Raw genomic sequence first — 72,089 nt, 5'->3', positions numbered from 1 at the left:
AACTATATCTAAAGAGCTATAGTCAGACAGATTGTGTACAAATAGAGGAAATTCAAGATCATTATGACTCTGCCCAGAGGTGTCGACCAAAAAAAGATCATGCCAAGAGCAAGGCGTGTAATAGTCTGTGAGGAACCTTAGGTAGTTCTGAAGGGTACACAAAATTTCAAGCACCATTATATATCTTCTAAAATAATTGCTTTTGTGTTGGCTCAGCTGGACATACTGTATGTGACCTTTATGCTACTCCATCCAACAGCACGTGACTATACCTATTTACTATTCCAAAATCTCTTCCACATTCATATTTTAAAAAATCACAGAAAATAATGCCTAATAGATGCAAACATTATATATAGAATAAGTGATATTATAAAATCTGAGACTCTCAGCCAATATATTTTGATCAAAACACATCTGAGCCCGTCTACCAGTGCCAAGGTGATCTCAGTCAGGCAGTACCTACTTTAAACCCATCTATGCCGTGGAGTTAGTCCATATATAATGTTTGCATCTATTGTACTGTGCATTACTTTCTGTGATTATTCTTATATAAAGTAGCCATGCACATCCACATATTAATTTATTACATTGTGCAGGATGTTTTTTTTAATCTTTTTCTGTAATTTTTGTTTACTTTTCCACATTCTTACCTGAATATCCCAAAACATGTCATTATGATATCTCATCATGTTCCTGTCACAATAGGCCTCAAATCCACATGTACTACCAGCAGAAACTAGCGCTTCCCAAACAGTTTCTAGTACATGAATGGGAAAACTGTATAGATGGCAATCTAGCACATATGGACAAGTCTCTTCCGAGGAACATCAGGAGTAAACATAATAACACGTCTCGCATCCAAAATGTCAACAGGCAACTCTCTTTGAAACTTTATATAAAGTTTCAGAGAAGCCCATGCCCAACAAATCTTTGCCACTCACCCAGGAACAAAAAGGCATAATCTTGAAGCCTACTCAACTACTGGACACATCCCCACTAGGTCAATGATTCTATCAAAAACAATTTCTACAGATGGGAAAATAATATGGAAAAGCTGCTTTCTAATCTCATTAACACTTCAGTTATTAGATCAGTTATTTCCATCAGTTATTGTGAGCCAAAACCAGTAGTGAAGCCTACTCAGAGATATGGTATAATGGAAAGATGTGCACCTATTGTTTTTGAACTGATGGAAATAACTGACCAAATAACTGAAGTGTGAACTCAGCCTTAAGGCTACTTTCACACCTGTGTTTAGGTGCGGATCCGTCTGGTATCTGCACAGACGGATCCGCACCTATAATGCAAACGTTTGTATCCGTTCAGAACGGATCCGTTTGCATTACCATGAACATGATAATGCAAATAATGCATACATTGAAAGTCAATGGGAGGCAGATCCGTTTTCAATTGCACCATATTGTGTCAGTAAAAATGGATCCGTCCCCATTGACTTACATTGTAAGTCAGGACGGATACGTTTGGCTCAGTTTCGTCAGACGGACATCAAAACGCTGCAAGCAGCGTCTTGGTGTCCGCCTCCAGAGCGGAATGGAGGCTGAACGGTGGCAAACTGATGCATTCTGAACGGATCCTTATCTATTCAGAATGCATTGGGGCTGAACTGATCCGTTTTGGGCCGCTTGTGAGAGCCTTGAAACTGATCTCACAGGCGGACCCAAAAAACGTCAGTGTGAAAGTAGCCTAACCTGCTTACTTATTGGATACTGATCAGCAACAATGGCAATCTCACAATAAACTCCATCACCATGCAATAAGAATTCATTGACAAAACATAATACTCAGCCCTATGACATGACTTTTTATCTGCCAATTTAAACCAGATAGCAGCACATATCCTTTTTTTCTAATCTATTTTTATTTTCTGATTGCAGATTTATTTATTGTATTTCCTGAACATGATTATGGGGGTGTCCATCTTGCCTGAGCTGTTCTTAACAGCATTTAGAAAGCATTAAGAACATTGCTTTACGGCAGCCCCATTGGCCATAGACACAATAGTCAGGAGGGGACCTCATTGACTTCTATAGGAGCGTTTTCTAGGCATGCTCTGTGGTCTGTGCAGAGGTCAGATAAGCAGGTAACGGCAGTAAAGTGATCTGTACAGACAGAGAGGTGGTTCCTATTATTATTATAAAGTTTAAGACCACTTGAAAAATGGCAAAAAAATCATATTTAGCATGGCTGGATCTTAACAAGGTTCCACGTAGAGCTTCAACATGCAACCAGAAGAAATGGAAGTGAGACAAAACATTTTTTGAGCATTCAATTTAATGAAATTAACGAATAAACTGAAACAGGCTGTTTTTCAGCTGATCAAAAGTTTAGGACCACACCTCCCAAAAAAACCTAAACCCCCTCAAAACAGAAATACAACTTCCAAACATGAACTCAGTAATGAGTAGCTCCGCCGTTATTGTTTATCACTTCCAAAATTTGTTAAGGCATGCTTGATGCAAGCGTTTCCATGAGGTGAGTAGGAACATTTCTCCAAGTGGTGAAGACGGCCGCACGAAGGCCATCTACTGTCTGGAACTGTTGTCCATTTTTGTAAACTTCCCTTGCCATCCATCCCTAAAGGTTCTCAATTGGATTTAGATTAGGGGAACACGCAGGATGGGCCAAAAGAGTGATGTTATTCTCCTGGAAGAAGTCCCTTGACCTGCGGGCATTGTGTACTGTAGCGTTGTCCTGTTGAAAAACCCAGTCGTTACCACACAGACTAGGGCCCTCAGTCATGAGGAATGCTCTCTGCAACATCTGGACATAGCCAGCGGCCGTTTGACGCCCCTGCACTTCCTGAAGCTCCATTGTTCCACTGAAGGAAAAAGCACCCCAGACCATTATGGCGCCCCCTCCACTGTGGCGCGTAGAAAACATTTCAGGTCGGATCTGCTTGTCATGCCAGTAACGTTGGAAACCATCAGGACCATCAAGGTAAAAAAAATTCTCATCAGAGAATAAAACTTTCTTCCACCTTTTAATGTCCCATGTTTGGTGCTCTTGCAAAGTCCATACGAGCAGTTCTGTGGCGTTCAAGGAGACGAGGTCTTTGAAGACGTTTTTTGTTTTTGAAGCCCTTCAGTCTCAGATGCTGTCTGATGGTTATGGGTCTGCAGTCAGCACCAGTAAGGGTCTTAATTTGGGTCGAGGATCGTCCAGTGTCTTGACGGACAGCCAATTGGATCCTCCGGCTCAGTGCTGATGACATTTTTTTGGGTCTTCCACTTGACTTTTTTGTTCCATAACCCTCAGGATCATTTAAGAAATTCCAAATGACTGTCTTACTGCGTCCCACCTCAGCAGCGATGGCGCGCTGTGAGAGAACCTGCTTATGCAGTTCAACAACCCGACCACGTTCAAAAAGGAGAGTTTTTTTGCCTTTGCCATCACAACGTATGACTACCTGACAGAAAATGACAATGAATCCACATCTTTGCACAGATTTGGCCTTTTAAAGGCATGTGGTCCTAAAATTTGGATTCAGTTTAATCGTTATTTTTAATAGAATGCTCAAAAAATGTTTTGTCTCACTCTCCTTTCTTCTTGTTGCATGTTGAAGCTCTACTTGGAACCTTGTTAAGATCCAACAATGTAAAATAATTTTTTTTGCCATTTTTCAAGTGGTCTTAAACTTTTGATCAGGACTGTATTATCAAGTCCGTTCTCCAGGCTTTTAGTATTGATGACCTATCTTCAGTATAAGTCATCAATATCAAATTGGCAGGGGTCCAACACCCAGCTCCCCCGCCGATGAGCTGTATGAAGAGGATGCATGTACCATCTCCTGTCTCTCCTCCTGCTTGCCATAGACCTAGCAGCAGCGAGCAAGAAGAGAGACAGACGGCACGCATGCACTATTCCCCAATTCTAATGGCTGTCTCTGGTAGACCCATAGAAACTAAATGAAGTGGCAGGGCACATGCTTGACCTCCTTCTCCATCAGGACAGGGAAATGGGACCCCAATTCTTGTGGATAAGAATAACTTTAATCTGTGGCACAAACCCTTTAACCAGGATTGCTAAATCCTCACTAAAATCTTATCCAACTCTTTACAGCAGGTTTTTCCCTCCAAACTCACACCCTCACAACTGTACTTTATACAGCATCGCCACTGATTCAAAGGAAAATTATTAGCATTATCCACCACAATTGTAGTGCTGTCATGTTCAGCTGCACAAAAAACTGTTTCTCAGCCTGGAAGCTCAGAATGCATTTGACAAACTTTTTGTCACCCTTCTCATTTCAACTCACATATTTAATTTTGTATACCGGTAAGTACTAGAAACTGACATGCATGCAGATTTCACTAGAAACGTAACAAACACAAAGCCCATGCAGTGTCAATGCTTGCTATCCCCAGATAAATACACTGCTCAAAAAAATAAAGGGAACACTTAAACAACACAATGTAACTCCAAGTCAATCACACTTCTGTGAAATCAAACTGTCCACTGAGGAAGCAACACTGAGTGACAATCAATTTCACATGCTGTTGTGCAAATGGGATAGACAACAGGTGGAAATTATAGGCAATTAGCAAGACACCCCCAATAAAGGAGTAGTTCTGCAGGTGGTGACAACAGACCATTTCTCAATTCCTATGCTTCCTGGCTGATCTTTTGGTCTCTTTTGAATGCTGGCGGTGTTTTCACTCTAGTGGTAGCATGAGACGGAGTCTACAACCCACACAAGTGGCTCAGGTAGTGCAGCTTATCCAGGATGGCACATCAATGCGAGCTGTGGCAAGAAGGTTTGCTGTGTCTGTCAGCGTAGTGTCCAGAGCATGGAGGCGCTACCAGGAGACAGGCCAGTACATCAGGAGACGTGGAGGAGGCCGTAGGAGGGCAACAACCCAGCAGCAGGACCGCTACCTCCGCCTTTGTGCAAGGAGGAACAGAAGGAGCACTGCCAGAGCCCTGCAAAATGACCTCCAGCAGGCCACAAATGTGCATGTGTCTGCTCAAACAGTCAGAAACAGACTCCATGAGGGTGATATGAGGGCTCGACGTCCACAGGTGGGGGTTGTGCTTACAGCCCAACACCGTGCATCACGTTTGGCATTTGCCAGAGAACACCAAGATTGGCAAATTCGCCACTGGCGCCCTGTGCTCTTCACAGATGAAAGCAGGTTCACACTGAGCACATGTGACAGTCTGGAGATGATGCTATGGACTGGCCCGCCCGTTCCCCAGACCTGAATCCAATTGAGCACATCTGGGACATCATGTCTCGCTCTATCCACCAACGTCACGTTGCACCACAGACTGTCCAGGAGTTGGCAGATGCTTTAGTCCAAGTCTGGGAGGAGATCCCTCAGGAGACCGCCCGCCACCTCATCAGGAGCATGCACAGGCGTTGTACTGAGGTCATACAGGCACGTGGAGGCCACACACACTACTGAGCCTCATTTTGACTTGTTTTAAGGACATTACATCAAAGTTGGATCAGCCTGTAGTGTGTTTTTCCACTTTAATTTTGAGTGTGACTCCAAATCCAGACCTCCTCCATGGGTTGAAAAATTTGATTTCCATTTTTAAATTTTTGTGTGATTTTGTTGTCAGCACATTCAACTATGTAAAGAACAAAGTATTTCAGAAGAATATTTAATTAATTCAGATCTAGGATGTGTTATTTTTGTGTTCCCTTTATTTTTTTGAGCAGTGTATATACAGGGCGTTAACATTCCAAGATTCACACCAAAGAAATATGATAATGTGTCACTATGGGGGTCATTTATGAAACAGAAATACACCTATATTAAGTGTATTTCTGGAGCAGATTGCAGTGCAAAGGTCATTGGCACCATAATCTGCGACTTTTCCTTGCTCACGCCAGGTCTAAAAAAAAAAATGGGTGTGATGGGGAGGTGGAGGTGCCAGAAGGCCTGTCTCGTTTACCATTTTTCTATGCCTGTTTTAGGCATAGAAAATGGTCTAAATGTAAGACTGCTAGGAAGCTCTTACATTAAGAAGCGGTGGTGGATCTGCTAAAATTATGTAGAGGCTGGCACCTCTACATAACTCCGGCGGAACCACCGCCAGTGCAGGACTTTATTAACACCGGCGTCTAAAAGGCTGGTCTTAATAAATGTGCCCATATATGTTTTAAATTCAAACATTATGTGAAAATCTCATGCTCATTACTATCTATAGTCCCCTGATTTACCATAAACTTAAATAAATCAAAAGGCTAAGGGTACCCATACCAATTAGTCTAAAGTTGATCAAAGTAGACAATTTCAACCAAAACAAATGTTAATCGGTTGAAATTTAAGAACAAATCATCGTTTTATTCAAGCGATGACAGACTGTTAGTCGGCTGTATTGTAATATTTTCATGCAATAGTCTGATGAAAGATCTATTTTTTCCGGGATGTTCAACCGAAACAAATGGAACCGTTATGTACCCCCATAGACATGTATAAGGACGGAGCAAAACTGAATACCTCTTAGTGACCACCCATACGCCTTTTTACGGCGGTCACTAAGGGGCCTTAGGATGGGCCGCCGCTGCTTTTCTACGGCGGCCATGTCTAAGCGTTGTATAGGTTCCCCGTGCAGCAGGGAGCGGGGACTCGGCTCTCACATGAGAGCCACGGCCATGCTCTAAAAGCTCAGACCAGCGGGAATGCCGATCCTGGCTGTTTAACACTTTACATCCCTCCCAGAAAGAGTTAATAAAAGTTAATCAGAAAGTTATGTGTACCCCAAAATGGCGACATCTAAAACTTGTCCAGCAAAAAACAAGCCCTCATAAAGCTATGTAGGCGATAAAATAACAAAGTTATAGCTCTTGGAACGGGACGATGAAAAAAGGAAGAAAAACGTTTAGTCAGTAAGGCCCAAAACAGGCTGGTCACTAAGACTTTAAAGGCTTCCGTCTTGCATTACATCCTAGAATTCCGTTATATTCAGTTATAACTCTGTTATAACAGAATCTATAATGGAATTCAATAACGCCGATGTGAACCCGGCCTAACTATGTTTTACTGGAATGAACTGAACAAATACAACTGGGAGAAATCTTTTTATCTACTTTGGGTGCCTTTCTATAGACAATTCTACACCCCCATTGCAACAAATGTTCAAGTCTCTCATCTTCATATAAAAATGGTAAGTATCATAGTATGATAGCGTCTTTGTAAACCAAGGACAGTATTATAATACACGAACAGGAATGTTATGTATCTTGAGACTTATTTTGATTTCCAAAAGACTTATTTTTGTTCCAAAAAGTTAATTGTGAGAAGGCATGTTATCAGATTTGTTAGTGGCTCTAGCATTTATTTAGGGTAACATCTTTTTTACATACCATAGCTGATATGATGTTTGCTTAATGTAAGAGGAGTTCTGACTGCAATTTCTCTAGCACGTATGGTTTCACCAATGGTGAAGGCTTAAAAAGAGGACCTGTCACCACGAAAATGAAATTCAATCCGCAGACAGCATGTTATAGAGCAGGAGGAGCTGAGCAGATTGATGTATAGTTTTGTGGGAAAAGATTCAGTAAAAATTTTAATTTATATGTTTATATCTGATTTCTCAAACATAAGACCACCCCCATGAACAGCTCTCAGTACACGGGGGAGGGGGTATCAGTGATTAATAGCCTTCCCTGTGTAAGTGCATATACATAGTTAGCTGTCAGTCACCGATTACACATTCCTTGTGTACAGAGAGCTCTTCACATGATTGGGCTTAAATTACAAAAAGCAAATATATAAATTATAAGTTATATGGACTCTTTTCCCATAAAACTTTATATAATGCTACTCACAAAAAGTTAGGGATATTTGGCTTTCAGGTGAAATTGATGGAAAATATAAAAAGTTCACGTTACAGTGATATATCATGAAAGTAGGGCATTTAAGTAAACGCATGCAATGGTGATTCCTCATCTCAAACAATTTATTGAAAGAAAAGCCAACAACAGTGGTCGGTATACGCCACAAAAAATGTAACCGTCTCTATAACTTACAAAACAAGAAAGGGGGGGGGGGGTTCAGCACATGCTATGGCTGAAAATACACATAGAACACATAGTGCAACAGCACTCTACAAACCAAATAAAGTACAAAGGTATATTGTATTGCCAATGTTATGCTAATAAATTAGAGATGCTTAGCAAATACATTTTGTACAAAATTATTTGAGCCCGTCTGCCGCACGCCAAGGCGATCTCTATAAGACGGGTCCTAACACTAAACCTCACCTGTTGGGGGCCATAACAGCAACCATGAAATTCAGGAAGTGTAGGTCCCACATGCATGCTGGGCCCCTTTTGGTTGATATCTCTCTCTATAACTTGTCATGTGGCCTTGAGCATCAATTACAGCTTGACAACGATGTCTCTTGCTGTTCACAAGTTGAATCATTGTTTGCTGAGGCATGGCATCCCACTCTTCTTGAAGGGCAGCCCTCAGGTCATTGAGGCTTTGGGGTACAGAGTTACGAGCCTCTACACGACAACTCCGTTGATCCCATAGGTTTTCAATGGGATTCAGGTCTAGAAAAAATGCAGGCCACTCCATTTCAGGTACCCTAGTCTCCTGCAGCCATTCCCTAGTGATGCGACCTCGATGAGCTGGCGCATTAAATTTGGCCTGTGCAGTGCACAATGACTGGATTAATGATGTTATTCAAGTAGTATGGGCTTGTCACTGTAACCTTCACAAAGCGTAGGGCAGTTCTGTATAGACTAGACACACCTGCCCACACTGTAACCACCACCACCACCTGGCTGTCTCCAACGTCGTTGGTGGCCATCATTTCTGCTCTAGCATGAATCGACTTTCATCAGTGAACAGTACTGATGCCCACTGGTCCCCCGTCCAGCATAGATGCTCCCTGGGCCACCTGTAAAGGTTAGAGTGCATTCCTGAGATATTCCCCAAAATATGACTGAATGTCGCTGATATTTCAGATACGCAAACGTTATACAGGAGATGTAGCGCAGGTAATGTAACTGTCAGCAGCTGACACTGTCTATAGAAAAAGTTCACTGGATGTCACAGATATTTTTAGGCTGCGCACACGTTACACAAGAGATGTAGCGCAGATAATGTCGCTGTCACCAGCGGAAAAAAAAATTACACTGAATATCACTGATATTTCGGATGCGCTAATGTTATACTGAAGATGTAGCGCGGGTAATGTCACTGCCACCAGCAGCAAAAAATTTGACTGAATGTCACTGATATTTCGGATACGCACACGTTAGACAGGAGATGTAGCGCAGATAATGTTGCTGTCTGCAGCGGCCAAACAATTGCAAGCTATTTAGTACAGGTTGCGCTAAAAATATATATTGCTGCCAGATACAACTATAGTCCTTAAAAGGACTTTTGGGTCTCTAACAAGTTTTAGCAATTTAGTGCAGGTTGCACTAAAAATATATATTGCTGCCACACACAATAGTCCTTAAATGCATGTATAAAAGCTAAAATATTCCTATTTCACTCTCTACACTATCTCTCCCTTCTGCTCTCCAGCTCTCCCTGACTAATACTGAGCATAACACGTGTCATCGGGTGCTGACGCGTTCCGGCCAGCCAATCACTGTAATGACAGTAGCCAACATGGCTACGGCATTACAGTGAATGGCAGTACTTACCTGCACGTTTATTGGCTGCTTAGCAGTCAACAAACGTGCAGGGAGGAGACTCGAGCATCGCGCTCGAGCACACGCGGTATTCGGCTGAACACCGCAATGTGCCGAGCATCGCGATAATCGAGTAAAATTAGTGTTCAGCTGAGCATGCTCGCCCAACACTACCTTCTACTACTCCTATTACTACTTTTACTTCTGGCCAGATAGCTGGTTCTTTTACCCACTTTCTGGATTTGGGTCATTTATTGGGAACCCTTTGGTAGCCCAGACATTTTTGGACCTCAGAGATAATGTGTACTACCCTGTGTATTGGTTTAGTAAGCATGTATATGCTGGTTTGAATAAATTCAACAACCCCAAAAAATAAATTCGAACCGTGTAGAAACAGAAATAAAGGTAAACACATTTAGGCCTAAATTCATTATCACTCACAGATAATGTTGTGCTTTATACTGTGTAGTGGTGTAGTGATCATCTAGAAGGCCTCTTTCACACGAGCGTGTCCGGATGCGTTGCGGCAAACCCGCGCGAGTAGGTACCCAATTGCAGTCAGTTTTGACTGCGATTGCGTTCCTTTGTTCAGTTTTTATCACGCGGGTGCAATGTGTTTTGCACGTGCATGATAAAAAACTGACTGTGGTACCCAGACCCGAACTTCTTCACAGAAGTTCAGGTTTGGGTTCAAGGTTGTGTAGATTGTATTATTTTCCCTTATAACATGGTTATAAGGGAAAATAATAGCATTCTGAATACAGAATGCCAAGTATTATAGGGCTGGAGGGGTTAAAAAATAAATAAAAATAATTTAATTCACCTTAATCCACTTGTTCGCGCAGCCGGCATCTCTTCTGTCTTCATCTGTGAGGAAAAGGACCTTTGATGACGTCACTACGCTCATCACATGGTCCATCACATGATCCATCACCGTGATTAAGGTGTTACATTTTTTCTTTTTTAACCCCTCCAGCCCTATTTTACTTAGCATTCTGTATTCAGAATGCTATTATTATCCCTTATAACCATGTTATAAGGGAAAATAGTAATGATCGGGTCCCCATTCCGATCATCTCCTAGCAACCGTGCGTGAAAATCGCATCCACACTTGCTTGCGATTTTCACGCAGCCCCATTCACTTCTTTGGGGCCTGCGTTGTGTGAAAAACGCACAAAATAGAGCATGCTGTGATTTTCACGCAACGCACAAGTGATGCGTGAAAATCACCGATCATGTGCACAGCCCCATAGAAATGAATGGGTCCGGATTCAGTGCGGGTGCAATGCGTTCACCTCACGCATTGCACCCACGCAGAAAACTCGCCCGTGTGAAAGGGGCCTAATACTGGTAATTAAATTGAACAATTTTCACAAAAAATTGAAACCATGTTGAGAAGGAAATAAATGAAAATGGATGATTGAGGTCTGACGCTTAAAGTTTTTTTGGGGGGATTTTAATATTAATGACCTATACCCAGCACCCCAACCGATAAGCTGGTTAAAAAGAAGGCTGCACTGCACGTGTGAGCACAGCCTTCCGTTCATTGTTTACCTGCTCCCCATTGACAGCGCAGCAGTAAGCAGGTATACGTAATAACAAGCTGTCCCATTCATTTCAATTAGATTGCACGTTCCTATTCAAGCACATAGGAATGAGCCGCTCCATTAAAACGAATGGCACCGCTTGTAATTACACCTGCTCACTGCTGCGCTGTTGACAGCGAGCAGGTAAACAATGAAGGGATGGCTGCGCCAAACGGAGCGCCATCTTCTCTTCAACCAACTGAAAGGCGTGGGGTACTGTGTGTCAGAACCCCGGCTATCTGCTGTTGATAACCTATCCTGAGGATAGGTCGTCAATATTAAAGTCCCAGAACACCCCTTTAATATCACGTTATCACTCACAGATAATTTTACATTTACATTACCCTGTGTATTGGTGGTACCCTGTATATTGGTATACTGATCACCTTTATAATGCTGGTTTCATTCAATTGAACAACCCCTTAAAAACTTTGGAACCGTGTGGAGAAGAAAATAAATGGAAATGAAAATGGAAGATTGAGCCCTGACGCTTAATATTCTATCACTCTAATTTTGTGCACTACCTTGTATATTAGTGTAGTGAACACCTATATGCTGGTTTAATTCAATTCAACAACCCCCCCAAAAAAAATTTGAACCGTGTTGAGAAGTAAATACATGGAAATGGCTGATTGAGGCCTGAAGCTTAATATCAGGTTATCACCCACAAATAATTTGGTGAAATATCCTGTGTATTGGTGTACTGAACACCTATATGCTGGTATAATTAAATTGAACAACCCCCCCCAAAAGAATTAATTACAACCATGTGGATATAGAATAAACAGAAACAGATGATTAAGGTCCAGGCCTGACCCTTAATATCACATTATCACTCACAAATAATGTGGTGCACTATCCTGTGTGTTGGTGTACTGATCACCTAGGTACTGATTTAAATAGATTCAATAACCCTCCCACCCAAAAGAATTGGGAACTGTGTGGAGATATAAATAAACCGATTTAGCCCTAATATTACATTATCAATCACTGATTTACAGATTTTAGTTTTTTCAAACTTAAAAAAAAACAAAGCATTAAATTAACTATGTGAGATGCCCTGACATGGAGTTTGTACTGGTCTTCTATATGCTATTCTAAATTGATGGTAGAACACAGTTTTTTCGCTTATTCCACCCGCACTACCCCCCCAAAAAAAAGGATTTCTGTTAAAATGGGGAAAAAAATGGAAGTAATGTACTTGCAGGTAGCTGCTTTTGAGGTTTGCTGCAGTTGTGTACTTCCTCTCTCTTCTGCTGCAGCACTGATTGGCTCATCCAGGCTGTCAGCCTGTGAGTTAATCAGGGCAAGCCATCCCCCCCACTTTCTCTCAGGGTCATGTGAGCACCATCCTTCTTCCTTTCTGTCACGAACTAGCGGGTGTGAACCCACTGTGCCATGCGTCCTACCTCCTCTAAGGTCGTTGTCTAAGTGAACCCCTCATTCTTCACAGTAGCCCTGATGGTGGGGATAGGTTTTCCTGAGAGGAACACCAGGTCGCTACCTCTTGAGGAGGATTGGCACACGAGGCAGCTGGTCCAGGCTGACCAGGAGGTACCAGAGGTACAGACGTAGTCAGCAGGCCGAGTCGTAACCAGGAGCAACAGTGCAGGACCGAAGGGTGAGGAAGAAGCGAAGGCAAACAAGCAATAGGTCAGGGCAGATGGCACAGGTCAGGCAGTCCAGATCCGCAACAGGAGAGTCAAGGCAAGCAGGCAGGGATCTAACAGCTAGCATAGTCCAGGAACACAAGCACAGGTCAGGTACACAGAAACACAAGCAGAAAAATCAGCAACCTTTGCAGGACACAAGGACCTTGACACTCAGGCATCTGGGAAGGGGGTTGAGCCACTTATATACATGCAGGACGGCTAGGATTGGTCAGCGAGGTTACATGATCTACCCCATAAAGCACAGGAAGTGATGCGCGCTGGCCCTTAAGGAAGTGCTGCAGGAAAGAAGCAGCAAGCATGCTTTGGCCAGGGCTGAAAGGAAACTGTGGAGCGGATCCGAGAACAAACAGTACCTGCAAGGACAGAGCCCAGGATTGCAGCGGTGAATGGGGAAGCACAGGCAGCAGATCACCGCTGAAAACAGCACCCAGGACCGCGGCGGTAAGCAGGAGAACAGCGGCGCACATCAGCCGCTATTACACTTTCTAGTGCTTTTTTTCCTGCAAATATGTGCAGTAAAATGAATCTACTGGAAACAAACCTTAACAGGTTCAGGGAGAAAAGCAAAGTTCAGACCGTACAGTGACAAAATTATCTTTATAGAGAACAATGGAGAATCCCATCTGGAAGGAAAAGAAGATAAGGACTTGTCTTTATATGAGAGCCTGAAGTTCACTAATTCTCATGGCAGAAGTCATTTCCAACAGAAAGTATGTTTTCATGTTCATGCTTATAATCAACTTCCAATAGGGATCAAATGAGAAAAGACATGTCCCTTTGAGACTGATGCTGTAATCCGATTGGCCAAGTCTAATCTAATCACCCTATGTCCCTGCAATGAAGTATTGGCTTTCCCACTGTGGATACCCAGGTTTTACTTCCCTGGATTAGTCTCAGATTGGTGTCGGCAATGTAGCAGTAGCAAGCGTATTCAAATACAGGTAAAAGTAAGTGTCATAGCCGTAGAACCACTATATAGTAAAAACTGTGGAACAACAGGTTTCAGAAATCTGGGAATAAAGCACCAAGCAGATCAGAGAGAAAGCAACAGTAAAAATGAGGCTGTCAAGAATTAGGTGGACTCAAAGCATAGAGAAGCTAGCACTAAACCTATATTGAGGCAAACTCTGCAGATCAGGAAGTGGTTGTAAACCTGCTACTCATGACATCATTTTGGTGGCCTGGCTGACTTGGCAACCAAATACAGCAGTGCATTAAAGCTGGAACGGTGTCTGGTGCAGCCAGGAATGGTAGAAAAGGCAACCCAGATCCTGGACTGATGAGTAACATCACAGTTTTGAAGAGAGAGGGTTCTCATTCTGAAAGAGCCTTACAGGAATACCGTTAGGCCTATTTTTCAGAATCCTCCTATCTAGAAAGGCTGGAATGGCTGCCACCTGTATGCTGTAGATGGTCTTAGGACTTTCCTGAAGAAGACTCAATCTCCTCCTTTGGCAGTACACTAGGGTAGAAATATGGGCTTGAAAGGGTTGTCTATTTCTTAAAATCTGACCCACAACCAGGGGAAACTGTGGAGAAAGCCATACTCACCTGGTCTCAATCAGCCAGTTCTGACCCCCTGTTGTGGAACAGAAAACTTCTTGTACAATGACTTCCTTGCAATGAGTAATATACTCACTGGAGTTACAGCACATGCGCCAAGCAATGGCAGTTTCCTGTCCTGTGCTTGCACAAGGTAGGCAAGGCATGCTGACCAGGCTAGAGTGTTCTGAAGACAATGACATCACAGATGAGGGGACAGAAAGGAAGGAGCAAAGGGCGGTACTTTGAAGAAGCAGAAGAAAATTGGGCCTGAAAAGGGAAGTGCCATAAAATAATAAAAGAACTGTTACTGCTAAATCCTCTGCCATTCCTGTTTTATTGCTTCTGACTGTTTACTGAGATGTGCCTGACTATCCACGTGACCACTTGAGCCAATCCCCTGGATTCAGTAGTGTGTGACTTGAAACTAGTGTTGAGCGAAGCAAAGCATTCGAAGCGGAATTTGGTCCAAACATTAGGAAAATTTAAATTTGCAATGAATCCGAATTTCCTCGTGCTTCGTGGTAATGAAACAGTTTTTCCTAAAATGGCGGCTGCACGTGTTACAAAGTGAAAGTAAGAAGACTGGGAACGTGAGATTACCCATAATGCCGTGTAGCCAGCCAATCCACAGATAGCCATCCCCTGTGATGTCACAACCCTATAAAACCCTCATCCCACGCATTCTCTGCCGTTGTCCTGTGAGCTGAGCATAGGGAGAGACATTTAATAGAAGAATATTGGAGAGAGAGAGTGTAGGGGGACATGCTGCATCAGTTTTATTTATTTATTCCTACATCAGCTGTAAATGTAATTCAATACCAATAAGATGGAAGCTTTTATTAATCCAGTGCCAGCGTGCCAACCAGTACCATCCAGTCTGCACCCCTTAGAGGGGCCAGGTCTTAAAGGGGTTCTCCGGGCTTAACCTTTTTTTTTCCCTTTAAAAATCCAACCTGTGGAGGAAAGATTAATGATCACATACTTACCTTCCACAGTGCAGCCATCCATGACATCTGCTCCCGGTCACGTGGTCCCTCCAGATGGCTCTTCTTAGCTTCCTTTCTCCAGCAGGAGACGGATCGTCGTGAGTGATATCACCGCCTCCTGCTGGAGAAAGCGGCGGCCGGCAGTCTTCACAGCGCACTAGGCTGAATGCTAGTGTGCATGTGCAGGACCGCCGGCCGCTCTCTGTATCGTACAGGCTACTATGTGAAGCCTGTACTAACTCCTGCACAGCGCTGTGCAGGAGTGACAGCATAGCGATCAGCCACAGAGACTGATCTCTATGCTGTGGATCTCACTGGGGGCACTGACTGGAACAGCATTGTGGATGGCAATCTGGGGCAATTAGGTTGGCACATAGGGCACTGAATTTCACTGGGGCACAGTGGATGACACATGGGGTCAATGGATGACACAAGGGGGCAATGGATGGCACAATGGGGGAACTGGATTGCACAATGGATGGCACAAAGGGGGCAATTGATGGCAAAAAAGGGGGTACAGCATGGCACAAGGGGGGCATTGGATGGCACTAGGGGCACTGGATGGTACTGTTATGGGGCACAGTGGATGTCACTGTTATGGACACACTGTGGATGTCACTTATGAGAGCACTGTTATGAGAGCACTGTGGATGTCACTGTTATGGGGTCACTGTTATGGGGGCACTGTGGACATCACTGTTATGGGGGCACTGTGGATGTCACTGTTATGGGGGCACTGTGGATGTCACTGTTATGGGGGCACTGTGGATGTCACTGTTATGGGGGCACTGTGGACGTCACTGTTATGGGGGCACTGTGGACGTCACTGTTATGGGGGCACTGTGGACGTCACTGTTATGGGGGCACTGTGGACGTCACTGTTATGGGGGCACTGTGGACGTCACTGTTATGGGGGCACTGTGGACATCACTATTATGGGGGCACTGTGGATGTCACTGTCATGGGGGCACTGTGGATGTCACTGTTATGGGGGCACTATGGATGTCACTGTTATGGTAGCACTGTGGACGTCACTGTTATAGGGGCACTGTGGATGTGGCTCGTGCACAGAACTGTATCTGTTTTGCGGTCTGCAAGTCGCTGATCCACTAAATAAGGTTACTGTCCGTGTGCGATTCAAATTTTTTTGCAGTCCCATTGAGTTCTATGGGTTTTAGATCTGCCCATCCCAGTGCCAGCAGAGGCGTTTATTTTTTTATGTTATTATATTTTTCATTCCCTACCTCTGCCAACAGGGTAACCTGGGCAACTTGGTGTGGAGGTCGGGAGGGGGTGGAGTTTTGGGAGGTGGGGGGATTCTGATTAGCACTTACTGCGAATCTGCTGCCCGTTTGTGTCTACACTCCATAGCTGAAGGACCTTCGATTACATCATAGTCATGTGATCTTTTCAGCAGTGGAAGTAGGACCTGTGATGAGGTCACCGTCATGTGACCAGTGCAGAAAGAGGCAGCGCTCAGCAGTGGAGACCTGTGATGCCATGGAATGAATGTAAGAGCCAGAGAAATGCTGGGAGATGTGGTTCTCCCCATTATACCTCCTCCCTGCTTAGTGGGAGGGAAATATGTTATTTAACTGGTACTGTATGTTAGGCCTCATGCACACGGACGTTTTTTTTCACGGTCCGCAAAAACGGGGTCCGTAGGTCCGTGATCCGTGACCGTTTTTTCGTCCGTGGGTCTTTCTTGATTTTTGGAGGATCCACGGACATGAAAAAAAAAGTCGTTTTGGTGTCCGCCTGGCCGTGCGGAGCCAAACGGATCCGTCCTGAATTACAATGCAAGTCAATGGGGACGGATCCGTTTGACGTTGACACAATATGGTGCCATTTCAAACGGATCTGTCCCCATTGACTTTCAATGTAAAGTCTGGAGTCCCTTTTATACCATCGGATCGGAGTTTTCTCCAATCCGATGGTATATTTTAACTTGAAGCGTCCCCATCACCATGGGAACGCCCCTATGTTAGAATATACTGTCGGATATGAGTTAGATCGTGAAACCTCATTTCCGACAGTATATTCTAACACAGAGGTGTTCCCATGGTGATGGGGACGCTTCTAGTTAGAATATACTACAAACTGTGTACATGACTGCCCCCTGCTGCCTAGCAGCATCCGATCTCTTACAGGGGGCCGTGATCAGCACAATTAACCCCTCAGGTGCCGCACCTGAAGGGGTTAATTGTACTATCATATCCCCCTGTAAGAGATCAGGGCTGCCAGGCAGCAGGGAGCAGACCCCCCCCTCCCCAGTTTGAATATCATTGGTGGCCAGTGCGGCCCCCCCCCCCCTTCCTCCCTCTATTGTAATAATTTGTTGGTGGCACAGTGTGCGCCCCCCCCCTTCCTCCCTCTATTGTAATAAATCGTTGGTGGCACAGTGTGCGCCCCCCCCGCTTCCTCCCTCTATTGTAATAAATCATTGGTGGCACAGTGTGCGCCCCCCCCCCTTCCTCCCTCTATTGTAATAAATCGTTGGTGGCACAGTGTGCGCCCCCCATCGGCCCCCCCTCCCTCTATAGCATTAACAACATTGGTGGCCAGTGTGCGGCCTCCCATCGACCCCCCCCCCCCCCCCCGATCATTGGTGGCAGCGGGTTACTAGCAATAGTACAATAGTAAAAGATTCATACTCACCTGGGAGCTGCGATGTCTGTGTCCGGCCGGGAGCTCCTCCTACTGGTAAGTGACAGTTCATTTAGCATCGCGCCGCACAGACCTGTCACTTACCAGTAGGTGGAGCTCCTGGCCGGACACGAACATCGCAGCAGCAGCCAGCAGCAGGTAAGTATGAATCTTCTACTATTGTACTATTGCTAAGTAACCATGGCAACCAGGACTGTAGTAGCGTCCTGGTTGCCATGGTTACCGATCGGAGCTCCAGCGATTAAACTGGGACTCCGATCGGAACTCCGCTGCCACCAATGATGGGGGGGGGAGATGGGAGGCCGCCAGGAGCTCCACCTACTGGTAAGTGACAGGTCTGTGCGGCGCATTGCTAAATGAACTGTCACTTACCAGTAGGAGGAGCTCCCGGCCGGACACAGACATCGCAGCTCCCAGGTAAGTATGAATCTTTTACTATTGTACTATTGCTAGTAACCCGCTGCCACCAATGATCGGGGGGGGGGGGTCGATGGGAGGCCGCACACTGGCCACCAATGTTGTTAATGCTATAGAGGGAGGGGGGGCCGATGGGGGGCGCACACTGTGCCACCAACGAATTATTACAATAGATGGAGGGGGGGGGCCGCACTGGCCACCAACCTATTATTACAATAAAGGGGGGGGGGGGCCGCACTGGCCACCAATGATATTCAAACTGGGGAGGGGGGGGGTCTGCCCCCTGCTGCCTGGCAGCCCTGATCTCTTACAGGGGGATATGATAGTACAATTAACCCTTTCAGGTGCCGCACCTGAAGGGGTTAATTGTGCTGATCACGGCCCCCTGTAAGAGATCTGGTGCTGCCAGGCAGCAGGGGGCAGTCTTGTACACAGTTTGTAGTGTATTCTAACTAGAAGCGTCCCCATCACCATGGGAACGCTTCTGTGTTAGAATATACTGTCGGATCTGAGTTTTCACGAAGTGAAAACTTAGATCTGAAAAAGCTTTTATGCAGACGGAACTTTGGATCCGTCTGTATGAAAGTAACCTACGGCCACGGATCACGGACACGGATGCCAATCTTGTGTGCATCCGTGTTCTTTCACGGACCCATTGACTTGAATGGGTCCGTGAACCGTTGTCCGTCAAAAAAATAGGACAGGTCATATTTTTTTGACGGACAGGATACACGGATCACGGTCTCGGCTGCAAAACGGTGCATTTTCCGATTTTTCCACGGACCCATTGAAAGTCAATGGGTCCGCGAAAAAAAACGGAAAACGGCACAACGGCCACGGATGCACACAACGGTCGTGTGCATGAGGCCTTAGAGGGGCTGAAGGGAGAGGAGGGGTGTCAGTTACATAGGACTGTATGTTATAGAAGACTATAAGAAAGATATGTTTTTTTACATAGGACTGCATGTTATAGAAGATTGGAGGGAGATTACTGGTGTTATTTACATGGGACTGGATATTTTAGAAGACTGGAGGGTAAGGAGTGATGTTATTTATATGGGACTATGTGAAGGAGGGGATTTAAGTTATTTACATGGGACTGTATGTTATAGAAAACTGCAAGGAAGAGAAGTTATTTACATGGGACTGTAGGGAAAGGACTGGTCTTATTTACATGGGACTGCATGGTATAGAAAATTGAAGGGAGAGGAGTGAAGTTATTTACATGGGACTGCATGGTATAGAAGACTAAGGAAGATAGGTTATTTACATGGGACTGTCTCATATAAAAGACTGGTGGGAGACGACTGGTGTTATTTACATGGGACTGCATGGTATAGAAGACTGGGGGGAGAGGACAGGCATTATAATTTATGGGGCACTACAGAAATGATTATAACTCCTGGGGGTACAGCAGGTGGTATTAAAATTACAGGGGGCACTGCAGGGAACATTATAAATACTGTGGGCAGTGGTGGAGGGCATTACTACTACTGAGGGCTCTATAGAAGTGCCTTATAGATTATAAGAGGTGCCCTATAGGGAGGCCTTATTAGTACTGAGGGCACTGTAGGGAGCCTTATTACCACTGGGGATACCATTTTTGGGGTGGCTTCCGCCTGGCAGTGAGCCCGGTGATGTCACTGGCACTAATGGACATGCTTTAGCGCTACCTTAGCCTGTAAAATGTCTAGGGCAGCGCTAAAGCCACCTGTCACTGCCGGTCTCTGTTGGGCACATGTTTATATATGCCTGCATTATTGAGAAAAAAATGAATATTTTAATATATGCAAATGATCCTCTAAGAGCAACGGGGGCCTTACCATTACACCTAGAGGATCTGTTGTCTCTGCAACTGCCGCTCCCTGTCTACTTTGACAGGGCCTGGCAGTGAAAATGTCATCCCACAGGGCCATGTTATTTGTTTGTATGTGTAAAGTTGTGCAGCCATTTTTTTATCAACCATGTTTGCTTTATGGATATGCATCTGTGACTATGAATTTGAATGTGCTAGTCTAAATTTCTTGTAGTAGTAGTTACAAAGAGAGCAGAGCCTCTAGGTGTAATGGTAACCCCCCTGTTTGTATATAATAAAACATCATTTTTCTCAGCAATGCAGGCACATAAGAACATGGGACCAACACAGATGCCTTCAGCTGCCAAGCACACATATAACAGGTCAGTCCTTTAATTGTCCAAGTGTATGAGGGAGTGCTGAGGAATAGCTGAAGGCCTAGGAAGCATTTTACCATCAGCTATGGATTTCATTGGGGGGAGAAAGCTGGCACTAAAGTGCCTAGGGTAGCATCAAATCTAAATATGGACCTGGCTCCACAGCAGTAGCAGGATGTAGTGTCACACATCACACTGCTGGTCTGTGTATGAGGAGGAGCGGTACGGCCGGGAATCTGCTATGCTCCTCCTCCTACACAGATCAGCAGAGCAATGTGTGACACTACATCCTGCTACTGCTGTGGAGCGCCAGCGGCTGAACTGTGATCATGAGGAACTAGGTGAGTATATATTTTTTTACTTTCTGTGAAGGGGCACATATCTGACCATTACTACTGTGAGGGGGCACATATCTGGACATAACTACTATGTACTGGCACAAAGGGGGAATAATTACTATGTGGGGGCATTAAGTGTACTGGGTGTGTATAGTTATGCTTTGGGCAGAGTTAGAGGCATGACCTAGTATGAAAAGAATATATACTCACCTAAAGAATTATTAGGAACACCTGTTCTATTTCTCATTAATGCAATTATCTAGTCAACCAATCACATGGCAGTTGCTTCAATGCATTTAGGGGTGTGGTCCTGGTCAAGACAATCTCCTGAACTCCAATGGGAAAGAAAGGTGATTTAAGCAATTTTGAGCGTGGCATGGTTGTTGGTGCCAGACGGGCCGGTCTGAGTATTTCACAATTTGCTCAGTTACTGGGATTTTCACGCACAACCATTTCTAGGGTTTACAAAGAATGGTGTGAAAAGGGAAAAACATCAAGTATGCGGCAGTCCTGTGGGCAAAAATGCCTTGTGGATGCTAGAGGTCAGAGGAGAATGGGCCGACTGATTCAAGCTGATAGAAGAGCAATGTTGACTGAAATAACCACTCGTTACAACCGAGGTATGCAGCAAAGCATTTGTGAAACCACAACACGCACAACCTTGAGGCGGATGGGCTACAACAGCAGAAGACCCCACCGGGTACCACTCATCTCCACTACAAATAGGAAAAAGAGGCTACAATTAGCACGAGCTCACCAAAATTGGACTTTTGAAGACTGGAAAAATGTTGCCTGGTCTGATGAGTCTCGATTTCTGTTGAGACATTCAAATGGTAGAGTCCGAATTTGGCGTAAACAGAATGAGAACATGTATCCATCCTCTGATGGCTACTTCCAGCAGGATAATGCACCATGTCACAAAGCTCGAATAATTTCAAATTGGTTTCTTGAACATGACAACGAGTTCACTGTACTAAAATGGCCCCCACAGTCACCAGATCTCAACCCAATAGAGCATCTTTGGGATGTGGTGGAACGGGAGCTTCGTGCTCTGAATGTGCATCCCTCAAATCTCCATCAACTGCAAGATGCTATCCTATCAATATGGGCCAACATTTCTAAAGAATGCTCTCAGCACCTTGTTGAATCAATGCCACGTAGAATTGAGGCAGTTCTGAAGGCAAAAGGGGGTCTAACACCGTATTAGTATGGTGTTCCTAATAATTCTTTAGGTGAGTGTATATAAATATTGTAAACATATTCACAAGATGTTTTTTATTTGCACATACAGTACAGACCAAAAGTTTGGACACACTTTCTCATTCAAAGAGTTTTCTTTATTTTCATGACTATGAAAATTGTAGATTCACACTGAAGGCATCAAAACTATGAATTAACACATGTGGAATTATATACATAACAAACAAGTGTGAAAAAACGGAAAATATATCATATTCTAGGTTCTTCAAAGTAGCCACCTTTTGCTTTGATTACTGCTTTGCACACTCTTGGCATTCTCTTGATGAGCTTCAAGAGGTAGTCCCCTGAAATGGTTTTCACTTCACAGGTGTGCCCTGTCAGGTTTAATAAGTGGGATTTCTTGCCTTATAGATGGGGTTGGGACCATCAGTGGCATTGAGGAGAAGTCAGGTGGATACACAGCTGATAGTCCTACTGAATAGACTGTTAGAATTTGTATTCTGGCAAGAAAAAAGCAGCTAAGTAAAGAAAAACGAGTGGCCATCATTACTTTAAGAAATGAAGGTCAGTCAGTCAGCCGAAAAATTGGGAAAACTTTGAAAGTAAGGGCTATTTGACCATGAAGGAGAGTGATGGGGTGCTGCGCCAGATGACCTGGCCTCCACAGTCATCGGACCAGAACCCAATCGAGATGGTTTGGGGTGAGCTGGACCGCAGAGTGAAGGCAAAAGGGCCGACAAGTGCTAAGCATCTCTGGGAACTCCTTCAAGACTGTTGGAAGACCATTTCAGGGGACTACCTCTTGAAGCTCATCAAGAGAATGCCAAGAGTGTGCAAAGCAGTAATCAAAGCAAAAGGTGGCTACTTTGAAGAACCTAGAATATGACATATTTTCAGTTGTTTCACACTTGTTTGTTATGCATATAATTCCACGTGTTAATTCATAGTTTTGATGCCTTCATAGTCATGAAAATAAATAAAAACTCTTTGAATGAGAAGGTGTGTCCAAACTTTTGGTCTGTACTGTACATGTTTATATTTGTATGTGTGGTTTTGGGGGGGCCCAGATGCATCCTTTGCACAGGGGCCCTTTTCTGCCTGTGTCCGCCCCTGGTTATGCATGCATGGTAAGGGGTGTTAGGAGCACATAAAAAGAATTTTGATTTTGGGGCCGGACAACCTCTTTAATGATGACCATCCTCCTCTTTTGCTGGCTTTACTTCTTTCAAATCATCCTTCAAATCTCCAAGTTCTAAAAAAGTCAGCAAGATGCAGAGAGAGGAGGAGCTGGATTATCCTGATGGCATATTCTCATCGTTATTGAGATAATGGGGAAAGCAGATGGTAGAAGAAGGGCTCCCACCTATAGGGCAGGAGAGCACTGGAGTTGGAGAAAGGGGTATGCAAGAGCTGATTAATATTCAATGTTTACTATTAAATAACCTGCAGGAGATTATAGGCAAGATTGTGGCCATTAACGATCAACACTGCCTATACAGTGAGGTCCTCATTATTAAATGAAAGGCAGCAGCGGGCTTATTGGCCGTGCGGTTTTTCCCCTGGCAGCATGGCTGCAAGCCGCCCACAGCACGGCTGCTCCGTGTGGCTGTACAGTAAGGCAGATTGGCCTGTGTATACCTGATTTATAGCGATTTGTGACAAATTAATTCACAACAAATCAAATTTCTTGCCTTAATTCGGCGAAGTTGCCAAATCGAATTTTTCAAAACTTTGCTCATCTCTACTTGAAACCATCAAGACTGTTGGAAAACCATTCCAGGCGACTACCACATGAAGCTCTTTAAAAGATTGCCAGCAGTGTGCATCCAAGCAAAAAGGGGGTGCTTTGAAGAATCTAAAATCTAAAACATATTCTAATGTAGCACTTTTTTGTTTACTATTTCATTTTATATTATGGATGAGTGAATTGATTCTAAATTAATTGGATTTGTGACGAACACAAAAATTTGTCTGCCAAATGAATCTGAAGCTTTTGCGATTTGGGAGGGACATTTAAGTGATTTTACTCTTAATATTGGTAGGGAAAACCCATAAGAGAGGAAGAAGATAGAGGATCACATGACACTGGGAGGAAGTGGGGTGCTTGTCCTGATTGGCTCAGTGGCTGAAGACAGCCTCATCAGCTATTTAAGGAAGCAGTAGGCAGGGAGAAACCTGTGCTGAACCAGCAGAGGTGCCTTAGTGTGTTCAGCTTCTAAAAAGTGTGTGCTAAAAAATGCTTACAGTGTATATAGAGCCAGAAGTAACTAGTGTAGTGTCATAGGCACAATATAGAGAAATAATAGAAAGATATAATTGTATAGATTTTAGCGAATTTGATCAGGGAAAGTTTTGAAGGAGTGAGGGGGTGGTCATACTGTGTTTAAGCTGCTTACTGCTGCAGCAACTCGGTCTAGCAGTTCTACTATCACAAAATGTACTCCCTACAAGAAAAAGAACCTCTTTTTATAAACAGGACAAGACAACTTTTCTTTAAAAAAAAAACCTCAAGTTTGTACGGTTCATTATTACCAGCACAGCACCCCAATAGCATTCTGCAGCAAATGAGCAATTGCACAGATTTGTTTCAGTGCATTATATACATGTTATTAAAAGTGTTGCACAAGCATTTTATGGCAATAACGCCACTGGACATTTAATAGCGCCTCTTTAAATTCCAGAAAACGCACTTGCAATTTTGCTAGTACTGTTTAATAATCTATGTGTACCAAACCTCTGACTTTTCATTTATAGGCCTCATTATAGAATGTCTGGAAAACTGAACAGTGCAAAACGAAAGACCCATGCCTCATCCTCCCAGAGTCAGAATATGAGTTAGCAGCATCAGCCGTCCAGCCAGTAGTAGAAGGCTGCAGATATCCCTGGCTTCTAAAAGGTGCAACATTATTATTGAAGATAAAGAAGATGAGATTGTGGACTGGATGGCCCACTCCTCCATTCAGTCACAGCAGAATGATCTGGAGATCAACTCTGAGTCTGACGCCATGCCTTGGAGCCAGGGGTCACAGCATTCCTCCTGATCCAACCTCCTTGCAACCCAAGATAAGTCTGTCTTCCCTCCCCCCTCCTAGGTCGTGCGCCTTCTTTTTTTCCTAAGAAGAGGCAACAAAACCCCATGACTCGTGATGTCACATAGTCAAGAGACAGTGCTCCAGACAAAAAAAAATGACCAGGAGCCATTGGCTCCTAAACTAAAAAATTTAGGAGCCAAATTACATTTTTTAGTCGCCAAATTTAAAATGCATATAATAAAAAAAAAAGGACTTTGAGAAGATGAAACGCAGGTGACAGTAGTGAGCCAGCACTACATATAGGAGAAAACAGCACCACATACCTCTCACGTCCAGTGACATCTTCTGGGGGACAAGGTGACTAAAAATGGCGAATTGCGTGGTTTAGAGATTTCTTTTTTTCTGTTACGGCCTTCACCGAGCAGAAATATTTTTTAATATTTTAATAGCTCACACTTTTTGGGACGTGGCGATATGTAATATGTTTATTCTTTATTGTTTGTAAATTTTATATGTAAAACTGGGAAGGGGGCCATTTAAACTTTTAGTATTTTTTTATTTTTTTTGTTTTTTTTAACTTTTTATTTAATAACCATTTCTTCCCTTAGGGACTAGAACTTGGATCTTTTCATCCCTTGTGCTATTCACCCTGATAGAGATCTATCAGGGTGAATAGGATCTCACACATCTCCCTGCTGCCCTGTGCTCTGTGCACACAGCAGCAGGGAGCTGAACATGGCAGCCAGGGCTTCAGTAGCGTCCTGCCATGGTAACGATCTGAGCCCCAGCAGTGTAATCTGGGGATGGGACCCTGTGGCCACCATATAACAATGGGGGGGGGGGGGAAGACTTGTGGCCAGTGATAATGGGGGACGACGACTTGTGGCCAGTGATAATGGGGGGGGGGGGAAGAGGCTTTGGGGGGGCGCACTGCACCACTAATGAATGTAATTAAAGAGGACCTTTCATGGGTCCAAAGAATATGAACTTAGTAGCAGGCTGCATAGAGCGGTGCCCAAGGATCTAAGTGCACTTACTATTATTCCTGGGCACCGCTCCGTTCTCCCGCTGTGTCCCCTGGTATTTTCAACATTCAGAGCAAGGAGGAGGAGACGCCAGTGCAGCGCTGTCCAATCAGAGCTCAGAGCGAGGGAGTTTTTTTTTCTCCCTGGCTCTGAGCTCTGTGCTGTGATTGGACAGTGCTGTTGTCAGGGAGACGGAGAGACACTGGCGTCTCCTCCTCCTTGCTCTGAATGTTGAAAATACCGGGGGCCACAGCGGGGAACGGAGCAGCGCCCAGGAATAATAGTAAGTGCACTTAGATCCCTGGGCGCCGCTCTATGCAGCCTGCTACTAAGTTCATATTCTTTGGACCCACGAAAGGTCCTCTTTAACTCCTTTATACAATTGTCTGCAACGGTATCACAGACCCGGCACCCGGCCTCAATAACAGGGCATGCGATCTGTGGCACCTGAGGGGTTAATTGCTGCGTATCGCATGCCCTGTTATTGAGGCCGGGTCTGTGATACCGCTGCCTATGCTTATGTTTTACATTCATTGGTGGCGCAGTGGCGACAGCTCCTCCTCCCCTGCTATCTCCCCATTGGTGGTAGTGGCGGCCGCGTCACAGTGGAGAGGGAGAGACTTCTTCCTTCTCCACTGTGCTACTGAAGAGAACTTAGGCTGCACAGGATCGCGGCGGTCCAGTTGCAAATGGCGGCAAGACTAAAAAGTCTTGTCGCCATCTGCAAATTTTAAGGAGCATTGGCGACCGTTTTGGTCGCCATCTGGAGCCCTGAGAGAGTCTCCATGTTGTTGAGTTTTGTAAGAGCAGTTAGCATTTGGACTGCCATGAGGAAGTTCTGGGGGAGGCAGGGGACCCCATGCATAGCTGTGTTGGTGGTGGTAGTGCTGGTAGGTGGCACCTATAGTCACGGTGGCAGCGGTAGGGGCAGTAGTAGTGAATGTGACCATGAGGGCAAATACAGAGAAGGCAATCGGGAGGAGGGCCAAGGAGCCCACAATGACATATCTAGGAGCCAGATTTGGGTGCTGAGGAGACGGTAACATCATAGGAGACGATAACATCATAGGAGATTTGTGGTGGCAGCGGAAGCAATAAAAGGCAGAGGCAATGTATGGCCAGAATCTCCCAAAAAACTGCCAGGGCCAGATCTGCTTCTTTCACTGCCGCATCGCATGACCAGGAATGGGTCATCCAGGGGCTAAGGTACCCACAAGCTCTCACTCTGTGCATACCACATTCTCAGGCTGCAAAGTAAACATAGGTCATCCAAACACACACAGACTTCGCACACCAAACACCAGCTGCCACCACTGAAACGCTACAAAAATCACATATACGTTCTGCTTACAGGCAATCTCTCATTCAGGGTTTCTTTAGAGTAAGGTCTCTTGCACACAACCGTATGGCTTTTCAGTATTTTGTGGTCCACAAAAAACGGATCCGCAAAAATACGGATAACATCCGTGTGCATTACGTTTTTTGCGGAACGGAACAGCTGGCCTCTGATAGAACAGTGCTATCCTTGTCCGTTATGCGGACAATAATAGAATATGTTCTATCTTTGAATGGAACGGAAATACGGAAAGCATACGGAGTTTTCCATTTTTTTTGCGGATCCATTGCAATGAATGATTCCGTATACGGTCCGTATACGGAACGCAAAAAATTTAACAGAAACGGAAAAAAAGTTTGTGTGCAAGAGGCCTAAGGGCTCATTCACACGACCGTTGTTGTTTTGCGGTCCGTTTTTCACGGATCTGTTGTTCCATATCTGAGTTTTTTTTTTCTCTGATTTAAGTCTTCTTCTGTCCCATTATTGCACAAAACATATCCGTATGGTTTCCGTATTTGATCTGTTTTTTGCGGATCGGAAATGGAACAGTAACTTATTAATCACCAAACACATGAGCAATAAGGGCTGGGCATAGCATATCTACAGTATGGATCCGCAAAATACAGATGACATTCAGTTGTGTTCCGTGTGCGTTCCGTATTTTTTGCGTACCCATTGGTTTAAATGGGGTCTCAGCCCGTGATTTGCGGACAATAATAGGGCATGCACTACTTTTTTGCGGAAAGGAAATACGAAAACGGTATGCACATGGAGTACCTTCCATTGTTTTTGCGGACACATTGAAGTGAATGGTTCCGCATACGGTCCGCAAAAAAATCCGTAACGGAAGCAGAAAGGAAATACGTTCGCATGCATGAGCGCTTACAAGGCAAGCTGAAAAAGTTAATATTTTATACACGTCAGCTTGGCTGTAACTCCCACACTGTGTAACAAATAAATTATGTCCATGCAACATTTTTATAGAGTCAGGGTTGGTTTCCAATTTCCTGTCAGCCTAGTCATTGGCTACGCAAATCCCAATTCTTCTATTGGGTGGAATTAATGAGGGGAATGGAGAACAATGAATATCGAAATATCTTTGAAACTTTTCCAATCTCCTGCCAAAAATAATTCCCTTCCTCCAGTATCCAGTTTAGCAGGGGGTAGCAATTTGTACATGGCTGCTAGTCCTGTTATAGTTGACAGGAAGATGAGGAAAATTATCCTTTTAACTCAGGTGGAGGTTGTCCATTTGCACCTCTGTAGCTGGTAGAGGCCCAGTCTGTTTGGCTCCATCATGCTGTGATAGAATGGAGCCTTCAAAGCAAGAAGAAACCTTCTCTTCAGCAGAAATCACACATTATACTACAGATACACAGCACTATTATATTTATTGCACATACACCGAACAAAAATATAAACGCAACACTTTCGGATTTGATCCCATTTTGCATGAGCTGAACTCAAAGATCTGAAACATTTTCTACATACACAAAAGACCCATTACTCTCAAATATTGTTCACAAATCTGTCTAAATCTGTGTTAGTGAGCACTTCTCCTTTGCCGAGATAATCCATCCCACCTCACAGGTGTGGTATTTCAAGGTGCTAATTAGACATCATGAATATTGCACAGGTGTGCTTTAGACTGCCCTCAGTAAAAGGTCACTTTGAAATGTGCAGTTTGATCACACAGCACAATGCCACCGATGTCGCAACGTTTGAGGGAGTGTGCAATTGGCATGCTGACTGCAGGAATGTCTACAAGAGCTTTTGCCCATGCAATGAATGTTCATTTCTCTACCATAAGCTGTCCCCAAAGGCGTTTCAGAGAATTTGGCAGTACATCCAGCCGGCCTCACAACCGCAGACTACGTGCAACCACACCAACCCAGGACCTCCACATTCAGCATGTTCACCTCCATGATCGTCTGAGACCAGCCACCCGGACAGCTGCAGCAACAATCGGTTTGCAAAGAATTTCTGCAAAAACTGTCAGAAACCGTCTCAGGTAAGCTCATCTGCATGCTCGTCGCCCTTATCGGGGTCTGGACCTGACTGCAGTTCGTCGTCGTAACCGACTTGAGTGGGAAAAATGCTCACATTCTATGGCGTCTGGCACGTTGGAGAGGCGTTCTGTTCACGGGTGAGTCCCGGTTTTTACTGTTCAGGGCAGATGGCAGACAGCGTGTGTGGCGTCGTGTGGGTGAGCGGTTTGCTGACGTCAACATTGTGGATCAAGTGGCCCACAGTGGAGGTGGGGTTATGGTATGGGCAGGCGTATGTTATGGATAACAAACACAGGTACATTTTATTGATGGCATTTTGAAGGCACAGAGATACTGTGACGAGATCCTGAGGCCCATTGTTGTGCCATTCATCCACGACCATCACCTTATGTTGCAGCATGATAATGACGGCCCCATATTGCAAGGATCTGTACACAATTCCTGGAAGCTGAAAACATCCCAGTTCTTGCATGGCCAGCATACTCACCGGACATACCACCCATTGAGCATGTTTGGGATGCTCTGGATCGGCGTATACGACAGCGTGTTCCAGTTCCTGACAATATTCTGCAACTTCGCACAGCTATTGAAGAGGAGTGGACCAACATTCCACAGGCCACAATCAACAACCTGATCAACACAATGCAACGGAGATGTGTTGCACTACGTGAGGCAAATGGTGGCCACACCAGATACTGACTGGTTTTCTGCCCCCCCCCCCCCCCCCAGTAAGGCAAAACTGTGCACATTTCAGAGTGGTCTTTTTATTGTGGGCATTCTAAGGCACACCTGTGCAATATTCATGCTATCTAATCAGCACCTTGATATGCCACACCTGTGAGGTGGGATGGATTATCTCGGCAAAGGAGAAGTGCTCACTAACACAGATTTAGACAGATTTGTGAACAATATTTGAGAGTAATGGGTCTTTTGTGTATGCAGAAAATGTTTCAGATCTTTGAGTTCAGCTCATGCAAAATGGGAGCAAAACCGAAAGTGTTGCGTTTATATTTTTGTTCAGTGTATGTAACCCCACATCATATTTATTACTGCTTCTATTATGGTCAGCTTGGAAACCAGTGATGCTGCTGATACTGTGGGTGCAGGTTCAAAACATGCACCTAAGGGCTTGTTCACACGGATCTGCAATACACGGGCACCGTTCCGTGGCCATTACGGATGCGGACCCATTCATTTCAATGGGTCCGCAAATCCGGAGATGCGGAACGGAAGGGCGTAACGGAACACTATGGAAGCACTACAACAACAACAACAACGGAGTGCTTTCTGGGGTTCCATTCCGTGCTTCCGCACCGCAAAAAGATAGAACTTGCTCTATCTTTTTGCGGAACGGAAGGATCGCGGACCAATTCAAGTGAATGGGTATGCAATCCCCATGCGCCTGCCCCACGGACGGTGCCTGTGCATTGCGGACTGCAATTTGCTGTCCACAGCACGGTCACGGCCTTCACACATTCATGTGAACGAACCCTAAGGCAAGCTCGGCTGCCTCTAGCTCTGTGTGAGATTCTCCTGTCTGGCAGTTTTTGTCCACAGTGCCAGAAGACAAAAGCTTTGCCGTTTGCAAGATTTGCAGTTTTAAAATATGACGTGGGCGTTCAAATGTAAACATAGACACCACAGCTCTATTGAACCACATGAAGCAGTTGCTGTGGGAAAACAGAAGTGGCTGCCATCTTGCGCATCAAAGTGTCTTTGTCATCAGTTACAGCTTCTCTCTCTCTCAGACTTGTCATCCTCCTACTGTACTTCATCATCAGCCATTGACAATGGAAAGTGTGTCCAAGAAACAACTCTTTACACCCAGCAACTTGCTGGTGCGCAAGCTTAATTTACATCTAGCCAAGTTGCTGACAGTGCAGTTGCGGATGTACCACTTAATTAATTCTTTTGACTTTAGGGAGCTAATGGCATGCATTTAACCTTGCTAGAAGATACCTAGCCAGCATTAAAGCCATCTCTGCCATGTACTGTCATATAGAGAAGAATGTGGGCTCTCCTTGCAATTCTGTATGTGTAGCAAGATGCACTCCACTGTCTACACCTGGAGCAGCTGTTATGGACAGGGACATTATGTGTCTTTAATTGCCCACTGGGTAAATGTTTTTCGAGGCAGCCCTGCAGCTGTATAAGGCAAGGTCTTATTGACATCTCCACGCTTGTCACGATCTGGTACATCAGGCACATCCTTAACTGAAGCAGAGCAGAGTGTGGCTCCCACTTCCCTTCCCTCCTATGATATGTGTAAAATGAAGTGTTGCCATTTCGCATTAAAGCTGTTCGGCCTGGGCTGATCACTTGCAAAAGTGCATCAAGCATCAAATATCATGCTGGCTGCCTCCCTGCAAATGCCAACCGGCAGTGGCGTCTTTAGCTTTCAAATTTTGGGGGGGCACACTGGGGGCCAGGACAAAAGTAGGGGGGGCAGCTATAACAACGATACATTTACACAAGTACGCTTAGAAATGCTGCGATACTTTACCCAATACCTAAAACCGCAACAGGGAAGAAAAGTCCAGCTGTCTGTGGATGACACTTTTATAGAGAGGGGGATCTGTGGATGACACTGCTATGGGGGGGATCTGTGGATGCCACATACCGTATATAGCATCTTATGCTATATGTGTCATCCACAGATCCACCCCATGACAGTGTCATCCCCATTTCCCCCTCCATAACAGTGTCATCCACAGATCTCCCTCCCTATAACAGTGTCATCCACAGATCTCCCTCCCCGCCTCTCACAGGAGTGTACATATATAAAATAAACATATTTCACATGAACACTTACAATTACTTGGCTTGGCCCTTGGGGATCTCGGACGCCACTTCAACACTTTGGCCGGGGGCTCGGCGGCGCTGATGTTGTGTTTTATCCTAATGAGAAAGATTTCATAATAAGGATTTGGAGAAGGGGCAGAGGGATAGCAGAGCAGGGAGAGGCTGGTGCTGCTACTAGGGGGTCATACCATGGGGGAGTAATAACACCCACCATAATGCCCCCCAGTAGAAATAATTCTCCTTATAATGTGCAAAACATACCCCCTTATGCCCCCAGTTGAGCTAATGTCCCCCATAATGTGCCAGTATAAAATACTCCTATATAGTGCACCAGTAAATGCCTCCATAGTGCTCCTCTCCCCCCTTCCTGCTGGTGCCCCCCATAATGTACCAGTATAAAATGCCCCATATATCATGCCCCAGTAGATGCCCTCAGTGTCCCCCATAATTTGCAAGTATAAAATACCCCTTCTTAGTGCCCCCCGTAGATGACTCCATAGTACTCCTCTCTCCCCTTCTCCATAGTACCCACCATAATGTGTCCCAGTATAAAATGCTACTGTACAGAGCCCCCCATATAAAACATCCCTTCTTTGTGGCCTCAGTAGATGCCCCTATAGTGCCCACCAATAATGTGCCAGTAATAAGTGCCCTCAATAACGTGCCAGTAACAAGAGCCCCCCAATGTGCCAGTAATAAGCCCCCATCACATGCCAGTAACAAGAGCCCCCATCATGTGCCAGTAATAAGCCCCCCATCACGTGCCAGTAATAAGCCCCCCATCACGTGCCAGTAATAAGCCCCCATCACGTGCCAGTATTAAGCCCCCCCATGTTCCAGTATTAAGTCCCCCCATCATCATGTGCCAGTATTAAGTCCCCCATCATGTGCCAGTATTAAGTCCCCCCCATCATGTGCCAGTATTAAGTCCCCCCCATCATGTGCCAGTATTAAGTCCCCCCATCATGTGCCAGTATTAAGTCCCCCCCATCATGTGCCAGTATTAAGTCCCCCCCATCATGTGCCAGTATTAAGTCCCCCCCATCATGTGCCAGTATTAAGTCCCCCCCATCATGTGCCAGTATTAAGTCCCCCCCCCATCATGTGCCAGTATTAAGTCCCCCCCATCATCATGTGCCAGTATTAAGTCCCCCCATCATCATGTGCCAGTATTAAGTCCCCCCCATCATCATGTGCCAGTATTAAGTCCCCCCATCATCATGTGCCAGTATTAAGTCCCCCCCATCATCATGTGCCAGTATTAAGTCCCCCCCATCATCATGTGCCAGTATTAAGTCCCCCCCATCATCATGTGCCAGTATTAAGTCCCCCCCATCATGTGCCAGTATCAAGTCCCCCCCATCATGTGCCAGTATTAAGTCCCCCCATCATCATGTGCCAGTATTAAGTCCCCCCCATCATCATGTGCCAGTATTAAGTCCCCCCCATCATCATGTGCCAGTATTAAGTCCCCCCCATCATCATGTGCCAGTATTAAGTCCCCCCCATCATCATGTGCCAGTATTAAGTCCCCCCCATCATCATGTGCCAGTATTAAGTCCCCCCCATCATGTGCCAGTATCAAGTCCCCCCCATCATCATGTGCCAGTATTAAGTCCCCCCATCATCATGTGCCAGTATTAAGTCCCCCCATCATCATGTGCCAGTATTAAGTCCCCCCATCATCATGTGCCAGTATAAAGTCCCCCCCATCATCATGTGCCAGTATTGTAATAAGCCCCCCCCCAAAGTGCCAGTAACACTATTGTAAAAAAAAAAAAAAAAAAAACACTTATACTTACCTCAGTCTCAGCGATGCGATGCAGCCTCTTCCTGTGTCCCACGCTGTAATATAAGGCTCCGGCGGCATGATGACGTCATTGCGCCGGCCTCTGATATGTTGCCGGCCTAGTGCCTGCAGCCAGGGGCGTCCATAAAAATCACTGGGCCCCATAGCAGGAATCTAAATTGGGTCCCCATTCCCCTTTTATAGCCCCTCCCTTTGTTCCATGAACTATTCTTGCTGCTGCGTTTTATAATTTATGCCATCAGGGCCGGATTGGGATTACAAAACAGCCCTGGCACACAAAAGAGGTATAATAGATGCAGTGTGTACAGATGTATATTATATACAGCAGTGTACAGTTATGTGAGGTACGCGGTATAATATATGCAGTGTGTACAGGTATATAGTATATTCCGTAGTGTACTGATATGTGAGGTACAGGGTATAATAGATGCAGTGTGTACAGGTATATAGTATATACAGCAGTGTACTGATATGTGAGGTACGGGGTATAATATATGCAGTGTATACAGGTATACAATATATACAGTAGTGTAATATGTGAGGTACGAGGTATAATAGATGCAGTGTGTACAGGTATATAGTAAATACAGCAGTGTATTGACACCTTGTACCTCAGATATCAGTACACCGTTATATATACTATATATCTGTACACACTGCATCTATTATACCTCGTACCTCACATATATAGTATATACAGAAGTGTACTGATATCTGTACACACAGCATCTATTATACCTTGTACCTCACATATCAGTGCACTGCGGTATATACTATATATCTGTACATATTTGATGTATAATACTGTGTAATATATGCAGTGTGTGTGCATGTATGTGTGTGTATCTATATATATATATATTACACACAGAGCAGTGTATTGATGTGACACATAGAAGGTATAATATTGTAGATGCAGTGTTTATAGAAATATGTGGTCAGTTATACATTATGGTCACTGTGTGTGTGAGGTACATGAGGTAGTGGTCACTGTAACTGTCTGAAGTATTATACATGAGTGAGCAATGAGTAAAAACAGGGCATGGAGGGGGGGGGGGGGGTAAATGATGAGAAGTGGAGGACCTCCTCTTACCTCTCCATTCCAGTCTGTATGGATCAATGCAGAGCTGCTTGCGAACTTCTAATACTTGCTATTAGGGGGTTGAAGGACCTGTGATGATGTCATCACAGGTCCTGGCAGATATACCTTTGAAACCTAGGAACTACACCATTTTTGGTGCAGTTCCTTTGCTAGATTCTGCAGGACCTGTGATGTTGAAGATGATGTCATCACAGGTCCTGGCAGATGCACTGTTCTAACCTGGGAACTACACTTTACACTGTGCAGTTCCCTTACAGGACCTGTGATGACATCATCAAAGGTCCTTTAGCTTTAGAAAGATAAACAGGAGCAATTAGGGGGCGGGGCCTCTCCTCCACTTCGGGGCCTGCAGCCTATCAGAGGAAGGGGAAGGGACACGCCTCTCCCTCCCCTTCACCTCCGCACCTCCGCTGGCACAGGCAGTTTACAATGGAGATGAGCGCAATGGAAGCGCTCATCTCCCTGTGCCCGGCGGCGGCTCACTAGGTGGGGGCATTTTAGTTGGGGGGGCACATGGGGGGGCACAGCATGATGTAGGGGGGGCCGTGGCCCCCTCTGGCCCCCCCCTGGCGACGCCACTGCCAACCGGGCAAGATGGTCAGCGACAATGGCTTTAACATTGTGGCCACGTTACATTTGGGGGAAATAACACTTGCTCCCTGCATGGTGCACGTGATAAATTTTGTTGTGCAATGCTTTTTGAAAAAGTATACTGGCTTACAGAGGGTGCTGGCCGTGTCCAGGAGACTGTCCTTGCATTTCAGCCATTCGTAAGTGGAAAGGAACGCCCTTCTGGACTTGCAGAGACAGAATGGTCTGCCATTGTAACTAGAGATGAGCGAATTTCTAAAAAAATCGATTTGGCTGGTTTGCCTAATTTTCCGAAAAAATTAGCTTCGGTCCGAATTTATTCACGGCGAATCGCGTTAAAAAACAGCTATTTCGGGGCTGCAGAGAGCCTTTATATAGATGTAGAACATTGTGCCTTGCAGTAACACACATAGGGAGTGTGCTGGGTTAGTGAAATAATACTGTCAGTGAGGATGACATGCAGATGACAGGCGTCACTATTAGAATCACTGCACACTTCACTTATTTGGGCAGTCACGGGGCCAAAACTGACCAAATAACCCAAGTATTAACTCAGTCTTACAGGTCCATGTTATTGTCAAGAAGGCTACAGAGTGGCAAAATGACACAGTGTGAAGTTCGCAGCAGTATGAGAAGGCCACAGAGTGGCACAATGACAGAGTCTGGAGTTGGTGACAGCATCAGGAGGCTACAGAGTGGCTTAATGACAGAGATTCTGGAGGTGGCGGCAGCATGACACAGTGTGAAGTTCGCAGCAGTATGAGAAGGCCACAGAGTGGCACAATGACAGAGTCTGGAGTTTGTGACAGCATCAGGAGGCTACAGAGTGGCTTAATGACAGATTCTGGAGTCGGCAACAGCATGAGGAGGCCACAGAGTGGCACAATGAAAGAGTCTGGAGTTGGTGACAGCATCAGGAGGCTACAGAGTGGCTCAATGACAGATTCTGGAGTCGGCAACAGCATGAGGAGGCCACAGAGTGGCACAATGACAGAGTCTGGATAAAAGACTGAGGGCACATGTTGAGAAAGATGCAGATGGAAATTTATCTGTAGAGCTGTACAACGGTAACATGCAGATTAATGCAGCCGTCAAAAGCAAGTTCCCCCCCTGTAACAGTGCCATCCACAGATCCCCCCCGTAACAGTGCCAGCCACAGATTCCCCCCCTGTAACAGTGTCCGTCATCCACAGATCCCCCCATAAGTGTCCGTCATCCACAGATCCCCCCATAAGTGTCCGTCATCCACAGATCCCCCCATAAGTGTCCGTCATCCACAGATCCCCCCATAAGTGTCCGTCATCCACAGATCCCCCCATAAGTGTCCGTCATCCACAGATCCCCCCCATAAGTGTCCGTCATCCACAGATCCCCCCATAAGTGTCCGTCATCCACAGATCCCCCCATAAGTGTCCGTCATCCACAGATCCCCCCATAAGTGTCCGTCATCCACAGATCCCCCCATAAGTGTCCGTCATCCACAGATCCCCCAATAAGTGTCCGTCATCCACAGATCCCCCCATAAGTGTCCGTCATCCACAGATCCCCCCATAAGTGTCCGTCATCCACAGATCCCCCATAACAGTGTCCGTCATCCACAGATCCCCCATAACAGTGTCCGTCATCCACAGATCCCCCCATAACAGTGTCCGTCATCCACAGATCCTCCCATAAGTGTCCGTCATCCACAGATCCTCCCATAACAGTGTCCGTCATCCACAGATCCCCCCATAACAGTGTCCGTCATCCACAGATCCCCCCCATAACAGTGTCCGTCATCCACAGACCACCATTAGTTCCAAACCCACCAAAAGCACACCTTTTGGTTAAAATTTTCTTATTTTCCTCCCCAAAAACCTAGGTGCGTCTTATGGGCCGGTGCGTCTTATAGGGCGAAAAATACGGTATATTTCTCATATTCGACTGAAAAAGGCCAATAAATGATTTTAGCGTAAATACAGGAAAAGTTAAAGAGGACCTTTCACCGATTCTTACTCTATGAACTAACTATACAGATATGTAGAGCGGCGCCCAGGGATCTCACTGCACTTACTATTATCCCCGGGCGCCGCTCCGTTCTCCTGCTATGTCCTCCGGTATCTCCGCTCACTAAGTTATAGTAGGCGGAGATACCAGTCCCTAAGTTATGGTAGGCGGAGTCTGCCCTAGCGCTGGCCAATCGCAGTGCAGAGCTCACAGCCTGGGAGGTTATTTTCTCCCAGGCTGTGAGCTCTGCAATGCGATTGGCCAGCGCTAGGGCAGACTCCGCCTACCATAACTTAGGGAACGGAGATACCGGAGGGCATAGCAGGAGAATGGAGCGGCACCCGGGGATAATAGTAAGTGCAGAGAGATCCCCGGGTGCCGCTCCACATGTCTGTATACTTAGTTCATAGGGTAAGAATCGGTGAAAGGTCCTCTTTAACTTCGTGTATTTTTCGCTTTTGTTTCTTACATATGGCAATAAATGCTTTTAGCGCAAATAACACCAAAATGTGAACTGCGTATATATTCTCTTATTGTACTGAACTCGCAAATAACACCAAATGTCAACTGTGTGTATGAAATAACTGCAGAAGTGACCTGAGTAAATAGATTTCTTGTTGAACTGAAATTGGCCACTATACGCTTTCACCAGAAATTACTGAAACAGTGTAGTGGGTATATATTTTTCTTGTATTACTGAAATAAGGCCACTATACGCTTTCACCAGAAATAACTGCAACAGTGCAGTAGGTATATATTTCTCTTTTTTTTACTGAAATACTGCCTTATACTCTTTCACCAGAAATTACTGCAACAGTGCAGTGGGTATATATTTTTCTTGTATTACTGAAATACGGCCTTATACTCTTTCACCAGAAATTACTGCAACAGTGCAGTGGGTATATATTTTTCTTGTATTACTGAAATACTGCCCTATACGCTTTTAACAGAAATAACTGCAACAGTGCAGTGGGCATATATTTTTTTGGTATTACAGAAATACGTCTTATACGCTTTCGCCAGTAATTACTGCAACAGTGCAGTGGGTATATATTTTTCTTGTATTACTGAAATAAGGCCACTATACGCTTTCACCAGAAATTACTGCAACAGTGCAGTGGGTATATATATTTCTTGTATTACTGAAATACTGCCCTATACGCTTTCAACAGAAATAACTGCAACAGTGCAGTGGGTATATATTTTTTTGGTATTACAGAAATACGTCCTATACGCTTTCGCCAGTAATTACTGCAACAGTGCAGTGGGTATATATTTTTCTTGTATTACTGAAATAAGGCCACTATACTCTTTCACCAGAAATAACTGCAACAATGCAGTGGGTATATATTTCTCTTTTTTTACTGAAAGACTGCCCTATACGCTTTTGACAGAAATAACTGCAACAGTGCAGTGGGTATATATTTTTTTGGTATTACAGAAATACGTCCTATACGCTTTCGCCAGTAATTACTGCAACAGTGCAGTGGGTATATATTTTTCTTGTATTACTGAAATAAGGCCACTATACGCTTTCACCAGAAATAACTGCAACAGTGCAGTGGGTATATACAGTGCCTTGCAAAAGTATTCCCCCCCCCCCCTTGACTTTTTTCCTATTTTGGTACATTACAGCCTTAAGTTCAATGTTTTGTTAATCTGAATTTTATGTGATGGATCAGAACACAATAGTCTAAGTTGGTGAAGTAAAACGAAAAAAATTATATAAATAAAACTATTGTTTAGAAATAGAAAACAGAAAATTGGCATGTGCGTATGTATTCAGCCTCTTTGTTAGGAAGCAATAAAAAGCTCTGGTGCAACCAATTACCTTCAGAAGTCACATAATTAGTGAAATGACGTCGACCTGTGTACAATCTAAGTGTCACATGATCTGTCATTACATATACACACCTTTTTTGAAAGGCCCAAGAGGCTGCAACACCTAAGCAAGAGGCATCACTAACCAAACACTGCCATGAAGACCAAGGAACTCTCCAAACAAGTAAGGGACAATGTTGTTGAGAAGTACAAGTCAGGGTTAGGTTATAAAAAAAATATCCAAATCTTTGATGATACCCAGGAGCAGCATCAAATCTAGCATAACCAAATGGAAAGAACATGGCACAACAGCAAACCTGGCAAGAGACGGCCGCCCACCAAAACTCATGGACATGGCAAGGAGGGCATTAATCAGAGAGGCAGCACAGAGACCTAAGGTAACCCTGGAGGAGCTGCAGAGTTCCACAGCAGAGACTGGAGTATCTGTACATAGGACGACAAAAGGCTGCACCCTCCATAGAGTTGGACTTTATGGCAAAGTGGCCAAAAGAAAGCCATTACTTTTAGCTAAAAACAAAAAAGGAAGTTGTGAGTTTGCGAAAAGGCATGTGGGAGACTCCCAAAAATCTGGTCTGATGAGTCTAAAATTGGACTTTTTGGCCATCAAAGAAAACGCTATGTCTGGCACAAACCCAACACATCACATCACCCAAAGAACACCATCCCCACAGTGAAGCATGGTGGTGGCAGCATCATGCTGTGGGGATGTTTTTCAGCAGCCGGGACTGGGAAACTGGTCAGAGTTGAGGGACAGATGGATGGTGCCAATTAGAGGGATATTCTTGAGCAAAGCCTGTACCACTCTGTGCATTATTTGAGGCTAGGGCGAAGGTTCACCTTCCAGCAGGACAATGACCCCAAACACACTGCTAACGCATCACTTGAGTGGTTTAAGGAGAAACATGTAAATGTGTTGGAATGGCCTAGTCAAAGCCCAGATCTCAATCCCATAAAAAAATCTGTGGTCAGACTTGAAGATTGCTGTTCACAATCGCAATCCATTCAACTTGAAGGAGCTGGAGCAGTTTTGCAAGGAGGAATGGGCAAAAATCCCAGTGGTAAGATGTGGCAAGCTCATAGAGACTTATCCAAAGCAATTTGGAGCTGTGATTGCCGCAAAAGGTGGCTCTACAAAGTATTGACTTTAGGGGGTTGAATAGTTATGCACATTGACTTTTTCAGTTATTTTGTCCTATTTGATGTTTGCTTCACAATGAAAAGAAAAAAAAATCTTCAAAGTTGTGGGCATGTTCAGTAAATTAATTGATGCAAATCCTCAAACAATACATGTTAATTCCAAAGCAAGGCACTGTATTTCTCTTTTTTTAATAAAATGCTGCCCTATACGCTTTCACCAAAAATTACAGAGGGGAGGGAAGAGGAGTACCCTTCCACTAGGGATAGGGAAGACTGATGACCCCCTAGCTCAACTTGCACTTGATCCTGGCTGCCCTGACATCCCTAGATGGGCTGCTAACCCGTACGCCGATCACGTGCCTCGTCCCTGACTTACCCTGAAATATGCCCTAGGTAGTGATTAGGTTGGTGGGGGCACTTGTCTTCCCCACTGACACCTAGGGTAACAACAAGGAAAGGACAAACACCACAAAAAATCCCAGAAGGAAGACAACAGGAGTGAACTGGAGATCCAATAGTCCCAGTTCCAACAGCTCTACAGCAACAGTTGTCCACCTGAGGTCAGAATAGAAGATCTGAAAGGAAGGTGTATTGTCATGAAAGGGAGGGAAGAGTGCAGCCCTGAAATCCACCCGCACCTCTATCCCTACCTACTTGCACGACACGTCCTAAATGACTGCATACAACTTGGTGGCAGTCCCTAGCTTATATACGTGCAGGGAAAAACCGTGAACAGAGTCAGGGAAGCAAAAAAGTCAGAAGCCAAAAGGTTATGTCAAATCCAAGGAGGTCACTAGGTCTAGGTCAAAACACAGAGTACACAATATAACAATATGCTGCTGAGGGTAGCAAGACCAATCACAGGCAACCTGTGGCCAGCAGGCTGCCTGTTTAAATAACCCCTACAGGTGAGTGCACGTGACGTGGCCATGATCTTACTTTCACTATTAAACATAGCCCTGAGTTCTACTGTTGTTTTTCTTCGATTTGATTTCACCAAACGTTTAAGTGATCGCCAATCACGATCATTCAGGATTTTTTTCCGGCCACGTTTCTTCCTCGAATATGATGGGTCCCCACTATCCTTCCAGTTTTTAATAATGCGCTGGACAGTTATTAACCCAATTTTAGTCGTTTCTGCAATCTCCTTAGATGTTTTCTCTGCTTGATGCATGCCAATGATTTGACCCTTGTCAAACAGACTAACATCTTTTCCACGACCACAAGATGTGTCTTTCGACATGGTTGTTTAAGAAATGAGAAGCAACTCATTGCACCAGTTGGGGTTAAGGCGTGTGTGGTCGGGTCCTCCCCGCCCCCTGGTCACAATGGAGACGCCCTCGCTCCGCTATATGCGCGGGATGCTGGCGGCACGGCGAAGGAAGAGCACGCCGCCGGCTTCCTGTGACATCTATATCTGGCAACAAGGTAAGCAGAAAGGGAGAATATAGTAGCTGGGAGTGGCTGACAGAAAACAGCTGAAAGAAAAAGCTACAGATTCCTAAATGGGACAAAAAGGATTGCAAACCAAAGCAGGAAAACCTGGACTGGAATCTATTCTCACTATTAGGTCATGGAGCAATCTCTTGAGAAAGCTTAGCCACCAGCTGCGACCCTCTGACCCCAGGCACAACAGGGTCAGCAATAGGTCGTGACAGTACCCCACTGTCTACGAGGTGCCACCGGACACTCAGGACCAGGTTTCTCTGGATGAGAAATGTATAAAAAATGAATTAGCCTTCTGGCGTTTATACTTCCGAAGCTGACACTCACATTCTTTCTTCTGGACCGTAACCCCTCCAATCCACCAGATATTGAAGGGAGCGATGGAAAAAACGAGCATTTACAATTTTTGCCACCTTAAAGAGGACCTTTGACCGATTATTACACTATGAACTAACTATACAGACATGTAGAGCGGCGCTCGGGGATCTCACTGCACTTACTATTATCCCTGGGCGCCGCTCTGTTCTCCTGCTATGTCCTCCGGTATCTCCGTTCACTAAGTTATGGTAGGCGGAGTCTGCCCTTGTTCTTCTGTAGCGCTGGCCAATCAAATTGCAGAGCTCACAGCCTGGGAGAAAAGAACCTCCCAGGCTGTGAGCTCTGCGCTGCGATTGGCCAGCGCTAGAGCAGAACAAGGGCAGACTCCGCCTACCATAACTTAGTGACTGGAATCTCCGCCTACTATAACTTAGTGAGCGGAGATACCGGAGGGCATAACGGGAGAACGGAGCGGCGCCCGGGGATAATAGTAAGTGCAGTGAGATCCCCGGGCGCCACTCTCCATGTCTGTATACTTAGTTCATAGTGTAATAATCGGTGAAAGGTCCTCTTTAAACTCCAAATTGCCATCGGCAATGATTGTAGGGGGCGGTAAAGGTGATGGTTCCGGAGGTACAACATACTTTTTGAGTAATGATTTATGAAAAACATTATGAATTTCCAAAGTTTGAGGTAGCTCTAGACGAAATTTCACAGGGTTAATGACGGCGAATATTTTGTAAGGACCGATAAACCTAGGACCCAATTTCCAAGAGGAAACCTTTAACTTAATATTCCTATTCGACAACCACACATAGTCATTCACCTCTAGCTCCGGACCTGGCAAACGTTTTTTATCAGCCATAAATTTATATCTGTGTCCTATATTTTTCAAGTTGCTTTGAACCTTTCACCATCCAGAAGAGAGTGATGACGTAAACTGTTCTTTTTAAGGGATCCCAGAATGCTCCTTGTCACTGAAAGTGCAATATTGAGAATGAAAACCATATGCACCAAAAATGGTGACTTACCAGTTGATTTTTGATGGCGATTGTTTATAGCAAAGTCTGCTAAAGGTAAGTAAGATGACCATTCCTCCTGATTTTCAGACACGAAACACCTAAGGTAAGTCTAGGTTTTGGTTGGTGCATTCAGTCTGACCGTTCGACTGTGGATGGAAGGCTGAGGAAAACGACAATTGTACCCCAAGATGAGAACAAAAAGCTCTCCAGAATATAGAAATAAACTGGGTTCCATGATCCAAAACAACATCGGAAGGGACCCCGTGAAGCTTCACTACGGTATTTCACTGATAAAAATCTGAGCCAGGGTTCTAGCATTTGGCAGCGCGGGTAAGGCGATAAAATGCACCATTTTACGGAACCTGTCTACCACAACCAGGATAACAGTTTTACCCACAGTTACAGGTAGGTCAGTAATAAAATCCATCGTCAGGTGTGTCCATTGCCTGTTGGGAATGACCAGTGGCAACAGAGACCCTGCCGGACAAATATGAGTGACTTTAGCGCATGCAAAGGTTGTAAAGGTGGACACAAAATCAACTACATCCTGGCCCTACTACCTGGGTGTCCAGCGAGTACAGTACAAAGTTATGATGTACTTTTAATATTTTAAGGGGCAAGTTCAAAGGAACAAACAACTTTCCTGGGGGCCGGAGACTGGGGCATCCCCCTCAGCCTCCAACACTAACTCCCCTAGGTCTGAGTGCAATGCAAAGCTAACCCCCCACTTTTATAAAATCGACACCAGATCGTCAACATCACCCCCTCCAGGAAAACTTTGGGACAGCGGATCAGCTTTGGCATTTTTTGCTCCCGGACGATAGGTGATAAAATTAAACCTGGTAAAAACAAAGACCACTTATCTTGTCTAGGGGTAAGACATTTAGCAAACTCAAAATATAACAGCTTTTTATGATCTTTCATCACCGTGAGGGGATGAGCTGCCCCCTCCAAAAAGTGATGGCATTCCTCAAATGCTAATTTAATAGCTAAAAGTTCCCTGTTGCCTATATCATAATTCTTCTCGGCTGCTGACAATTTCTTAGAAAAAAAAGCACAAGGATGCCATTTACTTGGGGACAGACCCTGGGACAGTACCGCCCCCACCCCCACCTCCGATGCATCAACCTCCACAATAAAAGGTTGAGAAACATCAGGCTGGACCAGTATGGGTGCTGAGGTGAAGCTCTCCTTCAGAGAGGAAAAAGCAAGTTTATCAGCGTCAGACCATTTAGAAAAATCTGTTCCCTTCTTAGTCATGTCAGTAAGAGGTTTGACAAGCACCGAATAATTCTGAATTCTATAGAAATTCTATAGAAATTGGCAAAACTCCAAAAACGCTACAGAGCTTTTAGGTTCTCAGAAAGATCCCATTCTAGGATCGCGCAGACCTTCTCTGGATCCATACGGAACCCCAAAGCTGATAGCAGATACCTCCTGTACGGCGAATACCAGGGGCGTACATAGAAATCACTGGGCCCCATAGCAAGCATCTGAATTGGGCCCCCTAACCCCGCCCACTACTCACCCCTGGCCTGTCCCACCTCCTGTCCTGGCTCCTCCCATGCCACACCCCCATTAAAGAATCCCTAATGCCCCCCAAAATGCCTGGGGGGGGGGGGAAGGAGTAGGAGAGCACACTGTCCACTATGAGCCCCCCAAACCCTTAATGCCCCCCAAAATGCTCAGGACAGTGTGCTTTCCTTCTACACCTCTCCCCCCTGGGCATTTTGGGGTAATGGGGGCTCATAGAGGATTCGGGGGGGGGGGGGATCATACAGGACAGAGTAGGAGGAAAGCAGACTGTCCTCTATGAGCCCCCAAACCCTTAATGCCCCCCAAAATGCTCAGGACAGTGTGATTTCCTTCTACTCCTTTCCCCCCTGGCATTTTGGGGTAATGGGGGCTCATAGAGGATTCGGGGGGGGGGGGGATCATACAGGACAGAGTAGGAGGAAAGCAGACTGTCCTCTATGAGCCCCCAAACCCTTAATGCCCCCCAAAATGCTCAGGACAGTGTGCTTTCCTTCTACTCCTCTCCCCCCTGGGCATTTTGGGGTAATGGGGGCTCATAGAGGATTCGGGGGGGGGGGGGGGGGGGTTCATACAGGACAGAGTAGGAGGAAAGCAGACTGTCCTCTATGAGCCCCCAAACCCTTAATGCCCCCCAAAAAGCTCAGGACAGTGTGCTTTCCTTCTACTCCTTTCCCCCCTGGCATTTTAGGGGGCATTAGGGGTTGAGGGGCTCATCGAGGACTTGGGGGGGGGGGGGGGCATAGAGGACAGCGTGCTTTCCTCCTACTCCTCCCCCCCTGGACATTTTGGGGTAATGGGGCATTAGGGGGGCTCAGAGGATTCAGGGGGGGGGGTGGGGGCAGCTCATACAGGACAGAGTAGGAGGAAAGCAGACTGTCCTCTATGGGCCCCCCCTCCCTATGAGTTCTCTTGCTGCCTGGGCCGGCAATGCTGCAGCCTGCATTAACCTATCTATCCCTGAGAACCCTTCCCAATATAACAAACCACCGGCACCAACCGTGTCCGGTCAGGAGCGGGCAAGCAGTCCTTCAGTCTGGGGCTGGGAAGGGATCGATGCAGGGTGCAGGGTGCAGGCTGCCTACTTCACTCGAGTCGTGGCTCAGCTCAGGTCAGACAGAATGAATGTGTAATGACACTGGCCAATCAGCAGCTGCCTCTTTGTGCTGCTGACTTGCGCTGATTGGCCAGTGTCTGTGAAAATTAGAACACACCTGCAGGCTGGCCGGGCGGGAGAATCAAGTTCAAGCATTTTGGGGTAATGGGGGCTCATAGAGGATTCGGGGGGGGGGGGGGATCATACAGGACAGAGTAGGAGGAAAGCAGACTGTCCTCTATGAGCCCCCAAACCCTTAATGCCCCCCAAAATGCTCAGGACAGTGTGCTTTCCTTCTACTCCTCTCCTCCCTGGGCATTTTGGGGTAATGGGGGCTCATAGAGGATTCGGGGGGGGGGGGGGGATCATACAGGACAGAGTAGGAGGAAAGCAGACTGTCCTCTATGAGCCCCCAAACCCTTAATGCCCCCCGAAATGCTCAGGACAGTGTGCTTTCCTTCTACTCCTTTCCCCCCTGGCATTTTGGGGGGCATTAGGGGTTGAGGGGCTCATAGAGGACTCGGGGGGGGGGGGGGGGGCTCATAGAGGACAGCGTGCTTTCCTCCTACTCCTCCCCCCCTGGACATTTTGGGGTAATGGGGCATTAGGGGGGCTCAGAGGATTCAGGGGGGGGGGGTGGGGGCAGCTCATACAGGACAGAGTAGGAGGAAAGCAGACTGTCCTCTATGGGCCCCCCCTCCCTATGAGTTCTCTTGCTGCCTGGGCCGGCAATGCTGCAGCCTGCATTAACCTATCTATCCCTGAGAACCCTTCCCAATATAACAAACCACCAGCACCAACCGTGTCCGGTCAGGAGCGGGCAAGCAGTCCTTCAGTCTGGGGCTGGGAAGGGATCGATGCAGGGTGCAGGGTGCAGGCTGCCTACTTCACTCGAGTCGTGGCTCAGCTCAGGTCAGACAGAATGAATGTGTAATGACACTGGCCAATCAGCAGCTGCCTCTTTGTGCTGCTGACTTGCGCTGATTGGCCAGTGTCTGTGAAAATTAGAACACACCTGCAGGCTGGCCGGGCGGGAGAATCAAGTTCAAGCAGTGAGGCAGCATGAGCAGGTTAATACAAGGGGAGGGGGGAGGGCGCCGGGCTCCGATCAAAGGCAAGTGCCGCGGGCCCGCGCTGTGCCTGCGCCGCCCACAGTGTGTTTGTACTAGTACTGCCTGGCTAAAATAAATGGAGGGGGCGGGGCCTTCTGTGCGCTCTGTGCCCCCCTGCGCTGCGGGCCCCATAGCAACGGCGTGGTCTGCCTATATTGGCGGTACGCCACTGGCGAATACACATTTCTCCAATTTAGCATATAACTTAGTCGTCCATAAAATCTGCAACACCTGCCTGACCTATGCCTTGTGCATCTCTAGATCGGGTGAATAGATCAAAATATCATCAAGATATATCACCACAAATCTGCCGACAAGATGACAAGATATCGTTGACAAAGTGTTGAAAGACAGCAGGAGCATTAGTCAGGCCAAATAGCATGACCAGTAGTGTTTATCGAGCACCATAGTGCTCGGTGCTCGGGTTGAGCACCCGAGTATAATGCAAGTCAATGGGAGAACCCGAGCATTAAACCAGGCACCCCCTGCTCTGGAGAGGGGAGGGTGCCTGGTTCATAGGAAAAGGTCAGAAATTGATTGAAACACCACTGAAATGGTTCAGTAACAGCATGGGGAGGATGTCTGAATGCATCCTGGACTCCCAGGTCGCTGCTGGGAACAATGTTATCCGAGTAGTATGCCACTTTGACACACTGACAATAATCCGCATAAAACTGAAGATAAAATCGATTTTAGATGAAAAATTGTTAGGAAACATAATTTCCTGTATATTTACTTGTATATAAAGTGCAAGTGCTGCCAAAAATTACAAGGAAGAGGCACTCCAATACAACCTGTATATCACATAAAGGAGGGCCTCATTCACATTGTGGTACAATTGTTCATGTAGTAGGACTCCTACACTCATAAAGCCTATGCACTAAGTGAAAGGGCTGCCAAAAATTACAAGGAACCAGCACTCCAATACACCCTTTGTTACACATAAAGGAGGGCATCATACATAGCCTTGAAAAATTATGATTGATGGCCTGCTGGTGACCCTCAAAAACATTTGGAGCAAGGGCCTGCTGATCTGACCATCTAAAACATTATGGGTGAGGGCCTGATGCTGCTTTGGTGACTCTAGATAACCTGGGGATGTCTGGCCTATCAACTTTGAATGTTATTGTCAGCGCATCATACTACTTGCCCCAAGAGGCCATCACAGCCATGCCTACTATTGGCATGGCTGTGATTGGCCAGTGCAGCATGTGACCCAGCCTCTATATAAGCTTGGGTCACGTAGCGCTGCACGTCACTCTGCTGATACAAGTGTAGGGAGAGGTTGCAGCTGCGACGTTAGGGCGAGATTAGGCAGTGATTAACTCCTCCAAAAGACTTAATTCAGTGATCGATCTACAGCTGTGGATCATTGAACTGCTGCTATTCAATTGCTCACTGTTTTTAGGCTGCCCAGAGCGTTTTTCAGTCACTTTTTTCTGGGGTGATCGGCGGCCATTTTGTGGCTTGTGGTGTGCCAGCACAAGCTACCACCAAGTCCATTTAACCATCAATAGTGTGGTTATTTTTTGCTATATCCTACATCAGGGTCAAGCTGTCATCAAGTGCATTTAACCATCAATAGTGTGGTTATTTTTTGGCCATATACTACATCAGGGGCAAGCTGAGCCTGTCACCCAAGTGCATTTAACCATCAATAGTGTGGTTATTTTTTGCTATATCCTACATCAGGGTCAAGCTGTCATCAAGTGCATTTAACCATCAATAGTGTGGTTATTTTTTGGCCATATACTACATCAGGGGCAAGCTGAGCCTGTCACCCAAGTGCATTTAACCATCAATAGTGTGGTTATTTTTTGCTATATCCTACATCAGGGTCAAGCTGTCATCAAGTGCATTTAACCATCAATAGTGTGGTTATTTTTTGGCCATATACTACATCAGGGGCAAGTTGAGCCTGTCACCCAAGTGCATTTTCCATCAATAGTGTGGTCATTTTTTGCTATATCCTACATCAGGGTCAAACTGTCATCAAGTGCATTTAACCATTAATAGTGTGGTTATTTTTTGGCCATATACTACATCAGGGGCAAGCTGAGCCTGTCACCCAAGTGCATTTAACCATCAATAGTGTGGTTATTTTTTGGCTATATCCTACATCAGGGTCAAGCTGTCATTAAGTGCATTTAACCATCAATAGTGTGGTTATTTTTTGGCCATATACTACATCAGGGGCAAGTTGAGCCTGTCACCCAGCGCCTAAAAAATAGGCCTCACATTTATATTCATCCAAATCTGTCATTACTGTTTTAGCTGGTCAAGTTATTTAGTGTCCGTCAAAGCACAGTTTTTGTTCTGGGTTGAAAAACAATTCCCAATTTTGAAATTCTCAAAATTAGTGGTTTCTGCTGTATCAGGCCTACTTTAAATCTATCCCTAAAAGGGTATATTAGATTCAAGGTGCTGATAGGGTAATTCTCAAGAACTTCACACACACGCTACAGTGCAGATCCAAGTCTAATTCTGTGATTAAACGTATACCTGTCACCCAGCGCCTAAAAAATAGGCCTCACATTTATATTCATCCAAATCTGTCATTACTGTTTTAGCTGGTGAAGTTATTTAGTGTCCGTCAAAGCACAGTTTTTGTTCTGGGTTGAAAAACAATTCCCAATTTTGCAATTCTCAAAATTTGTGGTTTCTGCTGTATCAGGCGTACTTTAAATCTATCCCTAAAAGGGTATATTAGATTCAAGGGTCTGATAGGGTAATTCTTAAGAACTTCACACACACGCTACAGTGCAGATCCAAGTCTAATTCTGTCCGTAAACGTACACCTGTCACCCAGCGCCTCAATAATAGGCCTCAAATTTATATTCAGCTAAATCTGTCATTACTGGTGTGCCTGTATTAGTGTAATACGGTACCTAAATAGATAGCCAGATAGTGTTAGGTGTCTGTAAAAAAAAGGCCTGAATTTGAATTCAATACATTGGCCCGAATAATATTTTTCTTATTGTGGTGAACGGTAACAATGAGGAAAACATCTAGTAAGGGACGCGGACATGGTCGTGGTGGCGTTAGTGGACCCTCTGGTGCTGGGAGAGGACGTGGCCGTTCTGCCACAGCCACACGTCCTAGTGTACCAACTACCTCAGGTCCCAGTAGCCGCCAGAATTTACAGCCATATTTGGTGGGGCCCAATGCCGTTCTAAGGATGGTAAGGCCTGAGCAGGTACAGGCATTAGTCAATTGGGTGGCCGACAGTGCATCCAGCACGTTCACATTATCTCCCACCCAGTCTTCTGCAGAAAGCGAACAGATGGCGCATGAAAACCAAGCCCATCAATCTGTCACATCACCCCCATGCATATCAGGGAAACTGTCTGAGCCTCAAGTTATGCAGCAGTCTCTTATGCTGTTTGAAGACTCTGCTGGCAGGGTTTCCCAAGGGCATCCACCTAGCCCTTCCCCAGGGGTGGAAGAGATAGAATGCACTAACGCACAACCACTTATGTTTCCTGATGATGAGGACATGGGAATACCACCTCAGCACGTCTCTGATGATGACGAAACACAGGTGCCAACTGCTGCGTCTTTCTGCAGTGTGCAGACTGAACAGGAGGTCAGGGATCAAGACTGGGTGGAAGACGATTCAGGGGACGATGAGGTCCTAGACCCCACATGGAATGAAGGTCGTGCCACTGACTTTCACAGTTCGGAGGAAGAGGCAGTGGTGAGACCGAGCCAACAGCGTAGCAAAAGACAAAGAGGGAGCAGTGGGCAAAAGCAGAACACCCGCCGCCAAGAGACTGCGCCTGTTACTGACCGCCGCCATCTGGGACCGAGCACCCCAAAGGCAGCTTCAAGGAGTTCCCTGGCATGGCACTTCTTCAAACAATGTGCTGACGACAAGACCCGAGTGGTTTGCACGCTGTGCCATCAGAGCCTGAAGCGAGGCATTAACGTTCTGAACCTTAGCACAACCTGCATGACCAGGCACCTGCATGCAAAGCATGAACTGCAGTGGAGTAAACACCTTAAAAACAAGGAAGTCACTCAGGCTCCCCCTGCTACCTCTTCTGCTGCTGCCGCCTCGGCCTCTTCTGCTGCTGCCGCCGCCTCGGCCTCTTCCTCCGCCTCTGGAGGAACGTTGGCACCTGCCGCCCAGCAAACATGGGATGTACCACCAACACCACCACCTGCGTCACCAAGCATCTCAACCATGTCCCACGGCAGCGTTCAGCTCTCCATCTCACAAACATTTGAGAGAAAGCGTAAATTCCCACCTAGCCACCCTCGATCCCTGGCCCTGAATGCCAGCATTTCTAAACTACTGGCCTATGAAATGCTGTCATTTAGGCTGGTGGACACAGACAGCTTCAAACAGCTCATGTCGCTTGCTGTCCCACAGTATGTTGTTCACAGCCGGCACTACTTCTCCAAGAGAGCCGTGCCTTCCCTGCACAACCAAGTATCCGATAAAATCAAGTGTGCACTGCGCAACGCCATCTGTGGCAAGGTCCACCTAACCACAGATACGTGGACCAGTAAGCACGGCCAGGGACGCTATATCTCCCTAACTGCACACTGGGTAAATGTAGTGGCGGCTGGGCCCCAGGCGGAGAGCTGTTTGGCGCACGTCCTTCCGCCGCCAAGGATCGCAGGGCAACATTCTTTGCCTCCTGTCTCCTCCTCCTCCTACTCAGCTTCCTCCTCCTCTTCTTCCTGCTGCTCATCCAGTCAGCCACACACCTTCACCACCAACTTCAGCACACCCCGGGGTAAACGTCAGCAGGCCGTTCTGAAACTCATATGTTTGGGGGACAGGCCCCACACCGCACAGGAGTTGTGGGGGGGTATAGAACAACAGACCGACGAGTGGTTGCTGCCGGTGAGCCTCAAGCCCGGCCTGGTGGTGTGCGATAATGGGCGAAATCTCGTTGCAGCTCTGGGACCAGCCGGTTTGACGCACATCCCTTGCCTGGCGCATGTGCTGAATTTGGTGGTGCAGAAGTTCATTCACAACTACCCCGACATGTCAGAGTTGGTGCATAAAGTGCGGGCCGTCTGTTCGCGCTTCCGGCGTTCACATCCTGCCGCTGCTCGCCTGTCTGCGCTACAGCGTAACTTCGGCCTTCCCGCTCACCGCCTCATATGCGACGTGCCCACCAGGTGGAACTCTACCTTGCACATGCTGGACAGACTGTGCGAGCAGCAGCAGGCCATAGTGGAGTTTCAGCTGCACCACGCACGGGTCAGTCGCACTGCGGAACAGCACCACTTCACCACCAATGACTGGGCCTCCATGCGAGACCTGTGTGCCCTGTTGCGCTGTTTCGAGTACTCCACCAACATGGCCGGTGGCGATGACGCCGTTATCAGCGTTACAATACCACTTCTATGTCTCCTTGAGAAAACACTTAGGGCGATGATGGAAGAGGAGGTGGCCCAGGAGGAGGAGGAGGAAGAGGGGTCATTTTTAGCACTTTCAGGCCAGTCTCTTCGAAGTGACTCAGAGGGGGGTTTTTTGCAACAGCAGAGGCAGGGTACAAATGTGGCCAGACAGGGCCCACTACTGGAGGACGAGGAGGAGGAGGAGGAGGATGAGGATGAAGCAGGTTCACAGCGGGCTGGCACCCAACGCAGCTCGGGCCCATCACTAGTGCGTGGCTGGGGGGAAACGCAGGACGATGACGATATGCCTCCCACAGAGGACAGCTTGTCCTTACCTCTGGGCAGCCTGGCACACATGAGCGACTACATGCTGCAGTGCCTGCGCAACGACAGCAGAGTTGCCCACATTTTAACGTGTGCGGACTACTGGGTTGCCACCCTGCTGGATACACGGTACAAAGACAATGTGCCCACCTTACTTCATGCACTGGAGCGTGATAGTAAGATGCGCGAGTACTAGCGCACGTTGGTAGACGTGCTACTGAGAGCATTCCCAAATGTCACAGGGGAACAAGTGGAAGCCCAAGGCGAAGGCAGAGGAGGAGCAAGAGGTCGCCAACGCAGCTGTGTCACGGCCAGCTCCTCTGAGGGCAGGGTTAGCATGGCAGAGATGTGGAAAAGTTTTGTCACCACGCCACAGCTAACTGCACCACCACCTGATACGGAACGTATTAGCAGGATGCAACATTTCAATAACATGGTGGAACAGTACCTGTGCACACCCCTCCACGTACTGACTGATGGTTCGGCCCCATTCAACTTCTGGGTCTCCAAATTGTCCACGTGGCCAGAGCTAGCCTTTTATGCCTTGGAGGTGCTGGCCTGCCCGGCGGCCAGCGTTTTGTCTGAACGTGTATTCAGCACGGCAGGGGGCGTCATTACAGACAAACGCAGCCTCCTGTCTACAGCCAATGTGGACAAGCTGACGTTCATAAAAATAAACCAGGCATGGATCCCACAGGACCTGTCCATCCCTTGTGCAGATTAGACATTAACTACCTCCCCTTAACAATATATTATTGTACTCCAGGGCACTTCCTCATTCAATCCTATTTTTATTTTCATTTTACCATTATATTGCGGGGCAACCCAAAGTTGAATGAACCTCTCCTCTGTCTGGGTGCCGGGGCCCTCTCTGCTATGATATGAAGACTGATTCTCTGCTGACATGAAGCCTGAATCTCTGTTATGGGACCTCTCTCCTCTGTCTGGGTGCCGGGGCCTAAAAATATCTGACAGTGGCCCGTTCCAGTGGTGGGTGACGTGAAGCCTGATTCTCTGCTATGACATGCAGACTGATTCTCTGCTGACATGAAGCCAGATTCTCTGTTATGGGACCTCTCTCCTCTGCCTGGGTGCCTGGGCCTAAATATCTGACAATGGACTGTTCCAGTGTTGGGTGACGTGAAGCCTGATTCTCTGCTATGACATGCAGACTGATTCTCTGCTGACATGAAGCCAGATTCTCTGTTACGGGACCTCTCTCCTCTGCCTGGGTGCCTGGACCTAAATATCTGACAATGGACTGTTCCAGTGTTGGATGACGTAAAGCATGATTCTCTGCTATGACATGCAGACTGATTCTCTGCTGACATGAAGGCAGATTCTCTGTTATGGGACCTCTCTCCTCTGCCTGGGTGCCCGGGCCTAAATATCTGACAATGGACTGTTCCAGTGTTGGGTGACGTGAAGCCTGATTCTCTGCTATGACATGAAGACTGATTCTCTGCTGACATGAAGCCAGATTCTCTGTTACGGGACCTCTCTCCTCTGCCTGGGTGCCGGGGCCTAAATATATGACAATTGACTGTTACAGTGGTGGGTGATGTGAAGCCAGATTCTCTGCTATGACATGAAGACTGATTCTCTGCTGACGTGAAGCCAGATTCTCTGCTATGGGACCTCTCTCCAATTGATATTGGTTAATTTTTATTTATTTTATTTTTATTTTAATTCATTTCCCTATCCACATTTGTTTGCAGGGGATTTACCTACATGTTGCTGCCTTTTGCAGCCCTCTAGCTCTTTCCTGGGCTGTTTTACAGCCTATTTAGTGCCGAAAAGTTCGGGTCCCCATTGACTTCAATGGGGTTCGGGTTCGGGACGAAGTTCGGGCCGGGTTCGGATCCCGAACCCGAACATTTCCGGGAAGTTCGGCCGAACTTCTCGAACCCGAACATCCAGGTGTTCGATCAACTCTACTTACTACTATACTACGGCGACGACTACTAAAAACACTATACGCTGTATTATAAACAATAAAGAATATTTATTACACAATTATACAAGTCTAATAATACGCTATATCTATATATATTTATACAGGGAGTGCAGAATTATTAGGCAAGTTGTATTTTTGAGGATTAATTTTATTATTGAACAACAACCATGTTCTCAATGAACCCAAAAAACTCATTAATATCAAAGCTGAATATTTTTGGAAGTAGTTTTTAGTTTGTTTTTAGTTTTAGCTATTTTAGGGGGATATCTGTGTGTCCAGGTGACTATTACTGTGCATAATTATTAGGTAACTTAACAAAAAACAAATATATACCCATTTCAATTATTTATTTTTACCAGTGAAACCAATATAACATCTCAACATTCACAAATATACATTTCTGACATTCAAAAACAAAACAAAAACAAATCAGTGACCAATATAGCCACCTTTCTTTGCAAGGACACTCAAAAGCCTGCCATCCATGGATTCTGTCAGTGTTTTGATCTGTTCACCATCAACATTGCGTGCAGCAGCAACCACAGCCTCCCAGACACTGTTCAGAGAGGTGTACTGTTTTCCCTCCTTGTAAATCTCACATTTGATGATGGACCACAGGTTCTCAATGGGGTTCAGATCAGGTGAACAAGGAGGCCATGTCATTAGATTTTCTTCTTTTATACCCTTTCTTGCCAGCCACGCTGTGGAGTACTTGGACGCGTGTGATGGAGATTTGTCCTGCATGAAAATCATGTTTTTCTTGAAGGATGCAGACTTCTTCCTGTACCACTGCTTGAAGAAGGTGTCTTCCAGAAACTGGCAGTAGGACTGGGAGTTGAGCTTGACTCCATCCTCAACCCGAAAAGGCCCCACAAGCTCATCTTTGATGATACCAGCCCAAACCAGTACTCCACCTCCACCTTGCTGGCATCTGAGTCGGACTGGAGCTCTCTGCCCTTTACCAATCCAGCCACGGGCCCATCCATCTGGCCCATCAAGACTCACTCTCATTTCATCAGTCCATAAAACCTTAGAAAAATCAGTCTTGAGATATTTCTTGGCCCAGTCTTGACGTTTCAGCTTGTGTGTCTTGTTCAGTGGTGGTCGTCTTTCAGCCTTTCTTACCTTGGCCATGTCTCTGAGTATTGCACACCTTGTGCTTTTGGGCACTCCAGTGATGTTGCAGCTCTGAAATATGGCCAAACTGGTGGCATCTTGGCAGCTGCACGCTTGACTTTTCTCAGTTCATGGGCAGTTATTTTGCGCCTTGGTTTTGCAATTTTAAGAGTGCTGCATCCCTCTGCAAGATATCTCACTATTTTTGACTTTTCTGAGCCTGTCAAGTCCTTCTTTTGACCCATTTTGGCAAAGGATAATAATTATGCCTAATAATTATGCACACCTAATATAGGGTGTTGATGTCATTAGACCACACCCCTTCTCATTACAGAGATGCACATCACCTAATATGCTTAATTGGTAGTAGGCTTTCGAGCCTATACAGCTTGGAGTAAGACAACATGCATAAAGAGGATGATGTGGTCAAAATACTCATTTGCCTAATAATTCTGCACTCCCTGTAGATCAATGGATATAAACATATACAGTAGACGTACACACCGCAGTATAGTAACAGTACTACAATAAACACAATACAAACCTAAGCACACTACACAGTACACAATTCCTATTCCACCCCACACACACTATCTATACATTACACACATTCATAAGTATATCAGTAACTCACCCGCCTGGCTACTCACTGTCCCTATGGGGTACAAGGGTTTAACACAATAGTGGCACTGCAAGGGTAAATACTTGCAGGCCAGGGATATAGACAGGAATGTAGCCGTGGGTTACAGGTTAGTGTAATACAGGGGTTAATCTGCTGCTGGGTACTGCAGCAGGGGTTCAGGGCAGCAGCAGTGAAGGGGTTACTGCTGTAATACAGGGTTAATACAGCCCAGCAAGGGAATGCACACAGGAAATGCAGGAGAATTGGGGTGCAGGGAATTGCAGGGGCTAATGCTCTGCAGGGCAGGACTGGGGTATAGGGACTCTGCAGGACAGGGCCCTGCTAGGCAGGATCAGTCCAGAAAGGGGTTAACCCAATGCAGGCTAGGGGTGAATAGGGGTAAATCAGGGCAGGGGTATTAGGGGTACTGCAATGCTGGAGGGAAAGGGTTACTCAGCCATCTCCAGGGGCATGTGGGGCTCTGCCACTCTTCATGGCCTCTCTACCTTCAGGGAGCTTGTAACGTGGTGCCGAAGGCGCACTTGGTCTCCCATCAGCCGCAGACCTGCTGCTTAGCTTCGGGAGCGAGGATCTGTGTTTGACTTCGTTCCCAGGGCGGCTTTGCTAGCTGGGAGGCTTCCTGCTCCTAGGTCTGCCTTGAGCGCCGAGCTGATCACTCGGTGCTCAACTCGTCTGTCTGACCCTCATTCCCCACTATAAATACAGGCGGCCTGCTGGCTACAGGTTGCCTGTGATTTTCGTCTCTGTGTGTACTATTATTATTGCTTCCTACTTGACCTCTGGTATTGACCTTGTTTGTTTCCTGACCTCGCTTTGCCCGCTTCCTTGATACTTACGCTATCTCTCGGATTTGACCTCGGCTCGTTCTTGGATTTCGTCTCCTGCCTCATCCCTTGTATTGACGTGACCTCCCGGACCGACCTCGGCTAGTTGACCCGCCATTGCCTTTCCCATCACTGGGTACTGTTGTGTTATCTACCTCCCTGTCTATCCGTTTGCCTTAGTCTTGTGTACCGCCTTCTGCCTTGGCTGTCTGTTCCCCTTCTTCTCTGTTCGCTCTGCTCTACACTTACGTAGGTCAGGGACCGTCGCCCAGTTGTGCCCCATCACCTAGGGCGGGTGGTGCAAGTAGGCAGGGACAGGGTTGAGGGTGGCAGTTTAGGGGGTGCACTTCCTCTATACCTTCCTTACCCGTGACAGAATTACAGGCCTCAAATTAACATGGACCCTCTACAGAGTCTCACCGAGCATGTGCAGGGTCTTGCCCAAATTGTGCAAGAATTAGGGGAGAGGTTACAGGTACAGGAGACCGCCCAGACACCCCCCATTCTCGCTCCTGCCGCCATTCAGGTAGAACCGCATATTAAATTACCTGACCGGTTCTCGGGTGACCGCCAGAATTTTTTAGCTTTCAGGGAGAGCTGCAGACTTTATTTCCGACTACGACCTCACTCCTCGGGCCCTGACCCACAAAGGGTTGGGATAATCATCTCTTTGCTTCAAGGGGACCCCCAGGAGTGGGCCTTTTCTTTGCCGTCTGACGCCCTTTGTCTCAATTCTGTCGACCTCTTTTTCCAGGCACTAGGGGTCCTTTACGATAAGCCTGACCGGGCATCTGTGGCTGAATCTAATCTAAAGGCCCTTACCCAGGGAGAGCGGCCCGTGGAAGATTATTGCATCCAGTTCCGCAAGGGGTGCGTTCCCTCGGGCTGGAACGAAACTGCTCTCAAATGCCAATTTAAAGCAGGGTTGACAGAGAGGTTGAAGGATATGCTGGTCTGCTACCCTAGTCCTGACTCTTTAGAGGAGACCATGACCTTAGCCATCAGATTAGACAGACGGATTAGAGAGAGAGAGCGGGAGCATTTGTTTTCTCCTTATCCCCTTCTCAAACCTAAGACTTCTGCTACCGAATCCAAGATGGAGGCTCAGTTGGACGAGCCCATGCAGCTCGGAAAGACGCGAAGAGAACTACGCCGCCGTCGCGGCTCTTGTTTTTATTGTGGCGATTCCGACCACTGGGTTCGTCAATGTCCCAAAGCTCCTCCTTCCGGAAGATCATCCAAGTCAGAGGGATCCAAGGACAAGGTATTCCCAGAGGTGGTAAGAAGCAAACAATTGCGGCCTGTCTCAATTTCCTTTGGGATCTTAAAGGGGTCAGGAAGTGCTTTTGTGGATTCTGGGTCAGCATTTAGTTTTGTTGATCTCAAATTTGTTGAACGGGTAGGGATCCCAATACTAAAATTGTCCACCCCGGTCCAGGTGGTTGCTATCGACTCTACTCCCCTCCTGGGGGGCACGATAAAACTCCGTACTCCCGAGATTACCCTGTCTGTAGGGGTCTGCCACTCTGAGAAATGTTCTTTTTTCATTTTAGAGAATCTTCCAGTACATGTAGTTCTTGGCATGCCCTGGCTTCAGCAACATAATCCGGTCATAAACTGGAGTTTGGGCGAGTTAGAGAGATGGGGTTCCAACTGTAGTTCTTGCTTAACTGTAGTTCAAGCTGGAGTTTCTTTTGATGCCATTCCTCACTTTATTGCTGATTTTCATGGTGTTTTTTCCACTGCTGAGACCGACACTCTCCCTCCCCATAAGCCTTATGACTGGTTATTGAGTTAGTTCCCGAGTCCAAGATTCCTAAGGGACGCATTTACAATCTCTCTGGTCCTGAACGCACTGCCATGAAAGACTACTTCCAGGAGAGTCTTAAGAAGGGACATATTAGGCCCTCCATCTCGCCCTTGGGAGCTGGGTTCTTTTTTGTTAAGAAGAAGGACGGTGGTCTCAGACCCTGTATTGATTATAGAAACTTGAATAAAATTACTATTAGGAATCAATATTCCATCCCGTTGATTCCGGATTTATTTAACCAGATCTTGGGTGCTTCTTGGTTTTCTAAACTCGATTTGAGGGGGCTTATAACTTGATTTGTATTAAGGAAGGTGATGAATGTAAAACGGCCTTCAATACCCCAGAGGGACACTTTGAGTATCTTGTTATGCCATTTGGTCTATGTAATGCCCCAGCTGTGTTTCAGAACTTTATGAACAACATTTTTAGAGAACTTATCAGCAAAGTTATGATTGTTTATCTTGATGATATTCTTGTCTTTTCACCTGACTAGAATACCCATGTATCTCACATCAGATCTTTTCTTAGAATCCTCAGGGAGAATCATCTTTCCGTTAAATTGGAGAAATGTGTGTTTGGAGTTCAAGAGATTTTCTATCTTGGGTACATTCTTACTCCACATTCATTTAAAATGGATCCCAGTAAGGTTCAGGCTATTCAAGACTGGGGAAGACCATCCTTCTTAAAGGCACTTCAACGCTTTTTAGGATTCGCCAACTTTTATCGTAAATTCATAAAGAATTTTTCTGTTATCGATAAGCCCCTTACTGATTTAACTAAGAAAGGGTCTGATCTTGTCAACTGGTCATTGGAGGCCTGTCAGGCCTTTGAGACTTTAAAAAATTGTTTTCAAGTGGCCCCAGTCTTGGTTCAGCCTAATCCTGAGGAACCTTTTGTGGTGGAGGTGGATGCCTCGGAGGATGATGTGGGGGCCATTCTTTCCCAGGGGTCTTCCAACTTCACAAATTTAAGACCGTGTGCCTTCTTCTCTCGCAAGTTCTCTCCTTCGGAGAGAAATTACGACATTGGAAACCGCAAGTTACTGGCCATAAAATGGGCATTTGAAGAATGGAGGCATTTTTTAGAAGGGGCTAAACACTGTATTACGGTCCTCACTGATCATAAGAATTTAGTGTTTCTTGAGGCGGCTAAACGCCTTATTCCTAGGCAGGCTAGGTGGGCTCTATTTTTTACTCGTTTTAACTTTGCTGTTACTTTCAGGCCAGGAAGTAAAAATATTAAAGCAGATGCCTTGTCCCGGAGTTTTAATGCCATCCAACCTCCTGACGCTCCTCCTGAACCCATCTTACCGGCAAGCATCTTTGTGGCAGCGATATCCTCGGATCTTTCCTCTGAAATTCAACGAGCTCAGCAACTTGCCTCTCCACAAACTCCTTCAGATAAGTTGTTCGTTCCCGAGCATTTTCGTTTTCGTCTTATGGGTGAGTGTCATGACTCTGTTCTGTGTGGTCATCCAGGCATCGCTGGCACTAAGGAATTGCTGCTGAGGTCCTTCTGGTGGCCTACTTTGTCTAAGGACATACGATCCTATGTTTTGGCTTGTGAGGTATGTGCCAGATCTAAGACCCCGAGAACACATCCCGCTGGTGAACTGCAACCACTACCCATTCCCTGCAAACCATGGTCACACATTTCCATTGATTTTATTTCTGACCTGCCCCCCTCCGAAGGGGAAGTCAGTGATTTGGGTAGTGGTTGACCGTTTTAGCAAGATGGTGCATTTTATTCCTTTAAGTAAGCTCCCTGATGCGAAAACCTTAGCATCCTTGTTTATTGAACATGTGGTACGCCTGCATGGTGTCCCTGAAAATATCGTCTCTGATAGGGGCGTTCAGTTTGTTTCCGGATTCTGGAGAGCTTTTTGTCAAAGATCTCTTTATCCTTTTCGTCTGCTTTCCATCCAGAGACTAATGGGCAGACGGAACGGTTAAATCAGGCAGTGGAACTTTTCCTGAGGTGTTATGTATCGCACAATCAGCTTTTATGGGTGAGATATCTCCCGTTGGCAGAGTTTGCCATCAACAATCGGGTTAATTCGTCCATTGGAGTATCTCCTTTTTTTTGTAATAGTGGTTTTCATCCTTGTTTTAGCTGTAATTCCTCTGCGTTCTCACTCAACCCACAGGCAGATGCTTTCACCTCTAGACTGTGCACAGTCTGGGCGCAGGTTCAAGCGAACACGAAAAAGGCCCTGGAGTTTCATCGTAGACATGCAAATAAGAAACGTTCCAAGGGAGTCAATTTCGTACTCGACTAAGAATCTTTCTTTGAAACATTGTTCTCGAAAATTCTTTCCGCGTTTCATAGGACCATATAATATTATTGAGGTTATTAACCCGGTGTCTTTTAGAGTAAAACTACCCGACTCCCTTTGTATACATGATGTGTTTCATAAGTCTTCAAGAAATATGTGTCGCCAGTGGTTCCTTCTAAAAAACCTCCCCCACCTGTGGAGGTTGAAGGTCAGGAAGAATTCGTCATCTCTAGAATCATGGATGTTAGAAAGGTTAGAAACTCCTTTCAATACCTGGTCCACTGGAAAGGTTTTGGACCCGAGGATAGGTCCTGGGAACCTGTGTCCAGGATGCATGCTTCCAGGTTAATTGCTAAGTTTCACCGGGAACACCCTGAGAAACCTCGTCCACAATGCTTGGGTCCGGTGGCCCCTCGTAAAAGGGGGGGTACTGTAACGGGGCGCCGAAAGTCCACTCGGTCTCCCATCAGCCGCAGATCTGCTGCTTAGCTTCGGGAGCGAGGATCTGTGTTTGGCCTTGTTCCCAGGGCGGCTTTGCTAGTTGGGAGGCTCCCTGCTCCTAGGTCTGCCTTGAGTGCCGAGCTGATCACTCGGTGCTCGACTCGCCTGTCTGTCGGTCATGTGACGCTGGCCACGTCACATGACCCTCACTTCCCACTATAAATACAGGCGGCCTGCTGGCTACAGGTTGCCTGTGATTTTCGTCTCTAGGGCTGTGTGTACTATTATTATTGCTTCCTACTTGACCTCTGGTATTGACCTGGTTTGTTTCCTGACCTCGCTTTGCCCGCTCCCTTGATACCTACGCTATCTCTCGGATGTGACCTCGGCTCGTTCTCGGATTTCGTCTCCTGCCTCATCACTTGTATTGACGTGACCTCCCGGACCGACCTCGGCTAGTTGACCCACCATTGCCTTTCCCATCACTGGGTACTGTTGTCTTATCTACCTCCCTGTCTATCCATTTGCCTTAGTCTTGTGTACCGCCTTCTGCCTTGGCTGTCTGTTCCTCTTCTTCTCTGTTCGCTCTGCTCTACACCTCTCTACCTTCCTTACCCGTGACAGAGCTGTTCGGTCCATCTTCTCCATTCATCTCTTTCTCTCCCATGTGTGTCTGTTTGAGGCCATCCCAAGAGAAAGCCTTTGTCCTGGCTTGGGCTAATATAAGCCCAAAAGCAGCCCACCTCCCCCCTCTTCAACAGGAGGGTGATGACATGATCGTGGGCGTGTGATGGAATGCTTGAACTGCCAGTTGGCCCTCTGAGGCTAGCTCAGGATCTGTACAGACAAAGGAATCAAAGAAATTCCTGCCCAAGGTGTAAATGAGAGCAGGGCTCGACAAATCCCAGGTGCCAGGTCGCCATGGCAATCATGAATTTTGTCCTGGCGCCTGGGTATTTTCCCCTGCTTAAAAATAGTCCCAGCACACCAGCAGCCGGGCGCAGCCACTGGAGGGTTAAGACCGCGAGGCTAACAATGTTACAAGCAGTGCACATGACGGGTTAAGCCAAGTGACATCATTCCCTCTCCCCGCTGGCTGTCAGTGACAGCTGGCCGCGGAGTGACACATGACATGTACGTGGCAGCGCTCACCTTCCCGCTAGGCGCTCTCCACCGCACGCCTCATGTCGCGGGAGCGGCGCAGGTGACTACGGCAGGGTTTCCGTTTTCCTGTATGAAAACCAATGACGCCGTACGCTCCTGCACTCAGAAGAAATCCAGGCTGGTATCACACCGTTCGTGTTCCACGGACGTGTGCATGAGGCTTAACGCACTAACAGGACTCTGAGATCCCTCCGACAAACAGGACCGCAGCCCGACCCCCTCCCCATCACAGCACGGGATGTAGATCTGGCAAGAGCTGGAACCAAATCAGTGCGCATCCACACCGGAGGGAGCTCAAGGACGGCCCCGGAGACGCCGACAACAGCGACTCCATTATCCCCCGGACAGGACAAAAAATCCGGGACTGCAGAAGGGCAGTGATCCCGCAGTGACGGCGGATACAGACGGCAACGAGGGACATTTCTCTTCAAACCCAGCGCTGCTTCATTTTTATCTAGTCACAAAATAAATTTACAAGAGAAGAACTATGAGATGAATGATGAGCCCGGACCAAACATCCTGGGGAAGGGATCTCACTTCTGTCAGCTGCAGCACAGGGATTATACACCGTGACATCACAGCACACGGATTATACACACAGTGATGTCACAGTGCAGGGATTATACACACAGTGACGTCACAGTACACTGATAAACACTGAAGAGATGCGGCACACAGTACACTGATAATAAACAATGCCCATGTTGTTTGGTTCTAGACTTCTTTATATGTTTATTTAAGAGTTGTTATTTTTGTTCCTGAAAATAAGGCTTTATAAGGTAAAAAAAAAAAACGGCTCCTAACTTTTTTAGCTGGCTCCTAGATTCCAAGGAAATTTGTCAAGCCCTGAATGAGAGCATCCCCCCAGATACACCATGGCATTACACACGCCCACGTCATAACAGAACTAGGCTGATATATATATATATATATATATATATATATACACTGCTCAAAAAAATAAAGGGAACACTTAAACAACACAATGTAACTCCAAGTCAATCACACTTCTGTGAAATCAAACTGTCCACTTAGGAAGCAACACTGAATGACAATCCATTTCACATGCTGTTGTGCAAATGGGATAGACAACAGGTGGAAATCATAGTCAATTAGCAAGACACCCCCAATAAAGGAGTGGTTCTTCAGGTGGTGACCACAGACCACTTCTCAGTTCCTATGCTTCCTGGCTGAGGATTTGGTCACTTTTGAATGCTGGCGGTGCTTTCACTCTAGTGGTAGCATGAGACGGAGTCTACAACCCACACAAGTGGCTCAGGTAGTGCAGCTTATCCAGGATGGCACATCAATGCGAGCTGTGGCAAGAAGGTATGCTGTGTCTGTCAGCGTAGTGTCCAGAGCATGGAGGCGCTACCAGGAGACAGGCCAGTACACCAGGAGACGTGGAGGAGGCCGTAGGAGGGCAGCAACCCAGCAGCAGGACCGCTACCTCCGCCTTTGTGCAAGGAGGAACAGGAGGAGCACTGCCAGAGCCCTGCAAAATGACCTCCAGCAGGCCACAAACGTGCATGTGTCTGCTCAAACGGTCAGAAACAGACTCCATGAGGGTGATATGAGGGCCCGACGTCCACAGGTAGGCGTTGTGCTTACAGCCCAACACTGTGCAGGACGTTTGGCATTTGCCAGAGAACACCAAGATTGGCAAATTCGCCACTGGCGCCCTGTGCTCTTCACAGATGAAAGCAGGTTCACACTGAGCACATGTGACAGAGTCTTGAGATGCCGTGGAGAACGTTCTGCTGCCTGCAACATCCTCCAGCATGACCGGTGTGGCATTGGGTCAGTAATGGTGTGGGGTGGCATTTCTTTGGAGGGCCGCACAGCCATCCATGTGCTCGCCAGAGGTAGCCTGACTGACATTAGGTACCGAGATGAGATCCTCAGACCCCTTGTGAGACCTTATGCTGGTGCAGTTGGCCCTGGGTTCCTCCTAATGCAAGACAATGCTAGACCTCATGTGGCTGGAGTGTGTCAGCAGTTCCTGCAAGACGAAGGCATTGATGCTATGGACTGGCCCGCCCGTTCCCCAGACCTGAATCCAATTGAGCACATCTGGGACATCATGTCTCGCTCTATCCACCAACGTGACGTTGCACCACAGACTGTCCAGGAGTTGGCAGATGCTTTAGTCCAGGTCTGGGAGGAGATCCCTCAGGAGACCGTCCACCACCTCATCAGGAGCATGCACATGCGTTGTAGGGAGGTCATACAGGCACGTGGAGGCCACACACACTACTGAGCCTCATTTTGACTTGTTTTAAGGACATTACATCAAAGTTGGATCAGCCTGTAGTGTGTTTTTCCACTTTAATTTTGAGTGTGACTCCAAATCCAGACCTCCATGGGTTGAAAAATTTGATTTCAATTTTTTTATTTTTGTGTGATTTTGTTGTAAGCACAGTCAACTATGTAAAGAACAAAGTATTTCAGAAGAATATTTAATTAACTCAGATCTAGGATGTGTTATTTTTGTGTTCCCTTTATTTTTTTGAGCAGTGTATATATATATATATATATATATATATATTAGACATATTTACATATATATATTCAAATATCACCCATCCCTCTACAGCTACCACATCCAAGCAAGGCAGCATGCGCGCAAATTACCTATTAGGTATAATTAGGTGAGGGCCTGCAGGTGATCTGACCCTGTAAAAGATTTTAGGTGCAGGCCTGCAGGTGAGCTGACCCTGTAAAAGATGTAAAAGATTGTAGGTGAAGGCCTGCTGGTGAGCTGAACCTGTGAAAAATTATATGCGAGGGCATGCTGGTGAGCAGACCCCGTAAAAAATTATATGCGAGGGCCTACTGTTGAGCTAACCCTGTAAAAGATTTAGGGTGCGGGCCTGCTAGTGAGATGACCCTCTAAAAGGTTGTAGGTGAGGGCCTGCAGGTGAGCTGACCCTCCAAAACATTATATGCGAGGGCCTTAAGGTGATCTGATCCTGTAAAAGATTTTAGGTGTGGGCCTGCTGGTGAGCTGATCATGTAAAATATTTTAGGTGCGGGCTTGCTGGTGAGCTGACCCTGTAAAAGATTTTCGGTGCGGGCCTGCTGGTGAGCTGACCCTCTAAAAGGTTGTATGTGAGGGCCTGCAGGTGAACTGACCCTGTAAAACATTATATGCGAGGGCCTTCAGGAGAGATAACCCTGTCAAAGATTGTAGGTGGAGGCCTGCTGATGAGCTGACCCTGTAAAACATTATATGTGAGGGCCTGCTGGTGAGCTGACCCTCTAAAAATTATATGTGAGGGCCTGCTGGTGAGCTGACCCTGTAAAACATTATATGTCAGGGCCTGCTGGTAAGCTGACCCTTTTAAAAAATTATATGCGAGGGCCTGCTGGTGAGCTGACCCTGTAAAACATTATATGCGAGGGCCTGCAGCTGAGCTGACCCTCTAAAACATTATATGCGAGGGCCTTCAGGTGAGCTGACCCTGTAAAAAATTATATGCGAAGGCCTGCTGGTGAGCTGACCCTGTAAAACATTATATGCGAGGGTCTGCTGGTGAGCTGACCCTCTAGAAAATTATATGCGAGGGCCTGCTGGTGAGCTGACCCTGCAAAACATTATATGCAAGGGCCTGCAACTGAGCTGACCCTGTAAAACATTATATGTGAAGGGCATATATGCAAGGGCATTATATGCGACAATAAGCATGTGTTAATACGATAGAAGAGGAGAAGGAGGATGAGAAAAGGAAGATTCAACCATATACCCTTGTTTGTGGTGGAAGGGGTGCATGGGATTACAGTGTATTTAGTACATTACAAACTACACATTTAAAGTGCCTTTATGTTCATCAGCTTTTCTCTGGTGGAGTTGAGAAGTCATGGTCAAGGTCAACCCAGGCCTTGTTCATTTTTATAAGAGTCAACCTGTCAGCATTTTCAGTTGACAGGCGGATACGCTTAGGCTACTTTCACACTGGCGTTTCTGGGTCCGCTTGTGAGATCCGTTTCAGGGCTCTCACAAGTGGCCCAAAACGGATCAGTTTAGACCCAATGCATTCTGAATGGATAAGGATCCGCTCAGAATGCATCAGTTTGCCTCCGATCAGCCTCCATTCCGCTCTGGAGGCGGACACCAAAACGCTGCTTGCAGCGTTTTGGTGTCTGCCTGGCGGTGCGGAGCCAAACGGATCCGTCCTGACTTACAATGTAAGTCAATGGGGACGGATCCGTTTTCACTGACACAATATGGTGCAATTGAAAACGGATCCGCCTCCCATTGACTTTCAATGTAAGTCAAAACGGATCCGTTTGCATTATCATGAACAAAAAATTATATTTAATATTTATTTTTGGTTCATGGTAATACAAACATATCCGTTCTGAACGGATACAATCGTTTGCATTATAGGTGCGGATCCGTCTGTGCAGATACCAGACGGATCCGCACCTAACGCAGGTGTGAAAGTAGCCTTATCTGTTATAATGCTGCCAGCGGCACTAAATACCCGCTCAGACAAAACTCTGGCGGCAGGGCAGGCCAGCACCTCCAAGGCTTAGAGCGCCAGTTCGTGCATGTGTCCAGCTTGGACACCCAGTAGTTGTAAAACACTGAGGGATCATTGAGGACGCTGACAAGGTCTGCTATGTACTCCTTCACCATCTTCCAAAATTTTTCCCTCCTTGTGACACTAGGCCGCGCATCAGGGTGAGGGTGCTGGCGGGGTGTCATGAAACTGTCCCAGGCTTTGGAGAGTGTTGCCCTGCCTCTGTTGGAACTGCTGTGTGTTCCCCTTGTCTCCCCTCCTCGGTTGGCCAAGGAAGTACGGACTCTGCGGCCAGCGTTGTCAGATAGAAATTTTTGGAGCAATTTTTCAACAAGGATCTTCTGGTATTGCACCGTTTTGATCATCCTCTGCACCACAGGAATGAGAGATGAGAAGTTCTCTTTGTAGCGCAGGTCACGGAAATGGCATCCTAAGATGAAGTCAGCCATGTGTGTCAGAGTACCAACAGGCAAGACTTCGCTGTAGTCATCAGGAGGATCACTCTCAATCTCCTCATCCTCTTCCTCCTCTTCTGCCGAACCATGCTGAACAGATGGAATTAAACTTCAATGGGTACTACCCTGTGTAGCCGAGGCAACCATCTCCTGCTCCTCCTCCTCTTCATCGTCCAGTTCGCGCTGAGAAGACGAACTGAGGGTGGTCTGGCTATCACCCTGTGTAATGTCTTCCCCCATTTCCACCTCTTCCACATGCAAAGTTTTGTCCTTAATTGTGAGCAGTGAGCGTTTGAGTAGACACAGAAGTGGAATGGTTACGCTGATAATTGCGTTATCACTGCTCACCATCTGTGTTGATTCCTCAAAGTTTCTTAAAACCTCACAGAGGTCAGACATCCATGCCCACTCCTTGCTTGTGAATAGCTGAAGCTGACTGGAAAGGCGACGACCATGTTGCAGCTCACAAAGCCTGGCCAACATGTGGAATGTGGAGTTCCAGCGCGTGCTCAAGTCGCATAACAGCCAGTGAGCTGGCAATTTCACGCGCTGCTGCAGTGTTGACAGACCGGCTGAAACTGTCGATGACTTACGTAAATGTGCACACATGCGGCACACCTTCACCAGTAGCTCAGGCAAATTGGGGTAGGTTTTTAGAAACCGCTGAACCACTAAGTTTAATACGTGTGCTAGGCATGGGATGTGTGTAAGCTTGCCGAGCACCAAAGCCGCCACCAAGTTACGGCCATTATGAGACACAACCATGCCTGGTTCTAGGTTGAGTGGAAAGAGCCATAGCTCAGTCTGGTCTCTTTTCCCCTGCCACAGCTCTGTGGCGGTGTGCTGTTTGTCCCCTAAGCATATTAGCTTCAGCACGGCCTATTGCCGCTTCCCCACTGTGGTGCTACACTGTTTTCAGCTACCTACCGACTGATGACTGACTGGTGCTGCACGCGGATAAATGGAGGTGGAAGTGGAGGAGGAGGCAGAGAAGTGGGGTTTGGAGCCACTAACGTGGGTGCTGGCGGAAACCCTGATAGACGTAGGGCCTGCAATCCTTGGTGTTGGTAGCACCTGTGCCATCCCAGGGTACAACTCGCTCCCAGCCTCCACAACATTCATCCAGTGTGTTGTCAGGGAAATGTAGCTTCCCTGGCCGAATGCACTTGTCCATGTGTCTGTGGTTAAGTGGACCTTCCTAGTAACTGCGTTAGTCAGGGCTTGTGTGATGTTACGGGACACATGTTGGTGTAAGGTGGGCACGGCACACCTTGAAAAATAGTGGCGGCTGTGGACTTCGTAACGCGGTACGGCCGCCGACATCAGGCTGCGGAATGCCTCAGTGTCTACAAGCCAAATGGCAACATTTCCAGGGCCAGTAATTTGGAAAGCTGCGCATTTACTGCTATGGCCTGTGGGTGGGTGGCTGGGTATTTTCGCTTGCGTTCAAAGTACTAATGTCCGTCACTGCCATATACGCAGGAGAGGAGCGGACCCCGGATCTCGTACACATGGCGAGCTAAGTATTTGTCTTATCTGCAATACTGCTATTTCCTTGTTCGCCCCAGCATACCTGGAAGCGCCTTGTATTGGACGTTTGTCCACTATGTGTACTTGTATATCTTATGGTATCTATCAGTCCCCTGTTGACCTGGCTGACTGCCAGTGAAACGCTTCAGGACTTTTACCATTTTAATTTGGTCTGTGTGTTCCCTGGTGAGTGTTATCTTTGTATTCCGACGAAGCTGGGCAGTCACTGTCACTGCTTTAAAGGGACACCAAGGGACATACAGTGAGGGTTTAATTTGCGAGTTAGAACCTAGGGATAAATTAGGGGAAGAGACCCAGCATCTGTCTCCCTCTTTATTTGTATCCCTATGTTTCTAAAACTCACCCTCTTAGCAAGCGTGTACATCTCACATTTGCTTCTACTCTCTACCACATTTTACCAGTTGGTGGTGCATGACTACTGATGTATGTAGTTTCTTGTTTAATAAATTATTGGGCCTATTATTTTAACAATGACTACTAAAAGTAACTTTTTAAGGTGACCCCACAATTAAGTTATATTTCCGAAACGTTATACAGAACAGGTACCACAGGTAATGTCACTGTTCGCAGTGTCTACGGAGAAAGGTACACTGGATGTCACAGATATTTTAGGGATGCGCACAGTTTAAACAGGCGATGTGGTGCGGATAATTTAACTGTCCTCAGCGGACACCGTCTATGGAAAAAGTGCACTGGATGTCACTGATATTTTAGGGATGCGCACACTTTAAACAGGAGATGTGGCGCGGATAATTTAAATGTCCGCAGCGGACACCATCTACGGAAAAAGTGCACTGGATGTCACTGATATTTTATGGATGCGCCCACTTTAAACAGGAGATGTGGCGCAGATAATTTAACTGTCCGCAGCGGACACAGTCTACGGAGAAAGTACACTGGATGCCACTGATATTTTAGGGATGCGCACACTTTAAACAGGAGATGTGGCGCGGATAATTTAACTGTCCGCAGTGGACACCATCTACTAAAAGAGTGCACTGGATGTCACTGATATTTTAGGGATGCACACACTTTAAACAGGAGATGTGGCGCGGATAATGTAACTTTCCACAGCAGCCTATTACAGGGTATTTAGCGCAGGATGCGCTAAAATTATATATTGCTTCTGGCACACACAATAGTCCTTAAAAAGAGCACGGTAATGTAGGAAAGAATGAAATAGCGGCACTCACCCGTGTGGAGTAAAACCAGCGACTTTATTATTCAAAAGCTACATCAGGCAGGGGGCGGACAATTCAGTACACACGCATTGATCAGCGGCGGCCGTTTCGCGCAATATGCGCTTCTTCTGGCTGTGCGCACAGCCAGAAGAAGCGCATATTGCGCGAAACGGCCGCCGCTGATCAATGCGTGTGTACTGAATTGTCCGCCCCTTGCCTGATGTAGCTTTTGAATAATAAAGTCGCTGGTTTTACTCCACACGGGTGAGTGCCGCTATTTCATTCTTTCCTACATTACCGTGCTCTTTGCATCTTGCCTCTTAGCTGAGCACCGCCGACCGTGTGGGTCCTCCTCAGCCATATACAGCGTCCCTCTCCTCGTGGATCCAGCCGGAGCATTGGTGCCGCCCCCTCTCTCTCTCTTGTTACATAGTCCTTAAAAAGACTTTTGGGTCTCTGAAAAGTATAGCTTGCTGCTTTTTCAAGGCTGCTAATCTAGTGCTGGTCTAATCAAGTGCTGATCTGCAAGTGCATTGGAGATATTCAGGAGATACTCAGGAGGTAATCTGGAGGTGGATACAATCTAAACAAGTAAGATTTGTTAAATTAATCCCCCCCCCCCCCTTCTCTTTGCAATGGCAGACCTGGTTCTGTGCAGGAATTGTTGTGCTTTTATTTCAGGTTCCACTCTTCAGAGGTTTGGATACTGTCTGATCTGTAGACAGCTCTCCATAATGCAACAGGAAATAACCTTTTTGAAATATGAGATTTGTAAATTAACCATTAAGCAAACTCAGACTGAGAACATTGCAATGCCACTGCCACAGAGGCCCCCTAGAAATGGAAGATGGGTTAATGTAGGTTCTGGTAGACTGAGAGTTGTGGATAGAAGACATGTCCCACAGTCTGTGGCTCTCCATAATTCATTTGCAGCACTTTCAGAGTGCAAGAGCAACATGGCGGATGGCTCAAGCACAGTGGGTGAGAAACAATCATCTCCCATGCCTAAAGTATGCAAGACTGCAGCCAAAGACAAAAAGGTCTGTTGGTGGG

Source organism: Bufo bufo, chromosome 5 (assembly GCF_905171765.1).
Source record: "Bufo bufo chromosome 5, aBufBuf1.1, whole genome shotgun sequence".
NCBI lineage: Eukaryota > Metazoa > Chordata > Amphibia > Anura > Bufonidae > Bufo > Bufo bufo.
The sequence above is the reverse complement of the archived record's forward strand: the minus strand, read 5'-3'. Positions refer to the sequence as shown.